This window comes from Melitaea cinxia, chromosome 21 (assembly GCF_905220565.1).
Source record: "Melitaea cinxia chromosome 21, ilMelCinx1.1, whole genome shotgun sequence".
NCBI classification, from domain to species: domain Eukaryota; kingdom Metazoa; phylum Arthropoda; class Insecta; order Lepidoptera; family Nymphalidae; genus Melitaea; species Melitaea cinxia.
The window spans coordinates 5011498-5083586 of record NC_059414.1 but is presented as its reverse complement, the minus strand read 5'-3'; the positions used below and the strand labels follow the sequence as shown (position 1 = coordinate 5083586).

General features: G+C 34.9%; 3 protein-coding genes and 1 long non-coding RNA gene across 5 annotated transcripts; 2 read left to right on the top strand and 2 right to left on the bottom strand.

The window, feature by feature from the left end:
* Positions 1–7185: 7185 nt before the first annotated feature.
* Positions 7186–26359, bottom strand: LOC123664150 (putative mediator of RNA polymerase II transcription subunit 29). Of its 2 annotated transcripts, XM_045598752.1 has the most exons (6): positions 26199–26359; positions 13339–13397; positions 12412–12478; positions 10066–12158; positions 9849–9890; positions 8603–8773 (listed from the first exon to the last, which is right to left on the bottom strand). In XM_045598752.1, the coding sequence occupies exons 2-5, from the start codon at positions 13350–13352 to the stop codon at positions 9872–9874; spliced, it is 2193 nt and encodes a 730-aa protein (XP_045454708.1). In that variant the 5' UTR covers positions 13353–13397; positions 26199–26359; the 3' UTR covers positions 8603–8773; positions 9849–9871. The 2 variants fall into 2 exon arrangements, with proteins under 2 accessions (XP_045454707.1, XP_045454708.1); XM_045598751.1 differs by lacking the exon at positions 9849–9890 and having other exon boundaries at positions 7186–8773.
* On the top strand, positions 24634–27055 carry LOC123664151. The gene is made up of 2 exons (XR_006744784.1): positions 24634–24872; positions 26547–27055. It is a non-coding gene; the product is annotated as an uncharacterized LOC123664151 (long non-coding RNA).
* An 11780-nt stretch (positions 27056–38835) lies between these two features.
* Positions 38836–55942, bottom strand: LOC123664105 (mothers against decapentaplegic homolog 4). Its single transcript, XM_045598715.1, has 14 exons — positions 55706–55942; positions 54817–54991; positions 52889–53098; positions 52643–52786; positions 52265–52600; positions 52016–52135; positions 51737–51883; positions 49629–49727; positions 44349–44479; positions 43410–43501; positions 42579–42747; positions 41457–41583; positions 40311–40455; positions 38836–39196 (listed from the first exon to the last, which is right to left on the bottom strand). Exons 1-14 carry the CDS (start codon positions 55940–55942, stop codon positions 39127–39129), a joined length of 2202 nt encoding a protein of 733 aa, XP_045454671.1. The 3' UTR covers positions 38836–39126.
* A 1042-nt stretch (positions 55943–56984) lies between these two features.
* LOC123663994 (trafficking protein particle complex subunit 10) lies at positions 56985–70461 on the top strand. Its single transcript, XM_045598629.1, has 15 exons — positions 56985–57295; positions 57367–57578; positions 57789–58181; positions 58293–58592; positions 59819–60028; positions 60108–60343; positions 60461–60643; positions 62655–63086; positions 63405–63888; positions 63987–64169; positions 64615–64845; positions 65126–65386; positions 65771–65852; positions 66168–66296; positions 70190–70461. Exons 1-15 carry the CDS (start codon positions 57232–57234, stop codon positions 70321–70323), a joined length of 3534 nt encoding a protein of 1177 aa, XP_045454585.1. The 5' UTR covers positions 56985–57231; the 3' UTR covers positions 70324–70461.
* Positions 70462–72089: the final 1628 nt, after the last annotated feature.

Below are 72089 nucleotides of genomic sequence, written 5' to 3'. Positions count from 1 at the left end.
TAAAAAAACTTTAAAATAACTTCTCTAATGTAATAAATAATAGCTTCATTAAACCTATATGGTCATATTTATTAAAGTGGACGTCAAAGAATTGTAGCAGAAAGATAAAGGGTAAAATCTGTAAATTTATTAACCAAGTTAAGTCAACCGTAAGCTAGTCCGTAATTTAATAATAAAACAATATGTATTTCATCTGCCGTGAGCCGTCGTTATATTTTGATCCTCTTATTTTATTTTAGTAAAACTACTAACTTTCTTTATTATTAAGTTATTTGGCGAATGTATATGCATAACTTTTGTTATCGTGGGCGTACTTTGTAATATTATCACAATACACACACACATAGGTCCACAGGAATACCGAAACACAACTCTATTTTTCTCGAAGTCACATAACCATAAAGTTTATACAATACTACAGACTGTCATTACAAAATCATATACTGTCTTACTTATAGTCGAGGTCTTAATTTGATGTTCAAGCCGTCATATAAACCCATGTTCATTTTATGAGGATCTATTTGCTATCAACGCAGGTGATAGACTATCGGACGTAATCTTCACGTCCATTCGCTCATGAAATTGTTAATTAACGGACAACGGAACGATACACACTAGTTTGGTCGCACTATATTGTTTTATTGGATAACAAACTAGAGTTAGGTAAAATTGGCGAAAGGAACGCGTTACCACAGGTCTTTATTGAAAGGATTAATGGGCGTTCAATTAGTGGCCTCTGAAGCGTATATGCGGATAACAAACTGAAATCGGCATTGAATTTCTTTTAAATGGATAATTACGTTGTTCATTTTATATTCGCTAGCTCGTTGTTCGGTCGCTTGATTTCTACTTCATTATTCGTTGATATTGAAGCTCTTTCGATTGCCATTGTTGTTTGTTACACAATAATGCATAAATTTTTAGTAAAATTAGGCCCGTTGTTAGAATTACAGATAAATAATAATATAATTCAATCACGTATACTTCACTCTTCTAATGTATTTTCGAAACATAAGACAAAAGAAAATATTATGGTAGAAAATCAAAGGCATTAAAAAATCGTGAAGTCGATAGCCGAGCTACGCTTACGCAATTCAAGTCCTGAGTCTGGCGTTTTGCCATCAAAGCCGTAAAATTGTAATCGATACCAACCCTTAGTAAGATTAATCCAGTGATTAGAAACCCAAACGGATTAAATGTTATTCAATTTACCAAAAGGACGATACTACGAAATTGTTTCCTGTTAGCGTATCTATCAATCATAAGAGTAATTTTCATTATTAGTTATTAAAGTCGGGACTCATCATCATCATTACAGCCTATACAGTCCACTGCTGGACATAGGCCTCCACAAGTTTACGCCAAAAATAACGTGAACTCATGTGTTTTGCCCATAGTCACCACGCTGGGCAGGCGGGTTGGTGACCGCAGTACTGGCTTTGTCGCACCGAAGACGCTGCTGCCCGTCTTCGGCCTGTGTATTTCAAAGCCAGCAGTTGGATGGTTATCCCGCCATCGGTCGGCTTCTTAAGTTCCAAGGTGGTTGTGGAACCTTGTTATCCCTTAGTCGCCTCTTACGACACCCACGGGAAGAGAGGGGGTGGCTAAATTCTTTAGTGCCGTAGCCACACAGCACAAAGTCGGGACTATTTTTAATTAAAATCTGTAATAATAGTTCACCAGTAATGCGTTGTTTTAGGAGAAGACTTCTCCAACGTGGAGAAATAGGCCAATGGCCAGTAGTAGGATGTTACATACTGAATGCGTTGCGCATTGTTTTTGAAGAAATGTTAGCAAGGTACTCCTTTTTCCAGATGAGTGATGAAAAATAATAAGAAATCTAATGCGTCTTAATACAACGCGACAATGTAAAATTCTTATCTATATTCAATATAACATCTATATTAAACTTATTCATAAACTTGAACGTCTATTAAATATCAAAATATATTTGAACATTTAAAAAACAAAGCTTTTAATCATATAGAGAAAAAATCTATCCTTGTAAGTATAATTAAACTTACAATGAAATGACATTTCTTTTATTTGAAGAAATTCATGAAAACTAACCTCATTGTTTCATTAATCACTTAAAACATTTTATATTGGACGTGAGTAATTACTTGAAGCGGAAAATTGTGTTTAAAAAGCTTATATTTTGAATTATTTTGAAGTCTCTCCCACATCTTAGCATTTAATTTTGTAAGATTTTATCTTGTATTAACAAAAAACATAAGTTTTTTTAAACAATTTAAATGATGTAGAATATTTATGTCAATAGATTTGGCTAAGAGCTAAGTGACGACAGTATTTTAGTTAATATATACATATATTGAGTGATAGATAGTAAAAGTTGGCGAAATGGCCACGTGCTTGCGCAATGCAATCACTACATACATAAATTATATGCGCTAGGTTTGGGTTCTGTATGAACAATGCCAATGGGTTATACGGTAATATAAGTAACAAATATGGTCAGTAATTATGTATCTTGATATATTTTATTTTATATTAACATATAGGTGCTAAAAACGGTCGTGTTTAAAAACAAACTGATATATTTAAAAACAATTTATACTTCAGGTAATAATAAAAATGAAAAATTAACACTAATTAACCGTTTACGCACCAACAGATCACTATTGTTCATGTTGCGTTCCAATGTTCTATAGACAAGTAAAATATTTGTAGTTTAATACGACAGCTGTGCACAATGCGTTGCGTCACGACTATATTGGCAACTGTAACCTTGTGTACAGGGATCTACAATATATTTCAAGAGCATTCGAACAAGAAAATAAATAATTTCTTACCGGCAGAGTATTATTTGTAACTTCCTGAAGTAAAACTTTTAATAGTTAAGTTAAGTACGAGTACGAAAGTTCACTTGTATTAATGTATAGTTAAAAATTTTATCATTAAAAAAAGTAAGAACTGTAATGTCTTTTTAAGGATGTATTTATAAAACCGTTGAACTAAGTCGTTATTAGAAAACCCGGTAACAATTATTAATTAACCTTTTGTGAGAAAATTAAACTGACAGTCCGCTCTAGAACAGTATAGTGCATTAACTTTCTAATTTTTATTCTATAGAGAAGAAGAAATCTTGGCCCGTCAGATGGATATTTACAGTCAAATTCAAATTGAATCGAAGTCGAAAATTTACCCAAATATTAGTGATGACCTTACAGATTTTAGCAAAATGCTCCACTTTTTATTAAAGTAGCAAATTAAACATTAGAATAACCGCACATTTCAGAAGATAGAAGAACAGAAGTTAAAAAAATATATATTTTTTTATAATAAAAAAATTCATACAAGTTTTTAAGTTCGTGAGTCTGCTCTCATTGCGTTTTTTTTTTTTTTATGTCACTAGGTCGGCAAACAAGCGTACGGCTCACCTGTTGGTAAGCGATTACCGTAGCTTATAGACGCCTGCAACACCAGAAGCATTGCAAGCGCGTTGCCGACCCAATCCCCAATCCCCCCAGGAGCTCTGGTCACCTTACTCACCAACAGGAACCCAATAGTGCTTGAAAACAGTATTATTTTGCTGTGATCTTCTGTAAGGGCGAGGTACTACCCCAGTCGGGCTGCTCCATATTTTGAGCATTACATTGTTTCAATTGTTTTATTCCTCTAAAGTTGAAGGCACGTGACCTATCTTCTATGAAAATTCACGTTTTATTGCAAAAGAAATTCTTAGACTTAACATAATAATCTAATGTTATCTTGTTCATTGTATGATATGCTAATATTTATAGCCCTAATGTTGATCGAAATAGATCTACGCAATGATCTTGTGTTGCCAAAATGGCGCAAGAATAATATATAACTAGCTACTGCCCACGGCTTCTCTCACGAAGAAATTGATTATATTTACCAAGAGGTGCTGAAGTAATTCGAAATTATTATATTACAAAAACTTAGGACCTCTTGGTATACCATATTTATGGTTTAACTTTCGTGCGCTACAGCTACTAGTGTGCTCGTAGAGTTTACTCTCGATCACGTTACACAGGCCAGTCGAATGAAAAACAACCTTCTCTAAGGTCTACTAAAAACGTCATCATTCATCCAAATATTTCGCAAACGCTCCAATACTTAATTATGAGGTATGCAACCAAAGTTTTAAGAAATATTGAAGCATGAAAATTCTTTAAAGACTAGAATCTTTATTTCCTTATTTAGTTTTTAAAAAGTACCTAAACAGACCTAAGAATAAAGGTGGAAAACTATAATTTCAAAAATAATCTAAAATCAAAGGTTTTTATGCAAAAAAGACAAGCCTCGTTTCATAGCTATAACATGTTGAATTTCATCATTATTTATTTGTGATCAAAGGCCTAAGGTCATTTTTAATCCATAGTTCAAAAATAAATGCTACCTTAAACAATGATGGACTTCTCCTAATTGTTTTTTTAACTTCTAATTCAATTACTTAGAGGTACCCATAATTTTTCAAAATCCGTTACTAACGGACGTCTACCTACTACAAACTTGTAGCACTTATAGCACAAAAAATGAAAGACTGATACAATCTTGCGAGAACCCTTATACCTCTGAATCTCTTACCCTAAATACGGCCCTGTTGCAAAATCTCTTTTTAGGGAACGTCTAATAACTATACACCTAACTCTCTGCTTAATTTCATCTTTATACGTCAAGAGGTCTTCGATATTTTGTAATGAGTGTATGACCTAATAACCTATCGCTTTTATATAATACTAGCTGACCCCGCAAACGTTGTTTTGCCATAACACAAAATTTCAAATATTTTTCTCAGTTTGATTGCAGCACCAACTGTCGGGACAAACTGAAATTAAAATAGAATTATATTTAATATTTGATGCTGCGATGATAGCGCAGTCTACTGGATACAATATACAACATTTCAAAATTAACAACTACTTATAAATGAAAAATTAGTTAAATAAACCTTTTTTCAGTGTACCAAATTGTGAATCTAAACCGAATCCCCTTGAACTCACACAAAAAATTTCATCGAAATCCGTCCAGCCGTCTAGGAGGAGTTCAGTGACACACACACGCACACTAGAAATATATATATAAAGATTTATTGTATAACTTACAAGGAGAGACGTTGGCTCTTTGTGTTTTATTGACAGTCTATATTATAAGAAGTGTTCTTCTTTGATATGGTGCCACCATGACGTTTCTCCACCACCATCCACCCTTCGCCAAAGGAGTAAATAACATCTACTTGGATGCCTGGTTTGCGTCCAATGAGCGAGTTTCACGCGCATTCTTTCCGCGTACATGCAAACTGTCGAATGACCTTCAACCTGAGGTTGAAGGGTGCTAGAATTTAGCAGTTTCAAGCGTCAAGTGTACAGAAATCTTTTTCGTAAAGGTCGGCAACGCTTCCGCAACTCCTCTAATGTTGCAGATGTCTATGGGCGACGGGAGCCATTTGATATCAGATGGCTTTGTCCACTACTTTACCCCTTGTTTTTTAATTGCAAAAAATAACCACTTAACAAACTTAACTACAGTCATTACACACGATTATTTTAAGTAAATAGTCGTACCTATGTATAATTTAAGCATTTGCAATAAAGATATTTACGAAATTTAGCTAGCACAATCGTCAATTTTCAGTTTCAAGTGTCGGGAACAAATCAGGAGAGTAGCTAAAAACGGACTTGTACCATATTCATTGGTCAAGGCTATATTCACACCACGTCATCAAAAGATTGGTGGCGAAGTGCGAGCACACGTTTTTTTTCTCTCTTTCTCTCATAGCCAGTTACGTATCGTATATCTAAGACACAGTGCAGGCCTATTGTGCAGGCCTGTCGCTAAAGAAGTTTTACTTCAATCGTGTGGTCTAAAATACACTCGATTTTTATTTACTTTTTCTAAGTTTTTAGGTCCTTAAAATAGGTATTGTCAATTTAATAATAACAATAATAATAACCTTTATTCCTTCGAACATTAGTACATCACATAAATACATAATACATAAATTATAGTTAGTCTCTAAAAGAACAATATATCACTGGTCCCCACACTAGGAATAAATTCTAGGAATAAATTTCAACTGAGGTAGGGCACAGCAGGAATTTCCTGCTCAAAATATGGAGCAGCCCGACTGGGGTAGTATCTCGACCTTACAGAAGATCACAGCAAAATAATACTGTTTTCAAGCAGTATTGTGTTCCTGTTGGTGAGTAAGGTGACCAGAGCTCCTGGGGGGGGATTGGGTATTGGGTCGGCAACGCGCTTGTGATGCTTCTGGTGTTGCAGGTGTCTATAAGCTACGGTAATCGCTTACCATCAGGTGAGCCGTACGCTTGTTTGCCGACCTAGTGACATAAAAAAAAAAAAAAAATTTACACCAGTTTTAAAAAATTGATTTAAAAAAAAACAGTTTATCGAATTATTAAAGAAAATTAGATTTAGAACTTAGAAAATAATGTTTGTAGATATGATATTTTTTCGATATTAACAACTTAAGTACCTTAGGATGTAGTTCTTTATATCTTTTCTAAATATGAAAATAGTCGAAAATAGTTGCTTGAATTTTTTGTAAAATAATTTCAAGAGAATCATATATTAACACACATGAAATATAAATCTGAAAAAGGGTAAATAAAAAATAGTGTGGTCCCTAAATTACTGCTGTACCTAATAATGATTTAGTTCGATACCTTAATTTTTAAAACAGAAAATATTTTTTATTATTATTTAAATAATAATTTAAAATACAATATTACAGTTTTAACTTTAATGTTTTAACACTGTGTCGTTTTGAAAAAACACAAAAAAGATATTATTAAATTATAGTTACGTGAATTCTAGGACCATAACACAAAAAAAAACGTTAATTAGTTAGTTTACTCTTAATACACATGAGATGATTGGAATTTAACTAAACTCCAACTGAGCGTTATTTCCTTGGCGCTGAATGTATATGGAAAACATTTTAAAAATGTATTTGTTTTAAATGTTACTGCTAGATAATTTTGTTCCGTTTTTATTTTAAAGGCTTAACGAAAAGTTTAAGTAACGAAATCATATTAAAGAAAAATAAGATAGTTATAATATTATCATTCTCAACAAAATTAACAAATTTATTACTTTAGCGAGACATAGTCATATTTAAACCAATAAGAACTATATTATTTAACTGATAAAAAAAAAGTTAAATAAAACAACTTGTAACATTTATTGGCATTTATTTAAAAAAAAACTCTTCCGTACGTATTATCTATAATATTAAAATAAAATAGTATACATATTGCTAGACTTAAATAATGCAATAACATAGTAAATTCATATAAAATAGAAATATACTTATATAAAGATCACACTGACTAGATTGCCACACCCCTGTCTGTTTGAATTTCACTTACGATCATGATAATTCTGATTAAACAAATCAGTATTTTTCATTCCAAACCTAAATAAAAATCAATAAATTTTACTATTATAACTCTCTATAATAATATAAATAAATATCAATAAATATGTCGTAACGGTTATTGTATAAATTTTAGACATATAAAAATAATAATAATTTATTAATGTCTCTATTTATGTCGTGCATGTTATAAATAGTAGAAATTATTTTTAGGTGATTATGAATAAAGTAATAATAATAATTTTGTATAATCAGTATTACCATGGCACTAAGCAAGTAATTTATTACTTTGGTTAATAACAAACGAATTAATAACAAACCAGCATTTTGGGAACTCTTTATAATATTGGAAATAATTTTGTTACTGAAATATCGGTCGAAACCTTGTTAATTTATTAGTAGGAACGTAGGAAAGGTATGTAGGAAAAATAAAGTTTATGTTTATACATACACATATAATAAACAAACTGGGAAGACTCGGTGATGAATTGTACCAGAGATTATAGAAATAAATGATTTTATTTTTATTTTTCTATATAATAAACAAATAAGAAAATATGATATATTAATATTAATAATTAAATGTTATTAATTATATATTAAAAAAAAATAATAGATATAGGGATTATAGGGTATTGTTTATTAGAGCACTAGTTTAAATACATCAGAGTGTATTACCATTATTTTTGTTAATAAATAAAATAATGTGTTCACTATGTAATGGTAACTTGTAATCATAAATTAAATACTTATTGTAAATAATCCTTAAAATATAACATCTTATAATTAATTAAAATCCTAATTATTCTTTGGTATATTAGCCGTATTTTATGAGCATTAGTTTTTATTTTTTAATCACATAAGCAGAACTTAGTATTCGATTTAGATCTTAATTACTTAAAATTATAGTATATTATGTGTATAATTAAATAAATAATATTATCAATATCTACTTGTTTACGTAGCTCGTTATTTCCCGCGCGTCAAGTTTAATAACATTTGTTTTTAGATCTTTACAAAAAAAAATCTTTTATCCTACCGTGCTTACGAAAAAACTTCTTAAATTTCTTTTGTCAAAATAAAGTAATTGGTAAAGTAAGAATGTAAAGTTAATTATTTCGAATAAGCGTTAAATAATTGCTAACTTTTATATCAAAATATTATTTTAAAGTATGTCATATTTTTCAACCACGAACTATCTAAGAAAACATTAAATTAGAATTTTTTTATTATTTAATTAAATCTAACTATTACAAATCCGAATAACTGTGACGATTTTCCAAGTCAAGCTCAATGCTATCGCCCGTTCCCGTTATGACCTGCAGAACCTTGAAAGCTTTGGACTGCTGCGGTGAACCATTTTGTGTAAATTTGTGGTAGTACACGCTGAAAATTGAGTAAAAAATGTTTTAGAAACATAGAAATATATACGTTGAAATAAATACATTGACATCCACATCACTCAGTAAACTACTTTGTTATTTTATAGTTAATATATGACAGTATAATAAATTAACTTATTGCTTAAAAGGCGCTAGTAGCTATTTTTAACCTTTTATTTTTCCAAAAAAGGAGGAGGTTCTCAATTCGACTGTATTTTTCTTTTTTTTTCTTATGTATGTGACATCAGAACTTTTGACCGGGTGGACCGATTTCGACAAAAAAATTTTTAATCGAAAGTTGGTGTGTGTCATGTGGTCACATTTAAATTTTATCGAGATCTGATTTTGGAGATTGATGATTGTTAGAGTAATCTTTGATAATGCGTATTTACTTGACTGTTTTTCCATCTACCTACGTTATTTTACTTGTCGATATAATTGAAGCCGGTTTTTTTTTTCGTTTGCCTGCAAACACAATTATGTTTTTAAGATTTAATTCAAAATTAAAGTCAAAAACAGCTTTATTCAAATAGGCACCATAAGCACTTTCGAGTCGTCATTTTACAAATCAAAACTTAAAAATAAATGATTATTTTTGTAAAAGTAAAGCTTCCAGCGATTCGAATTATATAAACTTGTGCAGAAACTATATTGACAGTAGTTACTTGACTGTTATTTTAACTTAATGTCTACGCCTTTATCGCAATTTACTAAAATTATGTAACATTATATTACAATTAATTTAATTAAAGAAAAAAGGAAAAATAAGTCAAACAAATCAACACTAATGTAACGTCAATATGCTTTTATTTTACATTATTTTTACACAAATAAACTCGAAAAATGGCTGTATTATTGTGTGAAAAAGCCAATTAAAAAAAAAATGCACTAAGTTACAGTAAAAAAATTGTACTAGTCATCGCAATCGATATTTCGCAGCTAATTACAGAGAGCGCTAATTTGTTAAATGAATAAAGTAAATAGAATTAGAGCGCGTTCGTAAAGCGTGAGGATGCTAATACTGCTAATTATAGCGCAAGTGCCTGATTCATGAAGCAGTGCAATAAAAATGTGTTTACTTTGGACAGTGCAAACAGCTCCCTTAATACCGCCCACTGAAGCTGAAAATTACAACATTTAAGTTTCTTAAGAATATATTTTTAATTATATTAAAAATTTTAACACAGATATAAGAAAATTGTATTATGTATTTAATTAATTAAACATATAGTTACAGAAATATAATATGTTCTCGTCTATATAAAAAATAACAAATGAAGAAAGTTTATATTTTACCTTTTGTTTGCCCCACCGTTGTTCCCGCCTTCAATTTGAATTGGAATTATTCGCGTTTTTGGTTGACTGTCCTGACTATTCTGGAAATTTCTGTTCAACGTCGGCAAGTCTGGCTGCTTTTGACTTGATTCGTCCATCCTTACGAGTTGCGGAGATAGTACTCTCATAATACGTTGTGTCGGTTGAGACATAGGCTGTTGTTGTTGTGTGTTGTTATAGTTCTGAGATTCAGGGTTTTGTTTCATATCAATAACGATTCTTAATTGAGGCTGATTACCCCCCTGTCTACTCTGATTTCTTGATTCTGTATTTGAGACTTCCATCTGTATAGGGATAATTCTGCCTGAAGGTGCGCTTTGTGTATTTTCTCTTGGTAAACTTTTCCTATTTTCGGAAGGCCTAGTCGACCAATTGGGTTGTACGGGTTGTTGATATTTAGGAGGACTAATAACTTCACGTACATTTTGTTGCATTTCACTACTTTTTCTTACCCATTCTGGCTCCTGATTTGTATCTCTGGGTGGCGTAGCTAACTCCCTTGAAGCACTTTTTCTTCCTTCTAATGGCCTTTGGCACCAAACTGGAGGTGGTGTTTTTGTTTTTTCTTTTTGTGTTTTTACCCATGGTGGTATTGATTTGGGACTGTCAGGACAGTAATAGACAGGTTCTTGGTTTACATATACTGCTTCTTTCTGAGTGTTATTATACTCTGGTTGTGAAATTTGTTTTCTTGGTGTCACTGGTATAGATATTGAAGATTGATAACGCCTTTCTGGAGAAGAGGGAGTAACCGATTTGCCTGTATGATCTTGTGACCTCCAGGGAGCTGTATCTTGTATTCTGTTATTACTTGTTTCTTGCACTACCCAAGGAGGAACATATTGTTGCTGGTTATTATAATCTTGATTTTGACTTTGATTGTTATTATTTTCAGTTGTTTTCCATGGTGGATTATATACTGGTTGTTGATTAGTATTCTGATTGTTATCAACAACACCTTGAGTTTCCTTTGGGTACCTATTAAGAGTATTAGTTCGCCAAGGAGCAGTGTTTGTTGATTCATTAATTTGACTCGGTTGAGTTTCTTTTATATTGTTAGAAATTGTATTATTGTAATTGCTCTTATTATTTGCAAAATTATCCTGATTTCTCTGCCCAGCTCTCGGCAGAGTATGAAACACAGAATTATTAGGCGCATTTTGGTTGTAGCTTGGATTGTTTTGCTTAACAGAAGAGAAAGGTCCTCGGTTTAAGTGTGGAGATTGTGGGCTATTGGTTGTACCTCCCGGTGAATCTCGTCTTTCTGGTTGCCTCCAATGAATATTTGCACTAGGTGAATACGGCGAGCCAGAGTTTTGCGGTGATTGGATCAATGGTGACTGATTTCCGTAGGGCTGAGGACTCTTATTAAATTGAGAATCTTGGCGTACTAAAGTTTCTCTAGTTGGCGAAATGTTATTTGGGTTCGATGGACTAGATTTCTGATGGGCGTATTGTGCCTCTGGTCTATGTAGCGGACTATCGGGTGCTTGATTCTGATTTCCACATGAATAGTTTGGTCGCTGAACATTATTTGGTGTCGAATAGTTTTGATAAGAATTATTTGAAGGTAATTTTACTGTCAAAGGACTAGGAACTTTATCAACAAATTTAGGGACAGGACCTATGCGTTGTATTTCTGCCTGTTCTGCCTCCCAATGATAAGGACTATTAGTTTTTCTTAGCATCCCAATAGGATTTTCGGGTATGACAATTTCCGGTCGCTCTCCTAGTGCTACTGGCTTAGGAGATTTGGTTTTTGGTGCTTCAATGACAAGAGGTGGTGGTGGTGGAGGAGCTGGTATTTTGGAAGGTGGGGGAGGAGGAGGTGGTGGCGCTGGTCCTCCTTGAGGATGATACACACTATTAGGATGTTGTTGTGCATAAGCCTGTTCCTGTTCTTCCTGTGAACGTTGTCGTGCCAACCTCCTTGCCATACTCGGTGTCTTAATTTGTGATAGATCTAATCCACCAGGAGTATACGTGAAGGGTTTCTTATCTTTAGTCATCATTGCATTTTGTATACAAGCTGGAGGCTCGATACCACCCATTGGCTGGAATTTAAATAGAAAAATAATAAATTATTATCTCTATCGGTAGACAGAGCCAACAATATCGCACCAATATTTTTTAGAAACTACTAAACGTCTCGAAATGATAGACATACTCGTGTTTTCTTAATTAATATATTTGTATAATGGAGAAAGTGCAAATGTTATTATTTACGAATCATAAAATTAACTTTTATTTGCAACTTTTCAAAAATCCTAATAAATGTCATTAAAAATTATAACAATTAACACTTACATTGACTTGAGTCTTGCCGTAATTAGGGATGCGGCCAATATGTCCAGTGACAGGCGTAGGGCCGTATCTGGAAAACAGCCAAATATCACGTTATTTTTACACGTGTGACAACACAAACGGACACAAATACTGACGGCTATTGTTGACCATTCCGCTTTAGATGATCAAAGCTCGACGAGAAAAAAATCGATGGAAAACGAAAATGAAAACCTGTCAGTTTTTATGTCAGTTTACAAAGTAAAAGACAACATTTCATTACGAAAAATGTATGGTTTTTTTTATCACAGAAATCACAAAAAAAAAGAATACTAATTTTTTTTTTAAAGGGCGAAAATTATAAATCTTATATTGTATAAGAAGTTAAAAATTGTTGTCAATTTATATTTTGTATTTTTAAAACAATTGAAAAATGTGAAAATGAATGTCTCTTCTTTATAAAGTTATGTTCTGAAATTAAAACACTACAAACAAATTGTTTGATTTGGAGCTTATGTCAGAATGGAGATCATTTTAATAATTTGTGTATGAAACACCAAATTGTATCTTAGTCCTTAAAACAAATATTAATATCTAACATTTTAACAATATGTGGTCTATCAAATTATTTTAAATATGGATACAAATAAGTATGTACACATTCCGAAAACCGTATACGTGCAAAGAACCCATCCTAAAACCAAATCTATTTATTTATTTTATTTGACACTACATTTAATATGATAATATAAATTAAAATAGTATAAGCCTTGTCGCTTTATAAGGATCTCTTAAATACAACTATAGAATAGAGAATTTGAATGTGGAAAAATGAGAAGTGTTGTATTATAAATATATAAAGATCTATTACATATTTGTTTAAAGAAAATACCTTAGTACTTTAAAAAGTTTAAAGTTCAGAAATATTATATGTTAATATTAATATCTTACCCGTTAGCAGCCATGATGTTATCGCGATGCTATAGATGCAGCTTCAATGCCACCTCCAACTGGAAGTGAGATCATCTCTATTAGTGGAGGAACAGATGTTAAGAACGCTTTGCCACCTGCTCAAGGTTAACATGAAAATGCAAGAGCAATTTTGTATATCCATATTTTCTCGGAAAATAAATAGCACGAAATAGCTGTTTTTTCTACTCAAATTTTAAGAAATAATAAGTATTTGGGTTTATGTATCTATACTAGTAAATGGAGAGCAGTATTAATGTTCAGTTATACTAAGAGAACTACTGAAACGATCGCAATAATAAGTATACCATAAGATGCAGCGTGTTTCTGAGCAGGTTTTATAGTGTTGTGTATGTTGGTAATTACTTATTATGTAAAAAAATATGGATGGACAGAGATCGCTGGTACCTACATGCATGTGGAATATTAAGCTTTTATGATTATGTTCGACTTATTTCTTTGTACTTTTTTACTATAATAATGCCTAATTATTTATTTGCGTAATACGTAATAATAAATGGGAAATAGGTAAAAATGAAAAAGAAATATTAGTTTTTTTTGGAACGAAGTTCCTTACGGCAGGCTTGACATTTGGCTGGATGAGCGAACTGAAAAAAATGTGATACTAAAACCGTAAGAAAAATATATAACGGAAGTGGCGTAATATCAGTCACACGACTGTATAATATGACGTTTGTAAAACTAAAATATTACTAGTAAACTTTTTTAAAATTATTTATGTAATTTTATACTGTCGACAAAAATAAATAAAGCCATATGTTTTTTTTATTTCACTTAATAGTTTGAATTATTATTATTTCTTTTATTCAATATATTTTCTTATGATTACATTTTTAAATATATTTATAAAAAAGACAAATAAAAATATTTAAAAATATAAAAATAGTAGTCCTCCGATGGCAGGTTGGGGCCCAGGCCACCGGTAGTTAAGGTTCCAGGCTGAGGAACCTCCTCACAATGCGGGCCGTTTCAAGCAACACTGCCTTTTGAATCCGACCCTTGATCCAACAGTCAAGTGAGAGTTTCTTAAGGTGTTGGTCGAAACTCTTCGCTAATAGACCATTAACCGATACAACAATAGGAACAATTATTGTTGAGTCTACATTCCACATGCCGGTAATCTCGTGGGCAAGGTCTAAATATTTACTTAATTTTTCTTTTTCGGCCTTTACGAGATTATCGTCATGTGGAACTGTAATGTCAACAATAATTGCTCGGCGCGCTGATCGGTCTACTAGCACTATATCAGGTTTATTGGCTGCAATAAACCTGTCAGTGACAATAGATCGATCCCAGTAGAGCAATGCACGACCATTCTCAAGAAATGGCGTTGGGCTATACCTATAATAAGGCAACTCATTTTCAACAAGGCCGTAACGAATAGCAAGTTGTTGGTGTATAATCCTGGCTACTTGGTTATGTCTGTGCAAGTACTCACCGTTAGCAAGATGACTACAACCAGAAACAATATGTCTAATGGATTCTCCAGGCTTATGGCAAGCTCGGCATATGTCTGGAGTTCCGTCTTTCATGATATGTTTCCGGTAGTTATTCGTCTTAATAACTTCGTCCATAATTGCACAGACAAAACCTTCGGTTTCTCCGAAGAGGTTCCCGTGTTGTAACCAGGATATAGAGCTGGGCTGGTCTACATCTGGGTCTGTCAGAACTTTGTAGAACCGGCCATGTAATTCCTTGCTCTTCCATACGGCCACGCGGTCAACGGTACGCATTACTATAGGCTTACGCCATTTCTCTTTGCCTAAGGACAGCGGAGTAAAGCCCCTATCAACTGCAACAACGTCCATGTGCATATCGCTCTTCATATTTAAAAAGTACTCTCTGAGATTATACACCTCACGATTGTGGAGATTTTTAGCGTTTAAAAAGCCACGACCCCCACATTTTCGTGGGATGTATAATCTCATCACAGACGATCGAGGATGGTGTATTCGGTACGTTGTTAACAGTTTACGGACTTGGCGATCAAGGGTATCTAATTCCGTTTGAGTCCATCTCAAAATGCCAAAGGTATAGACGATTAAGGGCATAACCCAACTGTTAAAGGCACGCACCTTGTTACCGCCCGAAAGAAAGCTATTGAGAACTTTCTTCAGCCGGCCAAAGAATCGTTCCTTTACCAGTTGTTTCATGGCTCCGTCATCAATGCCCAGTGCCTCTGACATTCCGAGATATTTATAGGTTTCACCTTCGTTGAGAGATCTAAAAGACAAAGAGTTGTTAAGTTTTAAATTTTGTGATGATACAGTTCTACCTCTTTCTACATGGATGACAGCGCATTTATCCACACCAAACTCCATTCTTATACAAGTGCTAAAGGTTTCTGTTATTTTTAACAACTTGTATAAGTCTGGTAGTTTGGATGCGAAAAGCTTCAAATCATCCATATAAAGTAGGTGAGAGATTGCTTTGCTTCCTCTACGAAGGTGAAAGCCCAACCTTGAATCCTCTAATAAAGTGCTTAAAGGGTTCAAGGCTAGACAAAACCACAATGGACTCAAACTATCACCTTGAAAAATACCCCGCATAATCCTTATCGGTTCAGTCGATCCTGAAACATCAACCGCACCCGGATGACGCAAAAAAGTGTTCCACTGTCTCATACACGTACTCAGAAAGGAGCACAAAGCAGCATCAATTTTGTATAGCTCCATTACTTTCATAAGCCATGTATGAGGCACTGAATCATACGCTTTCTTGTAGTCAATCCAAGCGGCAGCCAGATTTTTCCGGTTTCGACGTACCTGTTGGCATATGGTCATGTCTATGAGGAGTAGTTCCTTGGTACCGCGACTACCAGACTTACATCCGTTCTGAGTCGTAGCCAAAATATTATTTGTAGTAATATGTTTTGTAATTTTTGTGACGAGAACAGATGTAAGTAGCTTATAGATGGTGGGTAAGCAAGTTATAGGGCGGTAGTTTTTAGGATCAGCGGTACATCCCGATTTGTATAACAGGAATGTGGTACCAGTCGTCATAAATTTTGGTAAAGTATTAGTTGAAATTGCATTTTGAAATTGTGATGCCAGGATGGGGTGCGAACTATGAAACCATTTAAGCCAAAAGTTATGCAATCCGTCCAGTCCAGGACATTTCCAATTCGACGTTGAACGGATTGCATAACTTATATCTTCTGAATTTATTTTAATTTGTTCCATTTGTGGAAGTGAGCTGCACCTCCTCCTGACAACATCCATCCAATCACTCTCAATGTGGTCAATGGGGTTCGACCAAATATTTCGCCAAAAATTATTTATCGATTCTCGGGTCGGTAAATTACCATTGACCACATTAGTAGTGCACTGTTCCCAATTCCTGTATACCTTTCGTTGGTCGCTTTGAAATATGCTATTTTGATGATATCGATCCCTGCGTTTTTTATACCTCTTAATGCGTTTTGCCCATGCACAGAAAATCTATGCGGTCCGAGACTGATGTTATGTACTCGTTGGATCTTATATTTGTACCCGCAAAAGCCTGGTGTACAAACCGCATGATTTTTGGACGCATGTTACCTGCCCTGAAACATGTTAATTTGGCTATTAGTGTTCTGGTTAAATTTATTCGTTTTTCAATTCTGGCCTGCCAAGCTGGAGCTGTATGGGATGGTAAAGTAATTTTATTTGATTTAAACTTCAAATTAGCTACATTACAAACAGCTGCAGCTCCACAGTACAGAAGTGAGTGAGTATCGGATAAATTTTGAGTGCTGTCTAAATATTGTTGTAAAATTTTATCCATAACACCTACTAAAGCCAAATTACGTCTGTGAATAGGCAAACGAGGAAGCTGTGGCCTAATATTTGGTGGCAAGGATCTATATTTCAAAATAGCATCCTCCAAAGCTCTCCTCATAGGCTCATTATCCTGTTCGTTTACCGACAAATCAACACTGTTAGGAGATATATGATTTATATTAAAATTTATTACCTCTCTTTGCTCTTTTTGTGATGTTTGTATATCACGAATGTGACTAACAGTATTAAGTTGTGGTAAATTTGTACGCAGCCGCTCAAGTACTGATTCATCCAGGAGGTGACAACGCTGAATGGCTCGTACTTGATCCGATAGTCGTTGTGCGGTTACGGTGACGGTTGGTTCAAGCGCCTGAAACAGAGACAGCATCGTTGAACGATACGCAGTGAGGTTAATTCCCCCACCTGTCGCCTCATAGTACGCTCGCATGACACTCTCATTCATTTTTTGAGTCCATCTCATGCGGCGCACAGCACCACCGGCAGCGGGATTTCTTGTGGGAGCGTATTGTCCCTGAACCTCCAAGCAAGCTGGTGGCGGGCGTATGACTCGTCGACGGTTAGATGGTCTCGTAGATGAGTCAGCATCGTCAGCATTATTATTATTATTATTATTATTTTGTTTGATTTATTATATTTTACAGTATTTGTTATTTTCTAAAATACTAAATTTCCTCTAATACTTTTATATACTTATTTAAAAACCAATCAACAAAATTTAAAAAAAATCAAGAACTAAAGTATATATATATATATATATAAAATTAAACATTTTTTTTTCAAATTGTGTTGCTTCTATACTATCCGAAGGAACTTCGTTCCTACCTGGTGTCCCATGACATCACATAATTTTTTCTTAATTATACTATATAATTTTAAAACTTACTCTAAAAACTATAAAAACTATTAGCAATCTACAAAACATTTAAATAAAAAACCATCGAAAATCATAGAAAATGCTAGTGAAATCTATAAATGCCAGAGATGGAATGCGATGGCAGAATTTGGCACTCTTACGATAATTATAGGTGATGGCTGGACGCCAATACGATTTTAGCTCAACTACGCCTTACGTACCACAACGGTCGCAATAAATTTCCTTTTTTCAAACGTTCGTTCACCATTCATTTGCAGTGTGGAGAAAAATTTATGATATAATACAGGAAATTCCAAAATAATGCTTAACCGACTATTAACTTATTTTATATTAATTATATAATTATTAAGTACTGGTAAAGCCTAAAATTATATTTGAACGCGATAATCTATAGATATTCTGTCCTTTTAACAAAAACTTGTTTTATCTGTAAGGAATCTGGTTATTAGATAAAACACAAACGATTTATAATCTTTAATTAAAAATAATTGTTTCTTTAACCAACTTCAAAAAAAGGGGGTTCTCAATTCGACCGTATTTTTTTTTATTGTATTTTACCTCCGAACATTTTACTGTGTGGTAGTGCTTGTAATGTGGTGTTATTTAAATTGTACTGTGATCTGACAATCAGTTCTTTTTGAACTATATCTAATTATACGTATTTACTTGACTATTTTTCGTCGACCTATTTTGTATTATATCTCATAACTTTTCATTGAGTAAACCGATTACGATGATTCTTATTTTAATCGTAAGGTAAGCATCACCTTACTAGTCTCGTTTAACCATATTTACTACTTTTTGAATCATCTTTGATAACGTGTATTTACTTGACTATTTTTTCGTAAAAATTTTGTTATTTATCGATGTAATTGAAGTCGGTTTTTTTTTTCGTTTTCGAGCAAATATAATTTTCATATATATAATTTGATTCATAATTTGATGTCATCGCACGTGAAATTAATAATTAAACTGTTTTTGGACACAAAAATATAAATATAATTGAAAGAATATAAAGTCGAACACGCCGTGTAACTTTACTGTATTATGTACAGATTAAGACATTGTATACTACTCGTATACATAAAGTACATATTTTGATCAAAGTATGCTTTGTAAGTACTAGTCTTTCAAAATTTGTCTTACGGCTCAGCTCTATTGTTAGAACGAGGACAACCGCTGAGGCCGCAGCTAACGACGGTAAAGATAAAATTAACATAATCTTACACACTAAAGCAAAAACTGTAATATTAAACACAAAAAAAAACTGTTTTTTTTTTTTTTTTTTTATACACAATACACACACGGTCGTCTGTTCCTAAAGTAAGCAACTTAATGCTTGTGTTATAGGTAACAGCCGACTGGTATATAGCTACATTTTTTTTTTCGATAAACATACTTATAAATAATACATATATAAATAAATCGAACCCACAACCCTCGGAGCAGAAAGCAGGGTCACTACAAACTGCGCCAACGGGCTAGTCATTCGTTTTTATTTATATCTAGATACGCATATTCATTTTTTAAATAAATGTACACGTAATTAACACACATCTATATATAAATACCTGAAGCAAAAACTTTGTAACCCTTTTTACGAAAATTGCGCAGACAGAGTATAGTCTTTGAAAACAGAACCTTCATAATGTTCAAACTTATAATTTAAAATAATTATGGTCGAATTTCAACCACAGGGCGACCACTAGTATATTAAATACTTATATACATTCGGACTCAATTAAATGTCACAAAAAAAATTACATATAAATAATAAAATAAAGATAAAATATTTTTTTATGTTCTTAAACAACAAAAAATTACTTGAAATACGCAGTATTAGGGATAATTTAAAATACTACTCGTCAGATCGTACTTATTTTAAATAAAAACCACACGATAACCACAGTTTTCGAATATATCAAGATCTATCAAAATCAGTTCACCTTGGAAAAATTTATGAGATACCACATATTACACAGTCGAATAAAAAAGGAGCAAGTACTCACCTCCTCCTTTTTTAATGTCGATTAAAAAATTGTTTTTTTTTTTTTTTGTTTTAATTATATTGTTATATTGCGTATGGAACATAATATTGTTGTAAGCAATATTTAAAGTTCAGTCATGACACTTCGCATAGTAAAAAAAAGGTATTTTTTTGCATAAATGTACGTCATAGTTACAATTAAGTACTACGTTTAGTACAAAAAAAAAATTATATCTTATTAGTTAGAATTCAATCATTCGATAGAGTGGGGTCTATGTCCTTGGATAACACTTAGTCTAAGCTTTGATTTGATTGAAGTATATTACGCATTCTACTCCTATAAATACATTTATTTTAATAGCACCAAAAATAATTATCATAAATATTAAATACACTTACGTTTAAATTAAAGAAGTTTAATACAATATAAGAGTACGCGTGTCCAAAAATAACTGCAAGCAATACTAATTTCTCACAATTTAAATATTAGTAGATTTTTGTAGTCAGCTTAAGTATTTACTGAAGTATTTCAAATACAAACAAACTAATTTTTTTAGATATTCATTAAGTAATATCAATAAGTCAAACATAAACAGTAATAATGATGTAAACACTGTTGAACGAACCTTTATATACTTAATTATATTTATAAAAATAAAGAACCTAATTATCAAATAATTGATAGATAATATAATTGTGTTTACTCGGTCTGAGAATCGGCCAACATCTATTTTTCATACCTCTAAGTTATGGGGGGGGGGGGGGGTTAATAACATACATGGCAAAACAACGTTTGCGGGGTCAGCTAGTAATAATATAAATACGCCATCCCGACACGAACAAGATAATAGTAAAAATATACTTATACGTGGTCGTGTAGTATGAAAATTATTACAATATGTTTGCCTTTTACAAGGTTTCATGATCCTTGAATATTTATGAATAAGCTTAACGCTTATCGTTACTGCTACACATTCAATAACCTTTCTTAATAAACAGACTACCTATGGTAATAAAATACTTTACTTCAACTTATCGCAGTCCACTGCTGGACATAGGCCTACAGAAGTTCACGCCGAAAACGGCATGATTTCATGTGTTTTGCCCGTAGTCACCGCGCTGGGCAGGCGGATTGGTGACCCCAGGCTGGCTTTGTCGCACCGAAGACGCTGCTGCCCATCTTCGGCCTGTGTGTATTTCAAAGCCAGCAGTTGGATGGTTATCCCGTCATCGGTCGGCTTTTTAAGTTCCAAGGTGGTAGTGGAACTGTGTTAACCCTTAGTCGCCTCTTACGACACCCATGGGAAGGAAGGGGTGCTTATAGTCTTCATTGCCGTAACCACACAGCATAATAAAATACTTCGCACAACATTAATAAAACAGTGTCGTCAAATAAGTTCTAACCCAAACCTAACCCTTATTCTATATGAAGAATAGATCTTTACCCAGTTATGGTACGATTCTCTTGTATATGACAAAATTTATTTGTACACCTGTGGAAAAACTAAGAAATTAAAAAAATTAAGAAATTTTCAAATCAGATTTTCAATAAAAAAATTTAATACAACTAGGTCGGCAAACACGCGTACGGATCACCTGATGATTAGCCGTTACCGTAGCTTATAGACGCCTGCAACACCAGAAGCATCGCAAACGTGTTGCCGACCCTACCCCTAAACCCCTCCAGGAGGGGTCCCCAACCAGGACTTCTGGTCACCTTACTCACCACAGGAACACAATTCTGCTTGAAAGCAGTATTTTTTTAATATTGACAGTTGCGTGTAAATTTAACACACTACATATTTCTTAAGTGTAAAAAAATTGAAATTTAAATTTTGAGTGCTACAATGAATGGTTTCCTCACCACACGTACAATTAACTCAAGTCACTCAAAGTCCAAGTACCTGAGATCCATACCACAAGACATAGATGTTAAATTTCATATCCGACAAAACACACGTTGGCATGACTAATGTCTTACCTGCGCCAAGAGTGCGACCTTTTCGTTAACAAATTGATATCGCTCTCGGCACAAATATGCTTTAAAGCAAACTATTTATTGTGAACATATTTTAGCAAGAATTGTTAGCAAAAAAGCAAAAAAGGAGAAAAATAATGAAAATACTTAATCTTTACATATAGTTTTTAAACTTGAGCTTTTTTTAAATATATTTAGTGTTATGTCTTAGCTCCTTAAAAAATTATAAGAGAAATATAGTAAAAAGTTTTGTTATATTACCAAGTTTATTGCAGTCGCGTGAAGAATTAGTTATATTATGTCGCATTGCGTCGCCTCGTTTATTGTCGTTTTTCGTCGCTCACGTAGCGACGGGTCACGTAGAACAACAGGTAAAATATAAATACTGTACAAAGTGAATCTTAGTTGGAAGAGATAAAAAATTATTATATTATAAAAGCAAATCTCGCTACATATTACTTACATACATGTCGCTATAAGCTAGCTACAAGCTAGAACAGATTCAAAGTACCTGAATGTATTATTTGTATTTATTATTTTTAAATATTTACAAAGCTACTCATTGTAAATAGAGTTCACTAATCATAATAAGAGGACTCCTTGCATAGATTTATTATACTTTTCATTTCTATCCTATTTATACAAATAAATAAAATTGAAGTGTCTGTTTGTAATATTAAAATAACCACTTCTTACTAAATGCATGTGGATGTTTACATAGTACATATACCAAAATAACATTTTTTACGATTTTAGTCCGTCTGTCTGTCTGTTTATTCCGGCTAATCTCTGGAACGGCTGGACCTATTTTGATGGGATTTCACTGGCAGGTAGCTGATGTAGTAAGGAGTAACTTAAGCTACTTTTAATTTAGAAATTTATTTATTTTATAACTACGTATTGAACAATAAATTTGTTGTTGTTAAATTCCACGCCGACGAAGTCGCGGGCACGGCTAGTAAACAATAAAAATGAAGGAATACGTAAAATAAAATGATACCACTCGAGGTATCGGCCCCGTTAAACGTTACTAATTATATTGGTTAGTTAACGTTTACTTACTGTACCTATCTCAGGAATCTCGAGCGATATCGTTACCGCGATGTTTTAACATTTCTTAGTAACATTTCTTATTAGTTAGTAAGCGGGCTTTCTAATAAAACGAAAATTTTAAAAGTTAGGTCACGATATTAGCGCTTTAAATACTAATGTAGTAAATTCGTCAGCTTTTTAAAACAGGGCACTTTTTTACAATAAAAGCTTTTTTCTTTTAATTATTTAAGCTGTTTTTTTTTTGAATAATTAGAATAAGATTTTAAAAAAGTTCTGAATTTTAATAAGTCTTTAAATTTTCATAATCACTATGAACACCTTTTATTATTATTTTGAAACTGCCAATTTTCCAGTCACGGGTGGTATTTTTAATATAATAATATAAGTATCTATTTCTTTTAAGTCGTTCTGACAAATATTTGGCCGTTATTCTGGCAATGAACCTTGTGATATCAATTTACACACAACTACATACCGCCTTATCAACCCTATCGATAATTTGGAGCTCACAGACTTCGACACCGCGTTGGCGCAACGGTTACAACCATGGATTGTACCTGTTGCGCTGGCGGTTGCGGGTTCGATACCCGCACATGACAAACATTTGTATTAGCCATACAGGTGTTTGCCGTGGTCAGGGTGTTTGTGCAGTCCTTGTGGGTCTCCCTACCGTGCCTCGGAGAGCACGTTAAGCCGTCGGTCCCGGTTGTTATCATGTACACCTGATAGCGATCGTCACTCAAAGACAGGGAATATATCCGCCAACCCGCATTGGAGCAGCGTGGTGGATTAAGCTCTGATCCTTCTCCTACATGGGGAAAGAGGCCTATGCCCAGTAGTGGGATATTACAGGCTGAAGCGAGACTTCGAGGGCCGTCTAGCAAAAAGGGGCCTTACTGTCTACTTTCGAAATATCTTCATTTATACTTTGCAATAGTTAAATATTAAAAAAAAATAACTATGAAAAACTATACAAAACTAGGAATCGTAAAGGACTCTCTACACACCTCTCGCCTATTATTTATTTACTACAAATATAATGTATCTTTTACTTGTATATTAGAAAAAAGCGACAATAACCCATAATTAACCACTTAAAATTGCCACCATAGCCAGATAAAACCTAGAAATAATTGAAAAGTACTATAAGCTGCGGTTCGGAAAATAAATTTAACTTTCGTGTAAACAATGTGTATACTACACACGTATGGATCATTTCATTTATTTTACTTTAGCTCAAGTTCGTGTGTTTGTACATGCGCTAAATCCGAACTTTCAGTCAGCGTAAATTGCCTAATTTACCAATAAGTTTATAAAAAAAAGTATTTTATTGCCATACAAATTAAACCAAAGGTCCTTTGACAAGGAATCCTATTTTCTAAAAACTCTAAACCTTTGAATTAAATCTAGAAAATTACTTAAGATATTGTGCAGCTATAGACAAGAAATTGATGTACACAGATAAACAGAGATCATTTTTATCTACTTTCCTTTCATCCAAATGTAACTCTGTTTATGCACTTGCTAAATCTGTGCTTTGAGTCAGTGACGAGGTTGCGTATCACAATCATTACTCACGACTTACGTATGAGACTTGCGCTTGCGCACGTGTAACGGAGACGCAACCCCATTATCCACATCATAATAATGCACCCATTAAATTGATGAAAGTTATTCAATATATTTATATACGAGCAAGGTCGAATGCATTTCAGTATTTCAAAACGTTACGTAGCTCCACTTTCGTATATTCTTGGTAATTTATTTTTAGTTCTACGCAAGTAGAATAAGGACTTGGTTGGAAGGACTTAAAATTAATCAGTAAGTACCTACTTACATATTTACCCCGTTTTGCAATCAAATAATTCGATTAGTTAAACAAATTTAAAAAGGTAATGAATACAGTCGTTGTAGTGTAAACAATATGCTTCTATTTATATAAAAGAAGCTCATAAAACACTTAATAGGCCTCCAAAATAAACTAAATCAAACATAATAAAATAGTTCTTTTAATATAATATAAATTGACGATAGTACCTACAAAATAATTGACTCTCTTTGTGTTAGTGGTACCTAATAACAAAGTTTGAGTCCTAAGCTACTTTTTAGTTTTCGGTAATATTTGTTGTGTGTTGTTTGTGCTGTGTGGCTACGGCACTAAAGAATTTAGCCACCCCCTCTCTTCCTGTGGGTGTCGTAAGAGGCGACTAAGGGATAACAAGGTTCCACAACCACCTTGGAACTTAAGAAGCCGACCGATGGCGGGATAACCATCCAACTGCTGGCTTTGAAATACACAGGCCGAAGACGGGCAGCAGCGTCTTCGGTGCGACAAAGCCAGTACTGCGGTCACCAACCCGCCTGCCCAGCGTGGTGACTATGGGCAAAACACATAAGTTCACGTTATTTTTGGCGTAAACTTGTGGAGGCCTATGTCCAGCAGTGGACTGTATAGGTTGTAATGATTGATAATGATTGAATATTTGTAGTCTGTAACAGCAAATTCAATTTGACGATACGAGGTTTAGGACCTAAGTATATCACCAGTTGTGGATAACGCTATTCGACGGATGACAAATTTGACTGAAAAGTTTTTGATTAATATATCTATGTGATATTTCAATTCGCTCCGTATTAATTGAGGAGAAACAGGTCCTCCTGACCTTTTCTACCTCCCACTGTCAAAGTCTATTTGTATCGTCATCCAAAATCAAAAAGCGATATCTACAATTAGTGAAACGCCCCTAAACTCTTATTATAACAGCTGTCTAACTCAAAAGTCCAACATAACTAGTAAACTAGTCTTTTGAAACTATTGTTGTTTAGACGAAATCTTCTTTTGTTGGTCTTTTATTTATTTATTATTATATTGAATTCGGTTTTAAACAGGCGCGCTAGTCCCATTGTAACTTTTACAATTAATTAATAAAGATACAAGAAATATTTTAATGATTGCTAGTCAATAAAAATCAAAAATCAAACAGCATCTGATAAAGGATGTGATAGAATATTTTGTACCAAGCAAACAAACATGCTTTTAAGCTTAAGTAACTTAATAATTACTGATAAATGATTATGAATATGTATTTCGACACATTCCATCAACTAGTGATATAACTTCTACTGTACCCAGCTATTGCAACTCACCTTTCGTAAATAGGTTCAAACAATCCAAACAGATGCACTGCACACAAAAGGTTTGAATGGGTAACGTTCGTAAACACGGTCGCGTGGACGTCGTTCGTTCGGATGCGCTGCCGGGCGCCCGGGCAGTCGGCGATTGCGGGCAGCGAACAGGCGCTGAGGGAGAAGGAATGAGCTTTTATCGATATCGATGATTTCGAAATTTTTATATATATTATATAGTACGTAATACCTGCTAAAATGCTTTCCCCCGTTTCTGAATATAATATATATTTACAAGATAACCCGTCAAACTTCATACCGCCCGTATTTGTTTTTTGTGAATACATACTTTATTTTTATTTTTTTAAGGTCGGAACTCAATCCCTCCGGCTGCTCTACTGTGAGTTGGTGCATATAATTTTTAATGTGAGTACCGATCGCTATTAGGAGACCCACAAGGACAGTCTCCCAGACTGAAAATAATAATGATTATTACTATTATTAATTCCGAGTGGGTTCAAGCCTGTAACTCCTGCAATCGCTGGTCTGTGGACACCAACACGGAATGTGCATCACAACACAAGAGCGGTCATCTGCATGTTAAATAAAGTATTACAGAGTAAATTAAGAGATTCGTTCGTATTATTGAAATTACTTGAAAATTGCTTACATATACCTAAGGGAAGACTGTTTTCGCACGATTATTCTATGAAGCCTAGTCGAAAGCGAGCCAACACTCGACACACCTGAAACAAGTATTTGTACATGTACAAATATCCATCTCAAGCGAGAATCGAACACACGCGCCCCTACACCAAAACTATCTGTTCCTATTTTAAAGAAAATAAAGTAGGTCTTCTTAAAATGAGATCCCTATATCAAGTCTATCGATATAAGGCGCAGCACTAGATTAGCAAATAGTTTTATTTCGGACGCAGCCTCACGATTTGTCTGTCTCACTACTCATTACGAGCCAGGGTTTTTTAAATTCACAACCTTCAATTTGATATAAAAAAGCAAAATAACCTCGCGCCGCTTGCAAACTTTATTTATAGTAAAACTCTACCATTAGTTTTTTTAGGCATTCAAAATAAATTTTTATGATCTATATACCTATATCGATAAGTAATTTTTAGACATTAATGTTTCGAACTTTAAACCATTAACAACGTATAATATATATAAATATAAGATACAAAATACGTATAATACATACAAAAATGTGTTAAATAGAAAAACACAAAGCAGATTACAGTTTTACAACTTCTTGTAATTAACCTTCGTTCTTTGATAAATACAAATTGGACGATAATGTTTTTTTAAGAATTAAGAAGCTTAATTTATATCAAAAAATTAATTTCAATTTTCTATTGATTGGTCAGACTTAAAAGTAATTATTTTCAGCCACATTAAAAAGAGGATTTGTTTTTTTCAGCTTTGGGCAATGTGATCTGAATCGGAAAAAGTTTTGAGAATTTGTCAATTGTTATTGACTGCGGTAGCTGTTGTATGCATATGTAACATTATTTAAATGAATATTATGTGCTTAATTTTTAGGCGTTTAGTCTTGATGCAACAAAACGTACCTACTCACTTTCTCAGTTTCGATTTCTTCATGACAGAAGGATAATTCTACACCGAACCTTTGATATATACAGAAAAATCCCAGGCAGTATCAAAACTTGACTATTGTAATATCTCTGATCTAAACCCTAACATACAGTCTAGTACGGAGTAAATGGGAAAAGTTTTAAACTAGCATTGAAACAAAATTATTTAAAGTTTAAAACCCCAGAAAATATTGCAAATCATAAAGTTAGTAATTTGCAATAACGAAGTCAGGTAAGGTATTGTAACAGTGTATACCAAAATTATTATTTGATTCATTTCTTTGTGTTCTTGCATACTGACTCAGACTTCACAATAATTCGTGTGTCAAAATTAAAATATTATTTTTAGCTTTGCTTGCTCTTTTTTAATTTAGCAAACAACATACGTAAGGAATAGTCTAGCCATATTTGAGTAATACTCATTTAAAAAAGCACATATAGCAAACCTGTCAAATCTGTGTGTCCATAAATTACATTTTTAAACAATGAATCCTGTTTTTTGTTTTATCACCTCTAAATTCTCATTTACTAGACTGTCTGCATAGCATTTCAATCAATTTTATAGACAAATCTAACAGGGAATTTTGTGGACTTAACATATAAAAAAGATCTTCCATATCTACTATATTATAAAGCTGAAGAGTTTGTTTTTTTGCTTGAACGCGCTAATCTCAGAAACTGCTGGTCCGATTTGAAAAATTCTTTCAGTGATACCCATTACATACATAGTAATACCCATATATCGTGGAAAGCTATAGGCTATATATCACTACGCTAAGGCCAATAGGAATGAAGTCCACGCAGACGAAGTTGCGGGCAGAAGCTAGTTTTAGAATATTTTTTACAGTTACTTCGCCTATAAACCTGCCTTACAGATTTGATTTGGTAAGTTTTCCTATTATTTGTGCCTAGTACCATAACTAGGTCAATACTTGTAGTGCACAGGTACCTACAGCCACACAGGACGCAAGAATTGCCTATTTAATGTTATATGATCCTTCTGTTTGAAAATAGAGAATATATTCTAACTTCTATTATATAGTGGTGCTAACAATTTAATAGGTTTACAAAAGATTTGAATACTAGAATCCCGGCCCGGCTTTGCACGGGTATTTAACAAAAATTAAAATAAGCCCTATTTTTTGAAAATATAATATAGTCTATATCTGCCGCGGATAGTGTAGCTTCCCAACAGTGAAAGAATTTATCAAGTCGATTCAGTAGTTTCGAAGCCTATTAAATGCAAACAAATAAACAATAAAATCTTTCCTCTTTATAATATTATAAATATAGATTATTTATACACATTTTCTATTCTACTGTGTTAGCAAAATAAAATTTAGCAATCATTTAGCAACATAATTTAGCAACATTTTTAAAGTGACAATGTAACTGTACGTGTCTTTTTTGACTTGATAAGTAAGGAGATGGTGCCTCCATTTTGATACCCCAGGTTGATGGTTATCCAATTATAATCGAAATAATTAAGGAAATGAAGTACCACCTTAAATCTGTTCTGTCAGAATCACAACATGAAATACTTGACATATTTTATGTAAGTGTAGATAGTAATTTGCTGTTTAAATACACTTAACACATAACCCTACGAAAAAAAGGCAATGAGAATTTTTTTTACATAATTATATCTCATAACACGGCATGAGAATTGCGTCCGCATTTGTTGATGAGAATTTTTTCCATACGGAAGTTATCTTCATTCCATAAAAAATATTATTTAAATATTAAATCAATATAGGTCCATGTGTACATGTCACGAAATAATAATAGATAATCCCGACTTTATATCAACGGAAATAGTAGTTGGCAGCCAGACAATGTTCAACGTGACCGATGAATCACTAGTGTGCCCACTTACTATGAATAATCGAAATACCTGTTAACGCAACCCGTTTGCGATTTGATTAACCATTAACGAATAATCAGTATTGTTTTTGTATGTATATTTACATTTAAATGATACATTTTGTCGTAATTACGTATCTTAAATTAATTTAAAAGGAACATTAATACAAATATTCATTAATGTAACTATTATATTGTGTCACATCACTCCATTAAAAAACATTATTTTATTTATTTCATTATACAAATATGAAATACTCTAAATACCTACTATAAAATAATATAAATTGATTAGGTAATACTATAAATTTATTTAATCACTTTATGTCCTAAGATTAGTTACAATTTATTAAAATAATAGTGATTATTATAATTATTTATTCTAAGCTTACAGTTAAACAAAACAAAAGTGAATCTTAAAACTAATTACATTAAAGAGGAATGCTATCTCCTTTGTTTGCCGAGTTTAACAGTCTGTTGAATTAACCTCTGTCACTTAACTAGGAAAAACCTGTGTCTCAGCTTCAGTGCTAACTCCCCAAGAGGTTATTGATTTTGTGTAAAAACAGTAATATTATATTATAATATAGTATATAATATTTACCAATTAACAATGTTCAGATTAGCAGTTTCCAGAAACATAAATAAAAATCGAATTAACTAAAGATACTGGGAACATATATACCTACATAGTAAGTACATAACAAGTGTTCCTCTCGTGTATTAAACTTATGAGATATAATATAAGTGCATGTGCGTATTGTGTGTGAGAATTGTTATTAAATGTTAGATAGGGTAGTTTAATAGTGGCAAAGTAGTGGGTAGTACTAAAAATTCTCAGTAATTGTAAATTTAATTATTTATTAATTTATGTATTTTTTGTATCATATTATATGTTTATATATTGGTTCATTTTATTTTTACACAGAGAGTAGACTTTTGTTTTTTTTTATTCTTATTTTATGATACGCGTTGGCGCAACGGTCACTGCACTGGTTGGTGGCTGTTGCGCTGGCGGTTGCGGGTTCGATCCCCGCTCATGACAAACATTTGGCCATACGGATGTTTGTCGTGGTCTGGGTGTTTGTGCGGTCCTTGTGAGTCTCCCCACCGTGCCTCGGAGAGCACGTTAAGCCGTCGGTCCGGGTTGTTATCATGTATACCTGATAGTGATCGTTACCCATAGTAGGGAATACATCCGCCAACCCGCAAGAGAACAGCGTGGTGGATGAAGCTCTGATCCTTCTCCTACATGGAGAAACAGGCCTATGCCCAGCAATGGGATGTTACAGACTGAAGCGAGTAAGCGATTATTATTTTATTGCAGTAAGCAAGTTTTCTTTATATTTATATAACAACTTTTGTAAATATGAAATAATTATATTCTTAAACTTTTTTCTGTTAATTGGATAAATGGTAATTAATGCATTAATTTTAATATTAAAAAAATCCAAAAACAATAACTTACATAAAGAAGAAGCAAAACTTTAGAATCACTTTAATGCAGTATTCATGATTTTTCAATGCAAAATATCTTTTCGAGATATAATATATTGTTACCTCCCACGCGTTAAGATGAAACGAGGTTGAAACAAGCGGTCTTGAAGCTACTATTTTATTTAAGATGAAAACTTGACAATATTATTAGTATTAAAATCTTTAGATACCTACTTTACAAGCATCCGGTGTTGTTTGTGATGCCAAAGTAAATGAAGACAAAACATGTGTTGAAAATGATGAATTAACGTTTTAACGTAGGTACCTACTGTAGATGTAATATTCAAACAATTTCATTAATATTTAATGAATACCAACAACAGTAGAATATGACAGAAGTAAATGAAGTGCGAAGCATGTACGAAGTCAAAAAAACAATTTTATCATTAACTGATGCCTGATATTATATTGTCAGACATATATCGACAACTGACAGAATGGATATTATTGATTGACTTAAAAATTAGTAAATTATTTAAATGTATTTAAGTGTATACCTAAGCAGGTACATCAATTAATTTATTCAAATTTTCTCTTGCTAAGTTTTTACAGTAACAGTAAAAATTAAAAAAACCCGTAAGCTGAAAAATTAGACGATCGTAAAGAGAAAACATGTAAACAGGGTCGACCTCGATGCTAAATATACCCAATATTTCGGAATATTCCCGCTGCGCGCGCGCATTATATTTAGCGTCAGTAATATCTAAGATTTCGTTTCTTCTTTCAGTTACATAAATTTTATAAAAAAAAATATTTTCAAATACGTGTCTTCAAAAGTTCCTAGCACGCGATAAAAATTAAAAATAATGAATTAAGTGTTCAATTAATTTTGTTGGTTTCTTTTAAAATGTGCTTTTTACATTTTGCTTTATAAACAAATTATATAAAAAAGAAAACAATATTTGAACTAAAATCACTACAAACAATTAATCATACAATGTGTAAAACGTGGACAAAACTTGAAATAGAATGCTATAAAATCACGTTGGATTCAAGCCGAAATCGAGTTGGTGCGCGGTAGTAGCCAAATATTAATACTGACCATGAGCTAGTGTGGTGCAAATTATAAGAATATGCTACATTGTAAAATATCAGAAAATTACTGTTTAAAACATAATAAGTAGAAAAAAAAGATATTTTTACAATCTGCGTGTCATGTTGATAATCGTGTAACATCACTCATAGCAATATAGAATTCGTATACCATTTTTGCTGATTATCAAGGCTATCAGGCTTTCAATCCTCCAATCAAACTTCCTTTAATTTACGCAACAAAAAGCCCAAGCCAAGTCATATTGGAAACGTTACCCAAGTTTGTGAACACAAATCAAAGATCCTGTTTTTGGTAACACATTGAGAAATCTTCACAAAGATGCCCGGCTCTTGGAGTAGAACCGAGTATTGTGAGATTCTTACCCACTAAAACCCCTGCGTTGGGCGTCTTCGACGCGAAGTTGTAGGAGCTACGAGAACGATTCCGCAGGCGCTCCGCTGCTCCCCATGTTCCTTGCTCCACCCGAGTTTGTTGGAGCTCGTGTCGTCACCAAACGTGTAAGCGAGCACGAGGCCATCCCGGCTGCCATCATCTTCTGGGCTGTTGGAAAAATGAACCCGCGAAACCCCTTTCACATGTCTACAGCCCGAGGAATGGCCCTATTTATTGTGCCCCGGGCATTGATGGAGTAAGGAGGCCGAAACAACGACGCCTTCGTCGTCCACGACGAGATGGATCGGTCCTTTCCCGATCCTTCTCAGATATCTCCTTTTGAGACATGACAGTCTCACAGAAGGAGATCATCATTACAGCCTATACAGTCCACCGCTGGACATAGGCCTCAACAAGTTCACGCCAAAAATAGCGCGAACTCATGTGTTTTGCCCATAGTCACCACGCTGGGCAGGCGGGTTGGTGACCGCAGGGCTGGCTTTGTCGCACCAAAGATGCTGCTACCCGTCTTCGGCCTGTGTATTTCAAAGCCAGCAGTTGGATGGTTATCCCGCCACCGGTCGGCTTTTTAAGTTCCAAAGTGAAGAAGGAGATCATATCATATCTTTCATAGATCATAGCTTTCCACGCTGATTCCTTTACAAGAATCGCTGAAACAACTGCTCGCAGGGAAAGATCTTGTTTGATCTCTCAGACCAGGGTCTGCGCTCAGTGTCCCAAGCCAAACTCGACTCTAACTATGCTGCACAGTATTATGATCCTTATCACAGTAGTGACAAACTGTCGTCAACTCAAAGACCATTGATCGAACGTGTATAAATAGGTTTATAATAGATCTTAGTTTGTATCCTGAGGCATAAGGGGCCATCTATAAATTACGCCACAAAAATATCACGATTCACCCCACCACCTGTACTTCTTCTTCTTTAATGGCTTTCAATAGTACACCAACTGTATTTGTCACAGATGGTCACAACTAGAACACCTTTTACCAAGAGTGACGTTAGCTTTGTCATTTTGAAATTTGCCCCATCTTAATGTGTGTCGTAATTTATAGCTCACTAATGAGTTAAATATTTAGTTAATATTCATTACACTTGAGTACTATTAATATTAGAAGGTAACTGTGGATGTGCGGGTGTAGTTTGCTATTTTTAGCTATGTGCGGATGTGAAATGGTCATGGTCATAAATATGGCATATTATTTTGGATTATATTATAATGGATTAGGAATTTTGTCATTAATATGGTTTGGGTATCCGCTAGCCCGCAGTAAAGCAGCGCGGTGTATTGATCTTTCTCTTACCTACATGAAGAAAGAAGCCTATTCTTAGCAGTAGGATGTTACAGGCTGGATCGTATGGTTTGGATAAACGAACAAAAACAACAGAAGAGTTGAATGATTTTTTAAGCCCTGAATAACTTACCAAAACCTAAAATTAAAAATAATATTTATTGGTCCTTTGAGCCGAAACATTATTGTTATTTTACTGGAAACAATAAAATATCTTAACTTTCAGTTTATGTGATATATGAAAATGTAATGACACGACGTTAAAACTGATTACTAATACGATACAAACACGATTGTTTTTTTGTTCTTGTTTTCATTTAAATTCCTTAAAAAACAAGTAAACAAAACCACGTAAAAATAAAACTACACTTAGAGGAATAACCTTTATATTCATTTCTTTCATAGTTTATAATCACTCTTAAAGTATGCACTTAAGGCTACGTTACACCGTGTGCGGTATTTCTCCTTACGATATGAGAAATAAAAGTCGAAAACGAATTTTCGTATGAATATCATGTGTTGGTCTTCAAACAGTTATAAAATATTATCGCTTTGCGAAGATCCGAAAAAATACAGCCGAAAAGAATGCATCACGTTACACAATAATAGACATTTATAAAACATCATTTCATACTTAAACTCCGGATGTTAAGTCATTAACAATACCCAACTACTCATAATCTATATCCAATAACTGACACTGTACAATAAAATAATACCCAAACGAAACAATCAGACAATCTTAGTGAAATTTTGACAACTTGTCTAGAATATCAAACTTGTCTATGACATCCATAGAATTTAACCCTGATAACTACATCTTCAATTATCTTGTTATCTAATTATCTCGCTTAGGTAGCACATTGAATGTTATTTTAGATTGAACATGTTCGAATCGTTTCATGAAATACGTCAAAATATATTTCTGAATGTTTTTACTATTTATGTCCATCTGTATTCAATTATTTAAATCACAACCTTTACAAGTATTCTACGCCTCCTTTGAAATAAAAATCCTTAGAACAGTTAATCGTAGGGAATATACAAAAATAATTTTATACTAATATCGTTATATAGTATTACAAAAGAAACAAAAGAGTGACTAGTAATAATTACAAAATACTCAGAAGAAAATATTTCAACTGACTATATTGTTTCCTGCCGTACAGTAAAGGCCGATGTATACGTAACGTATTTTTACCCGGACGGAACGGGACGTGAATTTTGGAAATATCATTTCATAGAAAATGTAAACGTAACAGATGCACGAACGGGGCAGGAACGTGAAACAATCCGAGAGGAAAAAATATCGTAGGCGACGATGTTTAGCACGTCCCGACCGTGATTCCGCTGCGTATGCAAGGTCGCTTCGTTCGCTCCGGAGAGCTAAAGTAGGAACGTACATTTACCCACTGTTACTGACTTACTGTCACGGTGCGTATGCATTAAAAATCCCCGTCAGTGATTACTAACTCTGTCCCCGTCCCGTCCACGTTCTAATGCCGTCTCGTGCACGTTACGTATGCATCGGCCTTTACTCTTTGTACACGTCTCTTTTATAACAATAAAGTTCTAAGGTAAATAAATTAATCTAAATATATATTTCGCAAATTACATACGTTTTAGTTGCTATTTCGATACATAATTTTTATGATCGTTTTAAATATGATAACATATAACATTTAACAATCAAATCCAGAAATACTTCACGTATCCCATGAAACATTCGAACAATTTTGACCAGTGTTCGCAACGGCAAGTCATCTCAACTGTGGTATGTAGAATTTGACAAATATTATTCAAAACATTAACATCATTAAAACCTTACCACTTATTAAAATCTAAAAACCCTTTGAATCCTTTTTTGATCACTATATAGAGGTAATTTCGATAGTTACTAATTTTTTTTTTCAAGACTCCTTAAGAGAAATTTTAATGGGTATAATTTCTAAGTACCGATACGCGGTCATTATTAATTCCAACCGGCGACCGCCACACGACTCAGTTATTAAAAAATATCATATTTTTAATACTTGTACTATATACACTTGCACATACAAATAAAAAAATCGATTTGGTAACAATATTATTATTGTGAAAAAAAAAACAATAAATAAAATATTTTGTGATGATATTCGTCAGATAGGCGAAATCGCGCATGATTATTTCAAATTACAAAGAAATAATCTGTTACATATATATAAAATTGGACATTTTTTTTATTTTTATAAAAAGCTTAAAAGTAGACATCGCCTACAACATTATACAGATGTATCAAACATCTTTGACGCACGGGTACTGTGTGTTGTTTACATTTATAACTTGTCACTCTTACACATTCAGTAACTGGATGCGTGCGTCAAGAAGTACAAATAAATTAATACACAAAAATTCTATGAATCGTCCTAATTTAAAATAATACAAAAATTAAGCGTTGAGGTGGCAATTTCTATTGATTATACCACGAAGTGTAGATACAAGGAGTCCGAACGGTATAGGCTTTTCCATAGTATTCATTGTACACAATAATAAACCCAGAACTTTGTTTTCTTTTTTACCACTACAACGCTTCAGCCTGTAATATCCCACTACTGGGCATAGGCCGCTTTCCCCATGTAGGAGAAGGATCAGAGCTTAATCCACCATGCTGCTGGAGCAGCGGCATGCGGGTAGGCAGATATATTCCCTACTATGAGTAACGATCGCTATCAGGTGTACATGATAACAACCGGGACCGACGGCTTAACGTGCTCTCCGAGGCACGGTGATGATGATGATGACTCACAAGGACTGCACAAACACCCAGACCACGGCAAACATCTGTATGGCCAATAAAAATGTTTTACCACTAGCTTCGCTAGAATTTATGACGCACCGATACAATTATTATTATTACATGTAAACAAGCGTTGGCTCGCTAACGTTGAATTTAAGTATAAAATATTAATTTATTTACAAAACAAAACTTTCAGCGTAAGGATTTAAACGAGTACTTCTTGAAAAATGGCGCGCTCTATCGGCAACAATTCTGTCCTCTAAATGGTCTCACTATTCGTTCAACATTACGTTCGGACTTCTTGTACCTATACTTCGTGGATTATACTTTCGGCTAAAGCAATTGTTATATAAATCAAAATTGCATATTTAAGTGTACACACAGAACCGCGCGCCAAGATGAGATAACAATCACAACTATTCAAAATAAAATAATCATAAAAAAAATCGAAGAACTAACCTCACTAAACAGTACGACAATTCAACACGTATAAAACTGACAAGTAATAAAAAAATAGTTAAAGCGAATCTACATCATATAGCAAAAGGAAAAAAAAATCTCAAGTATTTCAATGTTCCAAAAACACGACATACATTTATAACCTTAAACACTCAACTCTCGTACACAAAATATGTCATTTGTCTTACTCACTAAGTTTATACGGTCACAGGTAACATCGGACCGAGTACTCGAGACCTTATATTAATTTCCCTTTTGTTAGCACATCACAGATCATCAATAATTTTGATGGGGTTGCGTGTTTCATAGGGGAGAAAAATCTAAATATATTTGTCTCGATAATTCATTGATATTGCATTTCAACATTTAAATAGGGAAACTCTAAGCGAATTTTAATAATCTCATCCAATCTCCGATATTTAATATTCCTTATATATTTTAATATGACAACACTAAAATTATTAACACTTTATTACGTCACAAACGAATGATCCACGCAAACCCACGTCCCAGGCACATCCAGCTAACAAAATACATCTGCGTAAACCATATCACTTAAAAATATTTTAAATTCCTACATATCATAAATTACTGTATAAACTTAACCGCGGTATCTTAGCTTACGTCTATCGAAAGCTAATTCCTATTTGGCTTCTTTCAAGTTGAACCATAATTATGTCTTGTTATATTTAATCTAAAATTATATAAAAAGAAAAAGAAATGCCTTAATTTGGTATAGCTGTTACTAAAATTCGTATAACTTTACAACACATATATGTCAATAAATGTTATAACTAATATCTTACTTAAGTATTATTAAAGATAATTCAATTCGATTTGTGAAAAATATTATATTGAGATCAGTTTTATATATTCTTTAGTCCATTTCGTCTCAATACTGGTGTACCTACTACGTCATCGTAGACACTGATCTACACAGTAACATAGATACAAGACATCAATTAATAGTTCACCTTTTTACATAAACGCGAGCGAATGCGCTTTCTTACAATGTGCACAGTTTGTTTCGAATCAACAATCCTTAACTTAAAAAAATAATAATCGAACCGTACAATAATAACAATTTTGAAAACAGGAAGACGAAAATAAAACAATGTTGGAAGACAAATTTAGCCGAAACGTTTCTATACTAAAAAATACAACATAAAAATAAGTAGCAAATACATAAATGCTAGTCATATGGCAATACTGCTAAATATAGTCGGATACACGAAAATAAAACCTAAAACCGCATACTCGATCATCGTTATCCCATATTACCTAACTTAGGTACTCAAAAAAATATGCATTACTCTTAAATATTCGTTTGAATGAACGTCGCGTAGTAGAAAAACTAAAAAGCTTTGATATATTAGATAACAAATAGTTAAGTATCAAACTTCAATGAACGCACTATAAGTTATTGCTATGACCTGAATAACGTAATTTCTACGTTTAGTCACTATTACAGGTTCGATTTTCGTGTACTAGACAATAAATACATAAAAAATAATCCAGCTCCGTAACCGTTCAGCACATTTCAATCGTTGACACTCCATCACTAAACAAACTTGCACATTTCGCCTGGTTGCGTTCGCGTCACCACTCGAGGGAAAACATCATTAAGAATACAGCACTAAGGTTCGTTTTACACTGTTTACGTGCTCAGTTCTTTTACAGGTCGAAGGAGGAAAACAAAAAGGAAAGAGAAATTATAATTAATATATGAAAATGTGTATTCACAAGTGCTAACAACTAAAAGATGATCTAAGTAAATCACACGGGCCTGCAGTATTTTCCAAAAACACAAAATGTCAGTATAGTAAAATACTAGACGGTGGTATTTTTTGTTTTTGTTTGAAATAAATGTATACAAGTATGAACATAGGGGATGAGAAGTGGTGGAAGAAGTGGGGGGTAGATGGGGCTAGTGAGCAGTGTATGGGCGAAGTCGCCAGGCGGTGCGGAGTCGCTCGAAGGCCTCAAAAGAAGCCGATCAACTCCTACTCGATGTTAGACCGCGGACCGTCGATCGGCATCGTGTGCAACACTTCGTCCAGGAGTTGCAGCGCTCTGGAAATTGTTCAATATTAAATCGCATATTAACTAATATTCATATAAAAATTATTAGCGTGGTGGATTAAGCTCTGATCATTCTCCTACATGGGGAAAGAGCCTATGCCCAGTAGTGGGATATTACAGGCTGAAGCGAAATATAATTTTTTTTTTAATGTATACACAATATTTTTATAACTGCGAGTATTTGTAATATAATATATTAAAAAATCTTATTTTTTTACTTTTGTACTTTTTATACACTATTTTTACTTTACTACATGTATAGGACTCGTCTATGGATATAGCAAATATATCCACAGGGGAGCCGTCAGAGTACAGATGAAACGATAACGATGATCATATGTTGCAAAAGGCATAGCCTAACCAACATCCCACTGCTAGGCATAGGCCTCTTTCCCCATCTAGGAGAAGGATCAGAGCTTAATCCACCATGCTGCTGGAGCAGCGGCATGCGGGTAGGCGTATATATTCCCTACTATGAGTAAAGATCGCTATCAGGTGTACATGATTACAACCGGGACCGACGGCTTAACGTGCACTCCGAGGCACGGTGGGAAGACCCACAAGGACTGCACAAACACCCAGACCACGGCAAATACCTTTATGGTCAATACAAATGTTTGTCATGTGCGGGGATCGAACCCGCAACCGCCAGCGCAACAGGTACAATCCATGGCTGTGACCGTTGCACCAACGCGGCGCCATAAAATCTATACAAATAAATAAGATAGGAATGTCTGTTTGTAATATTAAAATAACCACTTTTATTAAATGCATATGGATGTATACACAATTACACAGTACATATACCAAAATAACATTTTTTACAATTATTCTTTGTCTGTCTATCTTGTCTGTTTGCTCCGACTAATCTCTGAAACGGCTGGACCGATTTTGATGGGACTTTCTCTAGTAGATAGCTGATGTAATAAAGAGTAACTTAAGCTACTTTTATTTTAGAAATTTATTTATTTTATAACTCTGCGAACTGAACAATAACATTTATGTTAAATTCCACGCGGACGAAGTCGCGGGCACAGCTAGTGTTGAAATAAATATGAAGTTCACTAAACATTACCAGCAAGCTCTTCGCATGAAGGTACAGTACCTGTGCAGGTGCACCTCGACCCAGCAGGGCGTCTCCTTGATGGAGGTGCGCGGGTAGTCCGGGCCCCAGCCCTTCACGAACGACAGTCTCACGATACACAGTCGCCGGAGGTCATCCACGCCAATTCCGGCCGCCGCCGACAAGCCTGTGGGATTTAGTATAAAACAACCTAAATTACAAGAAATTGATAAAGTATACCAAAAAAATTCCAAACTATAAATAATAATGTAGATTATTGTTATATACAAGGTGTTCGCTTCTTAACTGCGTTCTTTCAAATGGGGGCGGGGTCCTGTAGGTATAATAGATCTAGCCCTATTTTAATTATAATTTTTGTTAATAAACGCAATCCAATACTATTATTCTTAGCTTTAAAAATGTTGATTAAGTGAAATATTAATACCAACTGTCGTACACAACTGAAGAACCGCATATAGATACGAATTATTTTTCTCGTAGTATATTTTTTACTGTAAATTGTAGCCGTACTAACGCGTTTATCAAAGTAGTTCGTTTATTAAAACAAAGTAAAATTTAAAGGCAGGCTTTAAGACTACGATTTTTTAAACGCGGAACTTTATCTATTACACCTTCCGAAGGAACTCAGTTAAGAACCGAATACCTGTATTGGGAGTTTGGGCTGAAATCTAAATAGACTGTTAATCTTATGAAAAAATTTTAAGTAAATAAATTTAAAATGAATAAATTTAAAATGAATAAATTTAAAATGAATAAATTTAAAACGAATAAATGATTTTTCTGTATAATCTATAATACAGAATGTTAAGAGTTCTGGCGTTTGATAGGACGGATTAGCTAATATATTAATAAAGTGCCCAGTTGGTATATATAATAATCATAAAAAACTATGATAATAATTAATTATAATAATAAACGCTTCAGACTCAACAGCCTCCAGTGGGATTTACTCCTGTGTCGGGGGGTCCGGAAACAGACACAATACACAAGCACAACGCCCAGACCACGACAAACATATACGGCCTATACAAACGTTTGCCATGTGCGGGAATCGAACCCGCGACCGCCAGCGTAACAGTCAATGGCCGCTGCGCCAACGCCATCGATACGATCCGTTATTGAGCACAGGAGCGCACTAGTGGTAGGGTGTAGGAGCAGTCAACTGACACTTGTTCATGCCGGGGTGCGCGGGCTGGATGTGGCCGGCGACGGCGGCGGCCTGCGCGGCGGCGGCCGCCTGCGCCGTGGCCGCCTGCGTCTGCATCTGGCGGTGGCACTGGCGCAGGTCGAACACCTGCGCATCACAGTTCTTTATTTATTCAAACATTCAATCAATCATTCGTTCAATCAATCATTCGTTCATTCGTTTATTTATTTATCGGTTTACCACCAGTTATTACACTAAAACATTCATCCTCAACCTTTTAGTGATGAGAAAGAGTGAGTCTAAGCCTAAGCACGCACTGGCGGCCTGGCCGCAGCGGCCAGCGAAATGTATGTACATCGTATCATAGAGCGCGCACTTGGCCAACGAGATCATTGCAACGTACCTGCGGCCAGCCGGCCGCCGCGGCCATCGAGATTCGAAGAATTGTACGATCGTGCCCTAGTGTGCGCGCACTGGTCGCCGCGGATAGATGTTTTACTGTTTACGGAGTGTTCAAGTTATATCGTTATGGGCTATGTTTTGGGAGAGACGCTTACAGCTGGTCGCGACACTCGCGGCCTGGTCGCAATACTGGCCGCTGTGGCCTGGCCGCCAGTGCGCGCTTAGCCTAAATGTATGGTCTTTTTTCCACCACCTCCACCGCCACTTCTGCCTGTCACAGTCCACTGCTAGACATAGGCCTCCACAAATTCGCGCCCCGACATTATGGCTTGGCTAGTGACCGCGAGGCTGACTTTGACGCACCGAAGACCCTGCCGCCCGTCTTTGGCCTGTTTATTTTAAAGCCAACAGTGGTAAGATTATAACGCCATCGCTCGGCTTTTTAAGTTCCAAGGGGGTAATGGAACTTTGTTATCCCTTAGTCGCCTCTTACAACACCCACGAGAAGAGAGGGGTCGGCTATATATTCTGTACTGCCGTAAACACACAGCAGTGTGCACAACAGCAATATTTTTTCACGGATCTCTAATTGTTTTAAGATAAAATCTGGATTACTTAGTTATAGCCCAATGAAACTCACTCGCTCTGCTCCTCCCTTTCGCGGACCACTTCGGATGCTTCCCAAAACCACTGGTTAAAAACCACTTTGAAACATATGTGGTCTTCAAAGGAATGAGTACCTTGATACAGGCCGAGGGGTATATCTTATGCACGGCATCTCCCGGCGCCCGGCCAGCCTCCCGGTCCAGATAATAGGACTGTACGAACACGGAGTGATCGGAGAGGCAGCGGAGCCACACGTCGCCTTCGCCTCGCAGATCCAATTGTACTCCCTTGCCGATGTGCAGCCTGACATATGAATAGTAGAAAATACCTTTATTATATTGTATAATATAAAATTCTCGTGTCACAGTTTTCGTTGCCATACTCCTCCGAAATGGCTTGACCGATTTTGATGAAATTTATTGTGCTTATCCGGTATCTATGAGAATCGGCCAACATCTATTTTTCATCCCCCTAAATTTTAGGAGTAGTCCACCCCTAAACTTTTTATTTTTATTTTTTAGACAAAATTTTTAATTTCTATTTTTTTATGATACAACATTAAAAAATACATACAACCCTAAATTTTCAACCCTCTACCATCAACCCCTATTTTTAATAGCGTTTAGCGGCAAGACAACGATTGCCGGGTCAGCTAGTATTGTATAAAATTCCTTCTCACTGATAAAAGATTGACAAGTTATAACAATTGTTTGTTATTTTAAAAATATATAACTTTTGTAATTAGTTTAGTTTGACAAGTTATGCCTATCATTTTTGACTGCGTTATTTACGATGACGTAGATATTTCTTGACAAAAAGTAGCTGATTACTTGAATTACTACCTTTATATCACATTTAGACTTATTTACATTACAATTACATTACAATTTTACATTACAATTTCATGATAATTGTTTAATTAGTTCTTATTTCGAAGATTAATAAACATTTTTTTTGCAGCTTACCTTGCACGCTCACTCTGTTCTGTCCTATGAACATTACTTAGTGCACCTAAGCAGAACCTATTTCCACCAGAAGGATCAACGTAGCCATCGACCTAGAAAATTCGTAGTAAATGAAAATAATGATAGGAAACAAACAAACTACATAGTTATTGTTATTTAAAAAAAAAAGATATGAGATATTTACCTTTATAACTTAAATCTATAATTAAGAATGTAGTGGTAAAATATATCGGCAAATTTACTTTGGTATGGATCGTAGGCGTACTTCGATAACTTTATCTAATAATAATTGTGTTTGCTCACTAACGAAAAAAAACCGACTTCAATTACATCGACGAGTAATACAACGTAGATCGACGAAAAAATAGTCAAGTAACTACGCGTTATCAAAGATTACTCAAAAAGTAGTTATCAGATCTCAATAAAATTTATATGTGACCACATGACAAACATCGGCTTTCGATTAAATCAAAAATTATCAAAATCGGTACACCCAATAAAAAGTTATGCGCATTTTCGAGTTTCCCTCGATTTTTCTGGGATCCCATCATCAGATCCCGGTTTCCTTATCATGGTGCCACACCAGGAATATCTTCTTTCCAACAAAAAAAGAATTATCAAAATCGGTTCATAAACGACGAAGCTATCTCCGAACATACATAATATATATACGGTCGAATTGAGTAACCTCCTCTTTTTTTGAACCCAGTTAAAAAAATCTTTCAAAATAACAAACAATACAAACACAAAAAATAATAATAATTTGTAGAAGGTTCTTACGGAACAATAAATTAAGAAAATTGTACAGAAAATAAAAAATTTCAGAAAATATAACATTTTAGGTTATTTTATTTAAATTCTGTTGTGTCAGCTAGATATATGAATAGGATTCAATGACAATACAATAAAAGTAAACAAGAAGAATAGATACAAACTCACAGTAACGTTAGGCCGACTGGATGGTACTTTAAACGTCTCTCCGACTTGTGTATCCAGCTCAAAGTAAGCTACCGAGCACCAATACTCTGGTGCAGGCTGACTTGAAAGAAGACCACCGGGGTTTCCATTATCTGTAAATAATACATGATTGATTCAGCCTACAACATTCCATTACTAAGCATGAGACTGGTTCTGCATCTTGCAGCGAGAGAACGGTCGGAGCTTAATCAATGAAGATTGCTATCAAGTGTCTGTGATGACAATCAGAACCGACAGCTTGCTCTCCGAGGCGTGGTCGGTTAGATACCCCAAGGACAGACACCCAGACCGGAAATAAATATTTTTACAAATATAGACCTTACAGCAAATCTTAACTAAATAGTAATTTTTACACATTGTTGTTTTCCTATGGTGAGTAAAGTGACCAGAGCTCCTGGGGGGGTATTGTAGGTAGGGTCAGCAAGGCGTTTGCGAGTGCGTTTGGTATTGCAGGCGTCTATGAGCTACGGTAATCGCTTACCATCAGGTGAGATGTACGCTTGTTTACCGACCTAGTTATATAAAACAAATCGGTACACCCAGTAAAAAGTTATTGCGGATTTTCGAGTTTCTCTCGATTTCTCTGGGATCCCATCATCAGATCCTGGTTTCCTTATCATGGTACCAAACTAAGGATATCCCCTTTCCAACAAAAAAAGAATTGTCAAAATCGGTATATCCAGTAGAAAGTTATGCGGCATAATACAACGTAGGTCGACGAAAAAAGCGTCAAGTAAAAACGCATTATTAGATATAACTCGAAAAGTAGTTGTTAGATCTCAAATAAATTTAAATGGGACCAATTGACACACACTACCTTTCGATTAAAAAGAATTTTGTCGAAATCCGTCCACCCGGTCAAAAGTTCTGAGGTAACATACATAAAAAAAAAGAAAAAAAAATACAGTCGAATTGAGAACCTGCTCCTTTTTTGGAAGTCGGTTAAAAAATATAAGGTGTTAGATTCCTAACCGCGTTCCTTTAAATGAGGGGTTCTGTGGGTGTAATAAATAAATGAATCTATATTAACATCTATACTAATATAATAAAAGCTTGAGTTTGTGTGTTTGTTCGCTTGAACGCGCTAATCTCAAGAACTACTGGTCCGATTTGAAAAATTCTTTAAGTGTTAGATACCCTATTTATCGAGGAAGGCTGTATGCCTATAGGCTATATAATATTTTCGTACCTCTTTTTTTTAAATTAACGGGGGTGAAACCGCGAGTCACATCTATACGACACAAGAGTATGATTCGTTAAACACGCTAATCTCAAGAAGTACAGTTTGAGTTGAATTTTTTTTTTGTGTTGGATAGCCCGTTTATCATGGATTTTTGGACTGTGTAAAGGCGGATTTATATTTGACTGACGTGTCGTGTCTTGTCGCATCAGAACAGAATCGGTATCATACATTTTATATGACAACGTTTACATTTATGTGTTGTGTCGTGTCATGAAGGCTTCTGATGTGTCGCATCAGAACCGATCCCGATTCGCGTCAGATAAGCGGGTTGCGGGGGGTGCTGAAACGGCGACCACGTCACGACCGTCAGATTAATGGGAACGCAAGTTCAAGTAGCAAGTTCGATCTTCTACTACTGTAACATAAACTCTTTGTAATTAAAAATTATTTTCTACTTTTTAGTTCGATTAGCTATAAAAGCGTGGTTTTTTAGTTTTTTTAAACTATAATTTTTTGAATTAATTTCGTTAATGGTATTTTAATTGCTGCAATCAACAGACATGGATCTCGGCGAATTTAAAGAAATGTTGAATAAACGGTGCAATTTTTTGAAGAATATAAGAATACAGGCTAAAAAAGCGTTATTACAACTGTGAAGAAGTTAGCTGAACTAGAAATTGAATTTATGTTTAGAACCACGAAGAATTTGATTTGTTAAGCGTCAAGCTAGTAAAACTGTCCGCGATGAGCGTATAACCGTTTGAGAATCTTTTTTTTTTTTTCAAGTGCGTTACGGATACTACATAAATTTCAGTAAATAAAAGATTTGAAAAGTTAAATGAGAGGTTAGTTAGAGACTTTTTTGATTGATCTTAACAAATTCTGCCTTGATCTCCAAATGTAATTAATTGTAGACTCTAAATCAGATATAGATGATTTAATGTTGAGTGATGAATTAATAAATCTCAATTTTTTTTTTGGACCCGATCAATTTTTTTATAAATATTGCAACTCACAAGAACTGATGTATCCAAATGAATTGCACTGTGAATATTATTGACTATACCTGGAACGGTTGTTAGCGGGGTGAAGAGTTCTTCTATGCTTAAACTTTTGAAAAAACTGCTCTCATCTCTGATCTCAATCTAGATTAACAAATTTTGTCAACCAAAAATTAAATTGTTGAAAACGACGACGAGAAAACAAAAGAGTCAACCGATATAAAGTCTGGAAAATTAAAATTTCAGCCTTTTTTATATTGGATACTATTTATTATATATTTTATTGAACAGTTATGTAATTACATCCATTGCTTTTTTAATATGGGATTGATTTGCAATCGGGGGCGACGTTAAGATCTCGGCCAGGGCACTAATAGTATTAAAACCGGCGCTGACTAGTGTACCTCACCTTCGTTGACTTTCACCTCACTTTCTCATGCATTTCTACAACTACTATGGACACCAAAGTTAATCAGCTTTTTAAGAATATGGAATATCTCTCTTATATGCTCAGTGGCAGGATGGACGAGTTCGAAAAGAACCTACCTGCAACTGGCACCACAACGACCAACCCCACTATGAAGTCTCTGGCAGCGGAGTACTCCACCTTTAAAAACTTTGTGTGGAAACTCTTAGCCTACTAAAATCCCAGATAGAAGCTGTGATCCTCGGTTTGGATCGCCCGGAGACGAAATCACGTAAAAAGTTGCTTTGTTTTTTAAATGAAGTCAAAGAGGAGCCCAATGTGACGCTATGAAAAACAGCCAGAAAACGATAACCCTGTTCAAAAACACGAATATAGGCCTTACGGTATTCCTCAACAAGCCCCACCAGGATGCAAATGCAGCGGCGCGCAACCAATGTTGGAATGAGAAACTGCTGGTTCACAGACGGTATCATAGTCGTTGTTTTACCTGATGAGATACCTGGAGCCAAGGTAGCATCTTCATCGGAACTTAAAAAACTAGCAAATTCACAGCACTCTGGAGCATTTAGCTCCATTTCGCAAACAAAGGACAAATAAGTTTTTGTTTACTTTAAATTTTTCTAGTGGATTAATTTTATTAATTTACAAGTCATTTTTTCATAATTATGTCCTGTGTGATATACACATCCCAATTATTTTATCTAACATCTTCACTTTTTTGATTCTTTAATGTGCGTCACATATTACAATAACGTAACTTAATTTTATTTCTACCTTCATATTTATTTTTATTGTCGAACGTCACTGCCACCAACTGTTTTTTTTTTCACTTATGTCACATAAAACATGTTTTTTTTCTTTTCTAATGTAGCTAGTTATGTTGTACCAAAGCATGAGAACAATAGATGTAAATGCTTAATCAGCGGAATAGGAATAACAAATGATTTCTCACGTTGTCTCATGCTTTGGGATCATATGTCTTGAGAAAGTTTTATTAGAATTAAATCGGGGATTAATCCAGAGCATGTAATTCTGTTCGGACGTGTCCATTGTAATTTTAAATAATTTTTAATTAAATAGTTTTAGTGTAATTATTGTAATATTTTTTAAAAAGCCCTTTCGCGCTCCCGTAAACTTGTCTAGCTATTTCTTTGTGTATTATTTTTTATGCATAGTATTAGTCAACACCACGGGCGAGAATGTTTTTTTTTATTCTTTTTTGTTTAGTTAAAGATATTCCTCTAGTTTATTTTATTACTGATTCATATTCTAGTATTACAACTTTACATATTTATTATTATATAATATTTATTTTTATCTATATTTCATGTATCATTTATTTATTTAACAGATTTTTTTGTCTTTTGGGGTTTTTTTTGCAGTTCTCTCGCACTTCTGTACCCCGCGACCGTAGTGTGCATTCCATATAGGCAGAAAGGCACTGCCTACCTTGTCATATTACTAAAAATGATATATAAAACATAACCATTACATATTTTTGAAAAAGACAAACCATAATTCAATTTACATCCACTTCAACTGAAAAACCTGCCGTCATATATTCGACATCAGCGCTTCGCATGGCATTTTATGAAACTTCTGCCTACAATCGCTAACAAAATGTTAGCAATGACAGTAGAACATTATATAATCATACAATTTTATAATGTCGCGCGTCATATGGAATACGAGCAAAGTATTGTGTTTTTAACATTGGTCGGTTTAACAATGACAGTAGGCACAGCCTAAGAATAACCTGTCAAATCAAATTGTCTTGAATTCGATACCTTTTTTACCAATAATTATGATTTTTGACACGGTCGCATAATCGCAACATTCCACAGAGTAATTTCGTAATAGTAGTAATTCGCTTTGAATTTTTCGTTTGTGCGTTCTTGTTATTAGTGAAAATATTAATATATTAGTGATGAATAAGTTTACTTGTGAAATATGTAACTCAGATGCGTGTTTGATCAAAGTAAATAGTGCATCCAAATTCAACACGTTCGATTTTACGGATAAACTAAAAATTGTTCAGGCGCATCGATTTAACATATAAATAACAATGACGTTTAAACGATAATTTTTCATTTATTAATAAATAAACAAGTACTTTCATTAAGCATACAATTTCGTAACTAATTAACAGTGTTATCAATGATTTCCTATGTTTGACACAAACGAAATTATCAGAGTGCCAGCCTTATGAGGTTACAGTCTATCTCTCTAAGCTCCATGGTCTATCCATTAACTGATTTGTTTGATAAGTATCAGTTGGTTGCTGTACGTGTATTTGTATGCGTGTATGATAATGCATTATTATAAGTATAAATGAACTTTACGTGTCCAATAATTTACTTGTCTGTTCTTGAAATTATCTAAAAGCCTCAATTTCCAACAAAATTGAAATAAATTAAGAAAAAATTGCGAGAAAGTAGGTGCAGTGTGGCTGTTCATATTTTTTTTTGACTGCCTACCTTGTCAAAAACCTTATGCCCGCCACTGCCCCGCGAGTAAACTGGTAGAGATCTCTTTTAGAGATAAGTTCGCCCTTGCCAACTGGCATTATACAAATATTTTTGTGACTATGTGTTTGTAAGTGCAATAGAGAACATATAATTTAAGCTTACAGTAATGATGGTGATGCGCGGGCGCATCCACGGGGGGCGCGGCGGGCGGCGGCGCGAGGCTCTGCGTGTACGTCAGCGTGTTGTTGCCCGTCCACGTGCCTGGGAGACAATTGTAATAGGGATGATAATGGATGATGGGGGATGATAATTATAATAAAGATGTTGTGTCATTTATTTTATAACTTTTTTTGCTATAGAAATAACTTCTTTTTTCTGTAAATATACAAATGTAAGCATATATCACAGTAGCGGCGTTAAGGCACCGCCCAGGGCGTCAGATATAAAGAGGCGCTACAGTCTCTGATAGGTCAGGTCATATATAAATTTTCCCAAAGTGAGAAAACAAGAAAGCTTTTTGGCACGATCAATTTTTTTTTTAAATAAAAAAATTGCATCTTTTAAGAACTGTATCCAAATGTATGGAAAGGGTTGCAAATATTATTGACTATATAGAACCACTAGCTGGCCTGGCGAACTTCGTACCACCTATTTTTTTTTTTTTTTTTTTTTTTAATATAATAATTATATATATCGAAATAAAATATAGCCTAACTTTCAAGTTGGATCAAATTGCACACGGTGTGCAAATTTGATTAAAATCGGTTAAGTAGTTTACGAGTCCATCGCGGACAAACAACGTGACGCGTAATTTATATATATATATAATATTACTGACTAATACATGTAGTGGTTGCTAATGGAGTGAAGAATTCTTCTAAACTTAAGCTATAAAATTATCGACACTATCTCAGTCTTGATTGACAAATTGACAAACTTTGTCAATCGAAAATTAAATCGCTGAAAACGTCGACTTTATTTTATTTATTTATTTTATAAGTAATTGGACACCAAAAATACATTACAAATAAATCTTAAAGTATGATGTATAATGGGCGGACTTGTGACTAATTTGCCATTTCTTCCAGACAACCCAAAATGTAATAATATAATAAAAGAGTTCGCCGATAGAAATAGTAGAAAAGCAAAATTGTTTTAAGGTTTTTTATTTTTTATAGGAGGGTTATATTTTTTAATGGTTTGTCATTACATTCATTGCTTTCTTTTCATATGCGATTGAATTGCAATCAGGGTCACCATAGAATTCTCGCTCGCGCTGAAAATGTTAAAAGCGGCACTGTACCTACATACATGGCGGATACTAGTTAAGCTCAGAAGGCGGTGGACATGGCAAGGCCCCGACACTGACGAGGAACGAGAAAGATTTCATCATGGTGGAAAAGATTTATGTATTCAGAGCTGATGTCTCAATAGTTAACAGATCTAACACAGGCGAAAAAAACCGATTGCTATATAGCACTCTGCATACTGCGTAAACAAAGAACTGTATTGATTAAGATTTTTCTTAATAGTTAAATGATGTTTTGTAATTTCGCTTCAGCCTGTAATTTCCCACTGCTGGGTATAGGCCTTATTCCCCATCTAGGACAAGAATCAGAACTTAATCCACCACGATGCTATGAGTAACGATCGCTATCAGGTGTACATGATAACAACCGGAATCCAACGGCTTAACATGCTCTGCGAGGCACGGTGGGGATACGTACAAGGACTGCACAAACACCCAGACCACGGCAAACATCTGAATGGCCAATACAAATGTTTGTCATCGAAACCGCAACCGCCAGCGCAACAGCCACAAACCAGTGCTGTGACCGTTGCGCCAACATCTCGTCCCCGTATTAAAGTTATTATATTAGTTTATAAACCATTTTTATTGCCATGAATTATCATTACCGTGATTTTTTATAGTGTTTAAATAATCAAATACAGGACATTGGATATTACAACTGTAGCGACATCTATCTCACCACATACGAACTAAAAACTGACGTATACGCGATATTAAAGTTATCCGAGCGATTGAACATATATACAAAAACCCAACAACAGTCTTTGGGGGCAGTTGAGGGCAGCAGCCCACCACACTCAATACCCATCTGGTCGGAGGATCCTCCCTTTTCAATGATGGATAAGAATGAACTTTACACCCTGTTTCCCTCACGCCTCAAAACAACAGTCACACACACATACAGAAAATTGATAAAGTACACATTAATTTAGAAAATTATAAAAAAAATGTAACTAACCCTGCTGGTGTTGGGTGCGATGTGGCACTGGGCTTTGCTGGGGAGCGGGGCTGCCAGCGGCAAAACCATTTTGCTGAGGCTCAGTAGTCATAGCTGACACTGCTGTCACTGGTACTGCTGACACTGCTGATACAGCTGCGGTGCCGGCTGGTAGTATATCATTTCATATATTGTTAAAACTTATACTTTTAATGGTAAAATCAAGAAAATAAAATAGCTTTGTTATATTAAATTAATACGAGTATATAGACAATTTATAAAGATGAATTATGTATTCACCTGGCAAAGTTTGTGTCATTTGGGTGTCTGTAGCAGTCTGCTCAGATGTGAAAAAGGTGTTATTTGAACCGTCTAGTAACGGTGTTGTACCACCCGGTGACATACTGACTGGCATAGCAGCTGAAAATTATTTTAAAAAGGTACAAAATGGAACCCAGTATATGGACTTCAAACGACATATAAACAAGAAAAATAAAACAAATGTGACTAGCCTTTAAAATGATGTGCAAAATAAAAATATAAGCTTACAATGATTCATTCTCTTTGGCAGCCACATTGCACGAGCGTCCATTGTATCAGGAGGTTCCAATTTAGGGGCTATAGCACGTTGTTGCGCCATTGCCATCTGTTGAGGACTCGGTATTGACATTCCCTGGCTTATATTTGGCATTTGAGGCGTTCCTGGGGACATCTGGTTAGGTGCAGACGCCAGTCTAGGCGATGCCATCTGTGGCACATTCGTTCCCATTTGAGGAGTTCCCGGTCCCATTTGTGGAGTTCCCGGTCCCATTTGAGGAGTTCCTGGACCCATTTGAGGATTACTGGGGCCCATTTGAGGTGTTCCTGGCCCCATTTGAGGGGTGCCTGGTGCCATTTGGGGAGTACCTGGACCCATTTGAGGAGTACCAGGCATTTGGCCAGCAGAATGATTCGTCATCATCTGATTGCCAGGCGAATGTACCATTTGGGGGGGGACCATCGGCGCTCCGGGTCGTAATTGGGTTCGTGCTCCATGTGTAGCAGAAAACATATTCGGAACGCCATCTGGCGCTATCGAAATGAAAAATGCAAAGAAAAATTAACATGCATTGCAAATAAACACACACAAGATAAAAAAATAAAAAAACAACACATCAAATATAAGTTTCTTACTCTGGACTTGATTAATAATAATATTTGTTGTTTGGAATTGCTGATGGTGATGAGGTATGGTGGAGTGGTGATGTCGAGGGCTCGTGGCATGATGCTGGATGGTTACCAGCTCTCCAGTGTCCATGTCCATACCGTTACCACTAAGTCCTGCTGTATATTCATCTTTAACTAATCTACTAGGTCCTGTTTGAAGTGTGAGTCCTGAGAGATCTAAAACAATTGGTTTTACTCAAAGAGTTTGTAGTTAAGTTTTAAAAAAACTTTTAAAACCTTTGTCTTAAACACTTTTAAGACATCAGTTATCGAGATAAATTGAGCTCTGGTATAGTGCCCACTGAAATTCAGGTTTTACTGGAGAAAAATGTTTAGTTGTTAATTAATAGAAATTTGAACTCTTTTATGTTCATTACTCCATATTTTCTACTTGTCCTGTACCATATTGTACTATTAGCCGGAAATTATTCATTGTTGGTTCTCTGCCAACATTTTAGAGTTACCAGCATTGAATTTAACTAACTAGTTGGCCAAGGCTATAGTTTTTAGGTTGTATTCGGGTAGCAAAGATGATGTTTGTAATGCTTCTCTAGAAAACTGATCTTTGTATCTCTGTATCAACCAAAAAGATAGATTTTTTTTATTGTATTAATTAGTCATCTTTTATATTCAGGTTGTTTATTTATTAAAAGATGAGTTTCTGTTAGTTTCCCAAGCATTATGGTACGAGAGCTAGCAACGTCGGAAAGACAAGAATTTCAGGTCAGCCAGTTTTAGATATGTTATCTCTCACAATCTCCTGGACTAGTATTAGAGGTTGTGTTCATCAGTGCGCATCGTACCTGTCCAGGTAAAATATAAATGTTTCAAAGCATTTCAAGAAGGTTTGTTTTCTTTTTATTATTTTTATTGAACTTGATGCAACATGAATCTCTTATTGCCAGATATTTTTATTGCCCTGCGGTAACCAACCCGCCTGCCCAGTGTGGTGACTATGGGCAAAACGCCATTTTTGGCGTGAACTTGTGGAGGCCCACGTCCAGTAGTGGACTGCGAAAGGCTGCTGTGATGTGATTTTTATTGCCACTGGTGAACGCAACCACTAATGCCGACCAGATAGCCGATATTATGTCCGGGAGAGTATGAGAAATGACATATCTAAAAACTGGCAGACCTGAAATTCTGTCTCGAAAACATTGCTACCTCTAAGACGGTTAATTTTGGTTCCAATTTTATTTTTAGTATATACTATCTAAAACTAGCTTCTACCCCCATAACTTTGTTTCAATAGTATTTAAACTTTAATTTCTAAGTGGTGTATCAAATGATCTCTTTCTACATGGAGAAAGAGGCCTATTCCCAGCAGTGGGATGTTACAGGCTGAAAAATTGCACTTAAAGGGCCAACAGCATTATTTAAAAAATTGTGCAAATTATGTCTAGATATTTTTTTTTTACATTTCATGAAAGACAGACAAGCAATAACTAATCAAATATTCAATTATAAAAATAAAAAACAATGAAAATTTTTATGTAAAATGTTCCAAAGCAAAAATTTTACCCTTACAATTACACAAATACATAATACTATTAAACTTTTTTTATAACATTAACAATGTTTATCACTTCAGCCTATCACAGTCCACTACTAGACATAGGCCTTCACACGTCAGTCATCACACTGGGCAGGTGGGTTGGTGACCGCAGGGCTGGCTTTGTCGTACCGAACAGGCTGCTGTCCGTCTTTGGCCTGTGTATTTCGAAGGCAGCAGTTGGATCGTTATCCCACCATCGGTCGGCTTTATAAGTTTCAAGGCAGTAGTGGAACTTTGTTATCCCTTTGTCGCCTCTTACAACACCCACGAGAAGAGAGGGAATGGCAAAATGGAAAAAATATATTATTTTTAAAAATATGTTTTAAAAGTCAAGACTCACCAATTCCTGGCGATACAACTCTTTCATAATGGTATGGATTAACACAAACTGAATCACATTTTAAGTCAAATGCAAACTGACAGAACTTCACATGTTTTAATTCATTCTTGTGTAAATCCGGCCAGCGCCAGATCCTAGCATATATTACGTGTGGAAAACCTTTTCTTCCTGCAACCTGAAATAATATAATAGTAGCAAATGAAAATGAAAAACAGACAATATTTATCCAATACTAATAAATTGAAAAGGTGAAGTGTGTAAAATTATTGGTACATAATTTAGGGCAATAACTAGGCATAATTTAGGGCAATTCAATTTCTTTTGCTTATAGAAAAGTACTTTATACCTAAATATAGGCTATATTTAATTTCCAAAAAAATTATTTCCTAGTCAACAAAATCTACATTCACAAAACAAGTACAAAGAATAAGCACTACTGTAATTCTTTAACCCATTATGCAGACATTGTAGTAAGGTATGTTAATATATTGTACTATATAAAATGTGAGTCTTTAGAGCTATTAAAAAGTTTGCAACACCAGATCTTTAGTAGATCAACTGCAACATAGTATTGTGTGTCACATATTTTTTAAAATTTTTAACAATGATTTATTTGAATGCTTTTAAGGATAGTATATTAATGAATAAAAAATACTTCACCAGAAAGACAGTCTTTTTCCACAGAAAAAGATAAAGCTTTTTCTTAAATAGAAAGTTTTTAGAATGCATCAAATATATGGGAATATGAACATTAAGATTATAATGTAAGACACAGTTGAAAAGCAAAAAAAAAAATAAACACCAAAAAAAGCAATGGGTCACCTGGATTAATTATTTATATATTATGACACAAAATGAGATATTTACTAAATAATGGTTATACAATTACCTGCAAGCGACCATCCAAAGTACGTTGAATAGTTACACATTTACTGGGATGAGCACCGTTTGTCGTTATTGCTGTAATCAATGAATCTAATTCATCTCGCTTCTCTTTTAATTTCTTGACTAGGGATTCTATTGCCCTTTTAGAAAATCCTTCACTTTCGCCACCTTGCCTGTGGCACATCAGTGAATGAACTATACTCAAGCATGCATCTGCTGAAGTAGGTGCTGTGGTATTCATGACTGCAAGAAATATTGTGATAAATAAAAACATCATCCACGAACTAATTAAGAACGCACAAAACAACAATATATTAGGAGTTGTTACTTTTTAAACTGTAATAAGGTATTAATTACAAAAGAATCTTCGTAATAACATACACAAATTATTCGTCTATTTATAACAATTGAATAATTACTAAATTTTCTCACAAAAAATGTAGAAATTATAAACACTCAGTCCAATTTTTTTAATCACATCACTTCTGATAATTAGATAAACTTAAATAGATGTTAATTATAACTAATCTATACAATTTAATAGATCATTAGAAAATAAATTAATCATTTGCGTAAAATATACAAAGCTTAAGGAGCAAATGATTCGCACAATTACCTGCTGATTAAATTTTGAATAAGTCAATTTTTCATATGTAAAACGCGTAATGTATAATTTTAAATTCATGGATATATTATGAAAATTTATTTCCTTTATTGCGAGACGATACCAAAACAGAACACGACATTTTAACAATCCATAAGCAATAGAAAACTAGAAAGAGTAGAAAGACTAGCAAATAATATTCGATGCAACTCAAAGTTACTCTATATAACGATAACAAAATACATTTTGTCATTAAAATAAAATTAAAATATATTAGAATTAGCGGATTTGAAAGTATTAAATTTTAAGTAACTCCGTATGTTTTTAATATGTTGCATTATAATTTTCTGTTTATTAATTAATTATCAACTTCAAGAATCGATGATGTTGGAACTTGGAAACCGATTTCCAAAAAGTATTTAAAACTACGATGGAATTAATCGTTTCGTATAAATCAACATATAAAGATCAAAAAATATATATTTTATTGGGTTAAATATAAAAACAATAATATAGTAGTAACTTATACGAAAGCAGACACATATATTGAAAAGTAAAAAAAAAGCTTTTTAAATCGTCAAAAATAATAATTATAATACAATAAACCTAAGAAATAGTTTTCAAGTTAAAAACATTGCGTATCAAGAAATACATCATCACAACACAAATTTTTAATTCGTGGAGGTACTGACATTGACAGGGCAATTTTGTCAAAATTCCCTTTTCAATATTTTCTACTGAAAGTCAAAACAGGGGAAAAAATAAGTAGACTTTAGAATATTTACAATAAAAATCAATTGTTCGCAATATTTTCTCTATATTTATGTTTCTTTTTAAAAGAGGTCAAAAAGTGGGTGGACCTAGTCAACTAATTGGACAGTGTTTTAGTGTTATGCAGGTGAAATTAACATTTCTGATGATGAAAAATGAAGGGGGTCGATAATTCACCAGCTGATCGCGAAGGGATGACAAACAAACCAATAATAACATGTATGTATGAAGTAATGTCCCTTTTGTAGTGCTACTGGTTTGAAAATATTCATATATTTTCTTGATTTTAGGTGCTGGAGATTGGAACTTATTCTGTACCTTAGAAGCACCTTTAGTGGCTGCCATTCCTCAAGATTCGTGTGAGTGGCGGAGGTCTTACGGTCGTATCACTAAGTTTGTTTATTTGGAAGGGTCTTTTGTAAAGTTTAATAAGGATAAAAACCAGTCAGAATTAAACCTACTAAAGAGACCTATATTCCACATTTATTGGACAGATTGTGTGGTAAGATTTGGTGATGTTCAAATTTTTATAATATCTGTATTTATTTAATAATTTAAATTGATTTTTTAATTGTTAAATAGTTCTTGATGAGATATAAATGTGATAAATTATTATTAAAGGTCATTTAATAATATTATATTTCAGACAAGTCATTATATAATTATAATTATTGCTACATTTTTTTATAGAAAAGTTAATTTCATTTTGCAGGATATAGAATATTATAAAACAACACTCAGAGAAGATATTGAAGCATGGCTCAAATATTTAGAGAAAAACAATATAGCAGACTGGATGATAGTTTTAGTAGAGACTTACGATATAAGAAAAGCAAACAAATTACTGCCAAGGACTACCGTTTTAGATAAAATAAAAGGAGATTTTGCAGTTAAACAGACAGAGGATAGATTTATTTCAGTTATTAATCCAATTAAGTCAGAAGCAAGGAGTGCCGAGTCCTGGCGTACTTTGGTGGCGAAATTGAGGCATTTTGTTTTGGTGGCATATAATAAATCACTAATAAAGTTTGAAGAGTACATGAGAGAACAGAGAGAAAAGAGAAATGATCCTGAATGGGATTTTTGTAAATATTTTATTTTACAAGTTAGTATTACTACATTAAAATGTTTACTGATAGTTTACTGATACTATAAATGTTTTGATTTAATTGATATGACCTACGATGTAAAAACTATTGACTATGCTTGATTACAGGAACAATTAGCATTTGTACTTGAAATGCTTGGTCTCTATGAAGAGGCTCTTGTGCAATATGATGAATTGGATGCTTTATTTTCCCAATTTGTACTCAATTCTAATGTAGCAGAGAGTCCAAAATGGCTTGAAACTTTCAAACAACCAGTAACATCCTGGCAAGCAGTAAGACTGACAGCATTAGTACCACAGAATTTAAGAGAATTAATTATTAAGAAAAAGGCATCTCTATTAGACTTTAGAAGTTATTTATTCCAACGACAAAGTGCCATGTTATTACTTACTTTTAAGCCATGGGAGGTGAGTTATTATGTATCTTGTTAATTTATATTAATGAAATTAATTATTGTGTTTAATGGTTGTTTGTTTTGCCAGTAGGGTAAAGTCAATTTCACTTAGAGTATATTGAACAAAGAAACAAATTACAGTAACTTATAAAACATTACCTTGATATAATAATGTTTCATACAATTTTTAATTTACTTGGTTTTGAATAAGAAAAAAAATCAGCATGTCTAAATCTATTGTGAATTCTAAGATTGGGTTTATTTATCATCCATAAATTTTATTATTATATTCTTTATAAGAACCATAGAAATAATTTTAGTAAGAAATCTGAATTTCCCGACATAGTAAAGCTAACTAGGTGTAAATATTATGTAATATTAAACACTAAACTGTAAAACAAACCTAAAATTTTATATCTCTAGTTATGTTCACGTTAGTATTTTTAATTTTTCTACTTGATCACTCATCTGTAAACCGCATTAATGATAATTGGAGCAATAACACAGTTATCATTCTGTTGCTATTAACTTGCACATCTTTTCTAGCAAAATACTTTATACTGTATTGTATAATAAAATAATATAATCTTTGTCTTTGTAATTTTAATAAGAATAAGTATTTAATATGTAAGTAATTTTTAAAATCTACTTACTGTATCTTTCCTTATAAACCATTATATAATATAAAATATTAATAATTTTATTAAATTTATAGATTACTCAAAATAAATTACTATAAATTACATTAAATAAATTCAGTATACTCAAGTAATATCATTTGCTTTAAATTAATTCGACCTTCTATAACCACTGCAATAAAATGTTTTTGCTAGCAATAATTTGCAAATTGTATAAATTACCATTTATTTCGTTATGTATAAATATGTGTTTTATGTAAATTATCTTACCTAAAACTACAATATTCTTTTAAATTTTCGTCTGAATTTACGTCTGAGTCATATACATTCATAAATCTATACCAACATTATAATGTTGAAGAGTTTGTTTGTTTGTTTTTTTAAATACGCTAATCTCAAGAACTACTGGCTCGAATTGGAAAGTCGTATTGAAAAATTCTTTAAATACAATACGAAAAATATAATACGACGCGGCACTGCTAGTGTATTATTTTGACAAATAGACTATTTGACAAATAGACTTAATATTTAAAAAAGTAATGGAAGAGGGCTAGAAATAAGTAAATAATTGGTTTTATTTTATTTCTACAATAAAATATAGATCGCGTCCCGTTGTCTCACAACAGTTCACAATACACTAGTAGAGCTAACGTTACTCGGAGCGCACGCGGTCGACGGAGCGGCCGCGTGTTGGGCGCACTTGGCTTGCGTGGAGACGCTACGTGCGTGCGAGCGACTCGCCTCTACCAATCAAGCGCTTGAAGCTTGTACTGCTATGCACGCTCCCTTGTTACATAACGCTAAAGATAAGGTCAGTAACCTTGCTGGGTTTTTATAAACATAAAATGTAATGGATAAAAATAAATATATACTTATTAAATATTTTTCAGTTGCATGAGCTTGGTAAGCTTTGCGGCCTGCTGCCTGGTTCACCAGACCCAACGTCTGAACAATTACACCTGGTTGTGATGTTGTCTGCTGGGATGGGTGACAGTGAACCCAATAATCAGCAGAGTCCCACAGATAGACTGAAAGAAGCATTATGCAGTAAACACAGTTTCCAGCAATACTACTTGGAACTTGCAGAGCTCGCAATGGGCACATACAAACATATTGGAAGATTAAGGTTTGTAGACTTCTTTTGTATTTAGACTGCATTTTTGATTTTTAAAGCTGAAGTTTACTTAACTTATAAAAAGCAATCTCATTGGTGGCCTTATTTATAATAGTTGTATTCATCCAGATTTGCCCGTCACATCGGTCGCGACCTAGCGTCGTTCTACTCCGAGCTGGGGGAGACGAGCAAGGCCGTCGTGTTCCTGACGGACGCGCTGCGCTCCTACGAGGAGCAGGGTTGGCGCGAGCTGGCGGCGCAGACGCGCCTCGAGCTCATCGCGGCCGCGCACAAGATGAACGACGTCGACAGGTGCGTCACTGTGGCACTCACTCACTCTGTCTCCTCCACTCGCTCGCTCTCCTGCAGTGACCCGCACGAGCAGCGGTGCTGGCGCGAGCTCATCGCGGCCGCGCACAAGATGAACGACGTCGACAGGTGCGTCACTGTGGCACTCACTCACTCTGTCTCCTCCACTCGCTCGCTCTCCTGCAGTGACCCGCACGAGGAGCGGTGCTGGCGCGAGCTCATCGCGGCCGCGCACAAGATGAACGACGTCGACAGGTGCGTCACTGTGGCACTCACTCACTCTGTCTCCTCCACTCGCTCGCTCTCCTGCAGTAACTCGCACAAGGAGGTTCGCAGCGCAGATGTGACGTCAGTACTACAATTACATATCTGCATATACAAAATAAGTAATAATAATAAATATAAAATATATAATAATTCTCTCATTGCTTCATATATAACTAATAGTCACATGTATCAATAAACCGAATGAAGTCTTCTGGATCTGTGGCAAAATGGGTGTTCCACAGGTATCGATTCTAGATCCTTTTCTTTTTTTGAATATACATATATATGCCATTTTATGTTAAGGATATTTATAATATAGAGCTATTTGCTGATGATACATCACTTATTTTTAAAGTTGATAGGAAAAATATGTACGATTTTATTTTTTGTGTTACCCTCACATTAGGAATTCTAAACATTTTTGAATATCATATCAAAAATTGACCGCTCCAGCGGGATTCGAACCCGCGTCTCCGACTGACCGTGTCGGCGCTCTAGCCAATTAAGCTATGGAACGATGTACCCGCTAGAGCGAAATTTTTGATATGATGATTTTTATTTTCGGTTAAAGCGAACCGTGGCGCCGTCTATAGTGAGTTCTTTACAGAGACCCGTAACTATTCAAAGTTTCATATTAAAATGAAATGAATTTTTGAGCGAGCGAAGCGAACGGTTCGCTTAAACCGAAAATAAAAATCATCATATCAAAAATTTCGCTCTAGCGGGTACATCGTTCCATAGCTTAATTGGCTAGAGCGCCGACACGGTCAGTCGGAGACGCGGGTTCGAATCCCGCTGGAGCGGTCAATTTTTGATATGATATTCAAAAATGTTTAGAATTCCTAATGTGAGGGTAACACAAAAATAAAATCGTACATATTAAAAATAGCATGGTGTCGTCTCCTGTCAAAGATTTTCATTGTAATATGAAACTTTGAATAGTTACGGGTCTCTGTAAAGAACTCACTATAGACGGCGCCACGGTTCGCTTAAACCGAAAATAAAAATCATCATATCAAAAATTTCGCTCTAGCGGGTACATCGTTCCATAGCTTAATTGGCTAGAGCGCCGACACGGTCAGTCGGAGACGCGGGTTCGAATCCCGCTGGAGCGGTCAATTTTTGATATGATATTCAAAAATGTTTCGATAGGAAAAAAGTAAATATGATGTTGGTTACAAAAACCTTGGTTTTGACCGCCAAGAAAACCAAGTGCGTTGTGTTTACGTTGCCTAATGTTAAGTATCCGAATTTTAATATAGAATTAAACAGCCTCTCGTGGCTTATTATCAGTGATACTACAGTTTTCTTAGGTATAAATTTGTACCCAAAACTTTAGTAGAATTCCCATTTGTCATACTTGAATGATAATAGGTAAAGCTTATTATTCGTTCCAAGGATTAGATAAACAAACAATATGTGTGGACTAATTTGACGTCGTATTTCGTGCAAGATGTTACCAATTTTGTTTTAAAACAGTTAATATTTTTTAATAGTAACTGCGGAATTTCTGCCCCATCTTCTATGCAGAATCTACATTCCGAATCGGTGATAGCTTTTAAAAAATAAATAAATATAATTTGTTAAATGAGGATTCAAATGTGTTTTTAAAAGCCTATTTGAATAAGAATAATTTGATTTTGAGTACTGCTAACTCATAATTTTTCATAATGGCTATAATTATAATGAAGAAAGTACAGTTCCAATAAGTTATATAATAGTATACATCCCAATTTATGCTTTTCAGATATACAAAGCTCTCTGCTAGAATAGCTAGTACAGCCGAATTGGAGATTCTAGTCAGAAATTTTTATTTCGAAGAAATGTTGAAAACCATAAGAGAAAAACTTGCTGATAAAGAAGAACCAGTACTAACGGAGCTCAATGACTGTTTTCAAATAGTCTCCGCAACATTACTGCCGTCCGAACGTTGTGTTTATATAACTGATAATAAGATTCAATGCCGTTTTGTTGTTGAGAGTCACATGCCCAGAGAGGTATCTTGTACTCGGGCGGCGATTAACGTAGAAGTATTCGAAGACAAACAAACGGAAAAAAGGACACCGGTGAAGAATAATAAGACTGATTTAAGTGTTAGTGTAAGTTCACAGTCCAACTCTCCGAGAAAATCGACTCCTGATAGTACATCTGAAAATGAATCGAATAGTTTAGTTACTAGGTAAGTTTAAAACTAACTACTCAGCTGTTTTCTCATCTCGATTGTCTATAGTAATTTACAGTAAGATTTACAACAGGATTCATGTTAAAAGAGTTAAAAGCCTTATTATTCTTCTTCTTCGTCTTTATCATTAATGGCTTTCAATAGTTACAAACGAGCACCGATATTGCTAATGTCACCAGGAAAAGATTTAAAAGCCTTTGTTTAATTTTCTTAAATGTATTTGGTTAGTTTCCTTTGTACACAGATTATTTACAAAGAATCAATTTAAACATATAAAATAACTACGTATTTGTTTGCTATAATTTTTCTTTTCAGTATAAGACTAAATGATCTAAAGCCCAAAAACCCGTTGCTAAATCCAATGAACATAACATCAAAGTTACATTATAAAGAGGACAAAACACTCCAAAAAGCAACTGTAGAATTTCAAAACCCAAAAGTCACCCTCAAAAGATCTGATAGCAGTAAATATAGAAAACCTTCAGCCACAGTAAAGAATAATTACGAAACTTGTTTTTCTGCCACTGATATTGTATTAAAACCGGGATTAAATGAAATCACTGTTGAGTATATTGCGAAAAAATGTGGCAAATTTAAGCTAGGACAAGTTTCGTTGCTAGTAGAGGGTAAATTAGAGTTTTTATCCAATGCACTTATTGCTACTAAGATGGGTTATGAGGTGGAAACGCAGGGTGTTACCGTTTATTTGAATAAAGTTGAACCTAAAAAGGACTTGGTGGCAGGAATAGAACAGCAAATGGAATTAGTGGTCAATAGTGGAAGTTCTAAGATTCAAGAGGTTAGTAATTAAATGTTAATCCATTTATATTTTTAAAATATATGTAATTATTTTAAAAATATTTTCTTTATATGTAATTATTTCAAAAATATTTTCAGAACGCGTCAATAGTCTTGCGAACTTCGACTGGTCTACAAATACGACTGACAGATGACAAGTCTCAGATGTCCCGTGAAATATCCGTTCCTATTGAGGCAATAGATCCATTCCAAACGACTAAAATACAGCTTCGTTTGTTCTCAAACTTACAACCAAAGAGGGAGAAGAATATTGAACATATGGTAAGTGTTTATCAAAATCGCTTATATTATAGCTGTGAGTATTTCGTCAAATTTAAAGGACAGTCCTCATAAATTTTTTCATATTCTGGCCACATTTAATATCACTAATACTTTTAAACAGCATGTAAACTGATTTTTGAGATGCAGTTGACAATAATTTACTATATGGATCAAATAAAAAAAATTTAATCCAAATTACTGGCTCCACAAAAAAGCGATGCACTAGTAACTTAAAATCTAAATATAAATATTAAAAAAAAAAAAAAAAAATTCGTTTAAGCTAGCAAGCTACTTTCAGCTTTGTGATAGCCATTAAAAAACGTTTTCCTAAAGTAACAGACATTATTAGTATCAAACAGCCATTGTTGATATTTGAATAAAATATAACATTCAGTCCAAATTTCCACTTTTCAAGTGCTTCAGTCAAACAATTTTTTTATTCCAGGTATGGTTAACCTGTCCATGGTGGGATGCGGCCATGGAAGTACCTCTACACTTCGTACCACCTATGTCAGCCTCCTGGCGACTCCTGACCTCCAACACCAGGAAACTGATCCATGTGACCCTTAAATCTTCTGTGGTACATCCAATGCGTTTTTCGCTCTCAAATCCAACCCTAGACTGCGGTGCGAATAACAATGTGTCCGATTTGAATCCAAAGAATGCCGGAGATCTGGTTAGTACCAATTTGCATGTTTGCTTTTGATCATAATCCGGCACTGCTTCCTAAAAGAAAGCTTTAAGGTCTCATTACTGTAAATTGAGTTGCCTAACAACCTAATTTCTAAGGATGATTATTTTCTTTGCTGGTTAAAAAAATACTGGTTGTGCATTCTATTGAATTTTTGTTTTTCAGTTTAAGTAAATTGCATGTGGTGCTAAATTGGCTTGAAATTCATCTAGCGGTTAGTGCAAAACAGCGATCTTGTACTTAGGCAGTATCAAATTTTTTGCAGATTGTCGATTCAGATGGTACAACTGCATCATTCATGTGGGAGTTGCTTAAAGACCCTCTGGTAAAAGCAGTACCAATGAAAGCCACGTTTGCAGTCAACTATAGCCTTACTAAAGATGGACCTTCTAGAAGGTTCTGTTGTCCATTCGACATACAGGATTATACTACGCTTTTCGTCATTAGGACGAAATTGGAGCCGGGGAAAGGCTCTGATTTTTGCAGAGCATCTCAAGTTTGTTGTTTACATCTTACAGTGCAAAGGGTGAGTGATAAATTTGATTTTATTTTTTTAAAATACAAGAACCATTGTCGTTTGTTCAAATTAGCCTCGAAGGACCAGTGTTTAAAGACCCCTTAGCCTTGCATTTATTTTACATTGTTAAATAAAACTACCGGATTAATTGTAAAATATACTATGAGCAGCAATAGTATCGCTATTGCTGCCCACTGTACAACATTTATAGATTTTCGAAACCAAAGACACAGACAAAATAGCCAATTATTTAGATAAGTGTCGCCATCGTGTAATAAATAATAAATAACTAACCATAAGTAAATGTCATGAACAAATTGTCACTATAGAATACTTTGAAACTGGAACTAAAGTTGTTGTTAGTTTGTTAAGTCTTTTTTTTTTTTCTTATAGGTCAACGAAACTGAACACACGTCTCTCATGTATGAAGTGCTGGCTGACCAAACTATGTGGGCAGTGCTCGGTCGTACTGCAGGTGAGAAATGTTTTCACCTTTTGAATTTCGAAATTTAATTGAATTTGTACCGAAAATCTAAAATTTCTTAACATCTTTGACAGTTTTTTTTTAAAATATTAATCGCAGAGTTTCTTGTCCATTGTTCTCTCTAGAATCATCATTCCATCAATGATAGCTTATTTAAAGAAAAGACAAATATAATTTGTAAAATGACGTTTCAAAAGAAGTTTTTGAAGTCTGTACGAAGTATTCACTCATACAAATTTTTAACTACTGTGTAATATTTTTATATGTACTTGAATAAACTAATATTTGATTTGATAACCCCCTTAGGGGTAATAACGATGGAGTCGCGGTCGGCAGAAGGGCAGAGTGTATCATTAGATGTAATGCCGTTGGGTGCTGGTTACCTGCCACTGCCCGCTGTACGTCTCTCCAAATACATCGCTGCTAACACCAGAGGTAACCAAAAATTTCATAAGACAACACTGCCGTGCTTAGGTAAAATATACACACACACACACACACACTTCAGCCTATCGCAGTCCACTGCTGGACATAGGCCTCCCCAAGTTCACGCCACACATCCCGGTCTTCCGCAATCCTCATCCAGCCTACACCGGCAATCTTACGTAGATCGTCGGTCCAACGGGCCGGAGGACGTCCTACACTGCGTTTGCCAAGACGCGGTCTCCACTCTAGGACCCGTCTACTCCAACGGCCATCGGTCCTGCGACACAGATGACCAGCCCACTGCGACTTCAACTTGCTAATTCTGTGGGCTATGTCGGTTACTTTCGTTCTCTCGCGGATAGTCTCATTTCTATCCTGTTAATCTAATCCTGTCTTTGAGAGAGACCCCAAGCATAGCCCATTCCATTGCACGTTGAGCGACATTAAACTCGTGGACCAGTCCCTTCGTCAGTGTCCACGTCTCGGCTCCGTATGTTAACACAGGCAGGACGCATTGCTCGAAAACTTTTGTCTTCAAGCATTGCGGAATCTTCGAAGTGAAGACTCGACGGAGTCTGCCAAACGCCGCCCAGCCCAACCGAATCCTCCTATCGGCCTCATTCTCGAAGTTGTTGCGGCCTAGTTGGATAGTATGGCCTAGGTAAAGATAATCCTGAACAACTTCAGAAGGGTACCATCTACCGATACCGGTATCGGTATGACTTGGTTGTTAAACATAACTTTCGTCTTATCCAAGTTCATACAGAGACCGACACGTCGGGAGGACTCGTTTAGGCCGGCCAGCATTTGGCCTAACTCATCCAGCGTCTCCGCAAAGATGACAATATCGTCGGCGAAACGAAGGTGAGAGATGAATTCACCGTTGACGTTGATGCCTCGTTCCCCCCAATCCAAGGTCTTAAAAACATCCTCTAGCGCAGTGGAAAACAGTTTCGGTGATATTACATCCCCCTGTCTTACCCCACGCCGGAAGGAAATAGGTCTTGTTCTTTGGTCATTGACATGAACGGTCATCGTCGCCGCGTCGCACATAGACTTTAGTACCTCGATATATCGCCAGTCGATATGACATCTCTGCAGAGAGTCCAGGACAGCCCAGGTCTCGACAGAGTCGAAGGCTTTCTCGTAGTCCACAAATGCCATACACAGCGGTTGATTATATTCTTCCGTCTTTTGGATAATCTGCGGAACAGTATGGATGTGGTCCACGGTGCTGTAGCCATTTCGAAACCCAGCCTGCTCTTGTGGTTGGAATTCGTCGAGTCTTCTGGCGAGACGATTCGTAATAACCCTCGAAAACAGCTTATAGACGTGGCTCAGAAGTGAGATCGGTCTTTAATTCTTTAACAGAGACTTATCGCCTCTCTTAAAGAACAGCACCACCACACTCCCGGACCATGCCTCCGGCGTGGTACCTCAGTGGATGACGGCGTTATATAGTCTTGCCAAGGCTTTCAGGACAGGTCGCCCTGCGGCTTTAAAGAGTTCAGTGGTAACTCCGTCATTCCCCGGGGCCCTCCCGTTTTTAAGCTGCCCGAGCGCTGCACCAATCTCATCCTCTTCGAAGTCCGGGATACACTCCGAATAATGGCGCAACAATGGTGCCCGTGGATCTTCGGTGTCCCAAGTCGCAGGCTTGTGTGCGCTCGACGAGTACAGCTGTCCATAAAAATTCTCAACCTCTTCTCGGACCTGAGGGCGAGAGCAGACGGTTCTGCCATCTGCTGTTTTAAGCTTCGCAAGAAGGCTTCTCCCCAATGGTCTTTGGAAAACTTTGGACCCCCTATTCTGCTCAATCAGAGTAGTAACCTCTCTCGTATTTGAGCAGCGGAGGTCTCGGCGAATAAGTTTCCGTATCCTCTTGGAAAGAGCCCTCTGTTCTGGCGAAGTAGCCGGCAACTCGCGCCTCTGCCGCATCAGATCCAAGGCTTCGGGAGAAAGTTTGGACTGCTTCGTTGGCTTTGTTGGTGGAAAGTGCCTGCGACCCAGTGTACACACCGTCTTCACCACGTTGTCGGTTATCTCGTCCACGTCGCTAGTAGTTTCCAGCGAATCGATTCGGTTTTGGAGTTCCTATTGGAACTGCTCGGAGCCACATAGTATTTGGGGCAGCGTAGGTCGGAGAGTAGATTTCATCAAGCGGGTCCGCTCCTTTCGGAGACATATATTCAGAATGCCCCGTACTAGCCGGTGGTCGCTGCCGCTGTTAAACCTGTTAACCACTGAGACATCTCCGAATATATGCCTTTTATCCGCTATGATGAAATCTATCTCGTTCCTCGTCACAGTATCGGGGCTTTGCCATGTCCACCACCTTTGGGGTTTCTTCTCAAAAAATGAGTTCATCAAGAAGAGCCCCTCCGATTCGAGAAAGTTGACAAGCATCTGCCCCCTGCGATTCCTGTGCCCCAATCCGTGTGGTCCGATGCTCGAGCCGTCGCGGTCTTGTACTCCCACTTTAGCGTTGAAGTCTCCCATAACAACGCTGTAGAAGGTCGAAGTAGTGCCATGTATGGCCCTTGCAATGTCTTCATACAAGGCTTCGACATCATCGTCAGAGTGTGCCGAGGTCGGCGCATATACCTGTATCACTTTCAGGGAGTACCTGTCAGTGAGTTTAAGTACAAGGTATGCTACCCGGGTCGACACACTGCTTACTTCCACAACGTTGCTAGTGAGAGTCTTGTGGACCAGAAAACCGACGCCACCTTGGGAAAGCCCATCACCTTCACGGAAGTAGAACAAGTGCCCGGAGTCCAGGATCATCGTGTCCTCACCCTGTCTTCGGACTTCAGACAACCCCAGTATGCTCCACTTAATGTGACTAAGTTCTACTTCAAGTTCGGTAAGGTGATGGTCCAACCGTAGCGTGCGTCCATTATACGTAGCCAGGTATATTTTATGGCAGCCTCCCGTACCCCGGTGATTTTTAGCACCCTCTACCCCACCGTTACCTCGGCCGCTGCCATAGCCGGGAATAGTGGAGCTGCCGGGAACTAAGGGCCTAAATTTTTGGTGCGAACTCATGGGTTTTTGCCCGTAGTCACCACGCTGGGCAGGCGAGTTGATGACCGCAGGGCTGACTTTATCGCACCGAAGACGCTGCTGCCCGTCCTAGGTCTGTGCATTTAAAAAGCCCGCAGTTGGATGCCTATCCCGCCATCGGCCGGCCTTTTAAGTTCCAAGGTGGTAGTGGAACTGTGCTATCCCTTAGTCGCCTCTTACGATACCCACGGGAAGAGATGGGGTGGCAAAATTCTTTAGTGCCGTAACCACACAGCAGGTAAAATATCTTTTATATAAAAATCTAAATCTGAAAAAATTGATTAAAATTTATTTTTTAACTAAGTAAATGGTATTATAATAATAATTTTGGTTTAATAAAACAGGTTACAGGTTAATGATATGCTTTACAGTTGTAAAAAGAAATGTAAGGACGCTATATTTCACACTCACCTCTAACTGCAGTGGACGGGACGGAACATAGCCATTTACTTTTTATTACTTTCTGTTATTTTTTAAATATAGTGTCTAGTTATGTATTTTATAATGTTTTTTTTTTATATAAGTGTGATCCTATTTTGGCCATATTTGTACATTATAGTGTAACATACTATTGTAACATAACGGATTGCCTATAAAATAAATAAATAAATATTTTTAAAAAATGTAATAAATTAAGTGAACTGCCTACCGAGCACAGCAGAATAGGTTTCAAGACAAATCATTTCCATAAACCCATTAGGGTTGATAGCATATAATGAGAGAGTCCAATAATATGTTCTTAATTTGTAGATGACAAAAAAATTAAAAATATATTATTACTACCTAATATAACATTAAAAGATACAAACTATTCAACTCAATATCCATTATTCCAGATCCAAAGAAAGATATATCAGCGCATCCAAGGCTAGAACCATTCAGCCCCGGGCAAGTATACCACGCGGGCAAAGCCAAACAGATACACGTACTGCCTCCGGCTCCGAAGGACCATGTCGATATAAACATGTGATTTTGTATTAACAGTCCTTAAATTGCAGAAAATGAAAAATCTTTTAGTTTTTATATGACTGGTTTCGATAAAATTTTGAAATGTTTCGTGCTGTTCTGTAACGGGCTAGGGTTGTTCATTAAATACGTACGCATTTAATCTCTTTTGTTATTATTTATATTGATAATGTAGTGTGAGGATTTGACTGAGAAAAGCCGTATTTGTCATACATATGTTAAATATTTTGATCGATACTTTGTCGTATATAGTTATGAGTTAAAATGTTCTTGTGTTGGGGTTATATTGAAGGGAAACGGGAGTAAAATCTTTTGCGTTGCGTATTTATTGAATGACTTCTTATGGTGCTGAGATTTTTAATTAAATTGAAATTGCTACAATTTGAGCTAATGGCTTACAATTATATAATTAGTTACCTGTGCTACATTTATTTGATTTGAATTAATAAATTTAGATGAAAAAAAGATTTTCAATATACTATAGCTTGCTCTTATTGATTTGTGAGAATGTTGTCAGATGCATAAAAGCACCGTAGTCAATTAAAATCTACATACAACGTGTTTTGAAACATGTGTCCTTCTCTGTGTACCATACCATAGCCGAAATTATAATTAAAAAAAAATTGAAAATACAGCTCGTACCGTTTTTTTTTCTTTGTTTTTTTAGCTTGTTTTTGTTTCGAAACACGTTGTATAATAATAAATATAAAACTTTACAAATAAAGCTTCCTTTAAGCAGGCAAACTACTTTTAGCTTTTGATCGGTGTTAATATGAAAATATTTGCAAAAAAGAATATTAGTTTAAAAAAAACCATTGTTACTAATTGAATGAAACATAAAATTAGATTAATTAAAGTCCATTGAATATAAGATGTAAATGAGGCTTAAAATTAAAATATAATTGGCATAAAAACCGATAAAAATAAATCTTATAAGGACTTTTACTAAACTACATAACACAAATAGAAAAAAAAGCTATAAAAGTTAAAACGTCCGAAATAGATTTAATTTTTGAAAGTTTATATTTGTTGAACTGAAACAATATACGAATTATAGTAATTGTGTCATATATTAACAAATATAAGCAAGAATGGACTAAAAAAATCCAAGTTGGGTTACCACAACCTACACCCAAGTTTCCACTAGAATGTAAATTAAGGTGACGTCCATCTGATTTAGCATGACATCATTTTTTGTCAGGTATAAAATCATCGACTATTTTATTCATATTGTATGTAATATCATTAACTAACCTACCACTACTTATAAAAATGTAAAAGTACCTTGTATATTCATTACCCATAATGCAACAAAAATATTTTGTCCTACGTTATCAAACCGCTAAAGTATTGGACCATACAATATATGTGATAAATGTATTTATCGAGATCTTTGTACATTGTGCAGTTGTGTACTAACTGTTAAGGCTATTTTAGAGAACACTTAAAATGTTTGATTGCTAGTGATGTTGAGAGTGTGAAAAATTGCCAGAATTGTCAATATTTATTACACAATATTCATGTATCGTAGCCAGTTGTTTTCAAAAACATCGATAAGACAAAAATACATATTAAAGACATATTTATTAAATGCTTATTTAAAATATCGCAGAAAAAGTGTATAGAAAATTTTATCATATGATTTCATTTTATTAGTTTAATTACTTAAATATAATATATTAGATAATAATAATATTTCTGTCAGAGGTCTTGATTGATTACTCTAACATTCTACAAATTTATATGCTATGTGCATATAAAACGCAACTA

Bases quoted from the DNA above. Each gene is read 5' to 3' on its own strand.
- LOC123664105 (XM_045598715.1), bottom strand. From the start codon at position 55,942: ATGAATACCACAGCACCTACTTCAGCAGATGCATGCTTGAGTATAGTT. The intron at 42,748-43,409 runs GTAAGCTGCAAA...TTCATATGTCAG, and splicing joins GAACAGAGTGAGCGTGCAAG to GCTGCACATCGGCAAGGGAG. The intron at 40,456-41,456 runs GTCAGTTGACTG...TAAATCCCACAG, and splicing joins GCACCCCGGCATGAACAAGT to GCTTGTCGGCGGCGGCCGGA.
- LOC123664150 (XM_045598751.1), bottom strand. The intron at 12,159-12,411 runs GTAAGTGTTAAT...TTTAAATTCCAG, and splicing joins ACGGCAAGACTCAAGTCAAT to CCAATGGGTGGTATCGAGCC. The intron at 8,774-10,065 runs GTAAAATATAAA...CTCAATTTTCAG, and splicing joins AACGGTGGGGCAAACAAAAG to CGTGTACTACCACAAATTTA.
- LOC123663994 (XM_045598629.1), top strand. From the start codon at position 57,232: ATGAAGGGGGTCGATAATTCACCAGCTGATCGCGAAGGGATGACAAAC. The intron at 60,344-60,460 runs GTTTGTAGACTT...GTATTCATCCAG, and splicing joins AAACATATTGGAAGATTAAG to ATTTGCCCGTCACATCGGTC. The intron at 63,087-63,404 runs GTAAGTTTAAAA...TTTTCTTTTCAG, and splicing joins TCGAATAGTTTAGTTACTAG to TATAAGACTAAATGATCTAA.